Source organism: Protopterus annectens, chromosome 9.part0 (genome assembly GCF_019279795.1).
Source record: "Protopterus annectens isolate FY-2018-M chromosome 9.part0, PAN1.0, whole genome shotgun sequence".
Lineage (NCBI taxonomy): Eukaryota > Metazoa > Chordata > Ceratodontiformes > Protopteridae > Protopterus > Protopterus annectens.
In genome coordinates this window covers 161,757,148-161,829,236 of record NC_056743.1, presented here as the reverse complement: position 1 = coordinate 161,829,236, position 72,089 = coordinate 161,757,148, and positions in this window count along the sequence as shown.

Sequence of the window (72,089 nt, the reverse complement as noted above, 5' to 3'; positions counted from 1 at the left end):
AGAACCCTTTTCTGATTGGCCCACACAGCAACCCTGAAGGGTTACCCGACTGCTCCATTCTAGAGGCAGTCGGGGGGCGTTTCTCGAGGCACCTAGCAATGTGGGAGTCCATTACAACAGATTGCTGGGTGCTTCGGATCATATCCAGAGGTTACAAGATTCCCTTTCTCAACCTTCCTCCCAAACCCCAGAGCCTCCCCGATGTCCCACCCAATCAAAGGGAGGCATCAGCAGCAAAAATCCTTCAGCTGCTAGAAAAAAGAGCAATCCAGCATGTCTCCCCAGACCAATCCGGATGAGGCTTTTACTCCAGGTTCTTTTTGGTGCCAAAAAAGACAGGGGACCTAAGACCAATCCTCAATCTATCCTTCCTAAACCTGTCAGTGGTCAAAGAGAAGTTCTGGATGGTCACCATTCAATCCATTCTCCCACTCCTGCAGGAGAACGACTGGATGTGCTCCATAGACCTCAAGGATGCATACTACCACATTCTGATGGACAGGCGATCCAGAAGGTTTCTCCGCTTCCGGCTAGGAGCCAGCCACTACCAGTTCAGGGTCCTTCCCTTTGGTCTCACCACAGCCTCCAGGGTGTTCACCAAAGTATTAGCAGTGGTAGCGGCCCACCTGAGACTTCAGGGAATACAGGTCTTTCTGTACCAAGATTACTGGCTCCAGTCCGCCCCCACCAGGCATCTACTGTGCTCAGCCAGAGATTATTTCCTCCATCTGGCCTCCCGATTGGGAATCACAATCAATATCACAAAATCTTCTCTCCAACCAACCCAGGTCTTAGACTTCATTGGAGCCAGATTGAACACGAACCTTTTGCAAGTCTTTTTGACTCTGGACCGACTTCGGACCCTGAAGCTCCACGTGCTAGCCCTTCTGAACTACCCGGCTCCTCCAGCGGAATAGGTCCTCAGGGCTCTAGGCTTCATGGCAGTGACTATCAATCTGCTACCCTTGGCGTGCCTGAACATGAGGGTACTGCAATGGACCCTACAGGTTCAGTGGTCCATCCTGCAAAATCCACTGAGTTCACCCATTCCCCTCAGCAGGGTTTGCAAGAAAGCCCTACACTGGTGGCTCCAGTCTCCGGACCTCCAGAAAGGGCGTCCTTTCTCTTTGTCCCCCCCTCAGTGACCACGGACGCTTCTCGCATTGGATTGGGGGGGCACTGTATGGGCAGAACCGTCCAAGGCACGTGGACCCAATCAGAGACCTTGTTGCACATCAATGTCCTAGAGATGAGAGTGGTGCTCCTTGCGTTGCAAGCACTCCAAGCCCTTCTTCCCTTGGGAACTATTGCAATTCAGACAGACAACATGTCAGTTGTCTGGTATATCACCAAACAAGGGGGAACCAGGTCCTACCCACTTACTCGAGAGGCCATGAGAGTTTGGGAATGGGCGATCTCCACCAACCGCTTTCTCATAGCAACGCACATTCCGGGCCAGTCAAACATCTTGGCAGACAGGTTGAGTCGAACCATCCTTTCACCATACGAGTGGTCTCTGAACCCAAGAGTGGCGAAGCAAATCTTCCTCAAATGGGGTCAACCTTGCTGCGATCTCTTCGCGTCTCCTTTGAACGCAAAGTGCAGCGACTACTTCACTCTAATTCCCCCACCAGGGGAATACCCCAGAGATGCTCTGGTGCATGTTTTGCCATCCGGTCTACTTTATGCTTATCCTCCTCTTCCCCTAATGCTGAAATTCTTGCAGAAAGCACATCGGTTGGGGAGCAGAGTGATCCTCTTAGCCCCATTCTGGCCTCATCAAGCGTGGTTCCCTTGCCTATGGTCTCACCTAGTGAACCCCCCATGGGTTCTAGATCCCACACCGGATCTGATCTCTCACCCGCTGGGGTTGACAACCCCAAACCTGGGCAATCTCAAGCTCACAGCTTGGTTGATCCAGTTTTAATGATAGCTAGGACTCCTGGTATCTCGTCATCTGTTAAGGCTATTTTAGTAGCCGCTCATAAGCCTTCCACGAGAAAGGTTTATAATAGCAAATGGAAACATTTTTCAATTTGGGCAGAGCGCAGAAACTTAGATCCCTTTACAGCTCCGTTACCAGCAGTGCTAGAATTCTTATCAACCTTATTCGACCAGGGTGCTAGCTCCTCTACGGTCAAAGTCCAGTTAGCTGCAATCTCCCACTATCATGTGGGAAGTGGTCTCGGCCCCCTGGCCTCTTCCAAATTATGTAAGACCATTTTAAAAGGCACCTTCCTCTTGAGACCTCCTGTTAAAGATCCAGTTCCTCCATGGGATTTAACTCTTGTTATCCAATCTCTGACAGCTCCTCGTTTTGAGCCAGCAGCTTCGGTGGACCTAAAATTTTTATTCTGGAAGACGGCTTTTCTTATTGCCATCACTTCAGCCAGAAAGGTTTCGGAACTTCATGCCTTTTGCGCCAAACTGCCATACTTGGTTTTTCATAAAGATAGAGTTTCCCTCAGGACCAATCCTTCCTTTTTGCCCAAGGTCGAGTCGGAACCCAACATCAACCAGTCCATTAATTTACCAGTATTCTTTCCAAATTACCAGAACAAAGGTGAATATAAGTTACATTCCCTGGACGTACACAGGCAATTAAGGTTTTATCTGCACATGACCGCTGGTCACAAGAAATCGGACCAACTCTTTGTATCCTTTGCGAAACCCTCTTTGGGAAAACCAGTATCGAAAGTTACATTGTCCAGATGGATTTCCCAATGTATCCTATTAGCATATCAAAGGTGTGGTCAACCCGAACCTGAAGGAATACACGCTCAATTCTACTCATTCAATTTCCACCTCTGCTGCTTTTTGGTCCAGAGTTTCCTTGGATGACATTTGTTCAGCAGCCACTTGGGCTTCATCTCATACATTCATTAACCATTACAAGTTGGACATAATTTCCAGAGGGAGAGCATCCTTCGGCTCCACAGTGCTCTGGAATATCCTTCCATGAGGACCTCCCAAGGTTTGTGTAGCTGGGGACTCTGTCCCACAGGTTGATGGACAAATTAAGTTAACTACTTCAGATAAAGAAGTTATGTACTCACCATAATGTTCCATCTGAGTAGGTAATCTTCATTTGTCAGCAACCGACCCTCCCTCCATCCCCTTAACCTATAGTGCGTACTAGAAGGATTCCTAGCCCTTGTTTCCAGATAACTTAGGTTAGGATTTGCAGGTGACTCCTATGTTATAATACTCTGTGTTGCTAACTAAACTCGATCTGAGGGCAGGAAGGATTAGCAGGGGATTATGGGTAAGGGAGAGGAGTTTGGAACTCAGAACTTAGCTGTTTGAAGCTGCCGGCTCGGATCCGATATAGATCCGATACCCACAGGTTGCTGACAAATGAAGATTACCTACTCAGATGGAACGTTATGGTGAGTACATAACTTTTTTTTTTAATTGCTGCAAGTTTCATGTAATGTAAAGACATTAATACAACAACCTTAGTAAAAAGGCTAGCACCTTATGAAACACATTTAAATAAATAAATATGACAACCTTACTGAGGAGACTACTCAGATTAATTTATTTATATATTCATCTGGGGGTTCAGTTCATTTACATTTGAGACCTGGAGAAAACAAAATACATTATTTATTTATCTGAATTTTTAAATGGGTAGGTGAACTTATCTATCAACCCTTTTTAGTCCATGGCAATCACAAATAAATATAAATATTACATATATTTCAGGTGAAACAGTAAATTAAATGAAATATATTTTAGAATTGAATATATCTGAGGTCCCTTAATGTCGTAAAAGAGATAAATGTTTACAATTAGTAAGACGTAATAGAGTGAAACAGCGTAATATGCTGTTAGTCATAAATTCTTGGTGACAAAAGACATTACAATGAATTACTTTACATTGAAATTGTAAATGAGAACAAAAGAGTAAATTTAGGTAAGGATGCAAGGCTGGATCCATTGTTTAGCCTGGATCATGGAAGCAATTTCCATTTCCAATAGATACTATTTGAGTAGTCTTCACAATTCTGAGCAGCTAACGGTGCTTCTGATAGTCTGTGGTAGTATATTACAACTTGCAGGGGTAATTTTGGGAAATTATATTTCACCTGCTGAAAGGTTAAAGGAAGGACTGCTAAACAGATCTGTAGTGAGTATAAGATTTTTGTTATTTGCTTTGCTGCCTAGCAGTGGATAGTAATTAGTATACAGTAATTTGAATGCTAAACTTAAGAGAAGTGTAGCCCTAGCTGTTATATTGGGTTGGGATGGTGGTCTAACGGTTAAGGTGTTTGCCTTACAAACACAAGGTGCAGGGTTTGAGTCTCACAAGGGATAATTGGCTAGGCTTACAATGGCTCGCAAGGACAGTTAACATAGCACTTTACTATGAACCTATAGTAGCCAGTTAGCCTTGAATATTGACTGGCAATGGCATTTCTTCATTTCAGAAGACTTTATAAACAATACACAGTGACAAGATTTGCCCCAGGTTTCACTAATCTTCCGTGTAAGACTAAATTAGTTTTACATGGAAGAGCCATTCTAAGAGTAAGACGGCAGCACGCCATGCATATTAATGAGAGCACGCTGCCTCAACTCTAAAACTAACACGGAGTGTGGACGAATGTAGGGGGCGTATTGGACTGCCGATCAGTCCAAAAATCCACGCCCCTGCAAGTTTGAACCTTGGGAAATGTCTAGTTACATGAGCGAGTCTGCTCACATGTGTACATTCTAACACTAAACTCCCCCATATAGTAAACCCCGTACAAATATAAAAAAATAAAAGAAATGTTTTTTTTTTTCATTTCCGATATAGCTGCCCTTATTTGTGCGTGTTTGCATGGGTTTGCCCATTGCTTAGCTACAGTTAGCAGTTTAGACACCGAAGAGAATAATAAGAAAAATATATGCAAATTAAGGGAAATAGCGATAGCGTAGTGGTTAGAGATTTCGCACAAAGAGGAGCTATTCCCGGCTCGAGTCCCACCACTACACTTTTCATTTTCTGTTGGAAATCTGTATACAAAAATATTTCCTGACATGTATTATTTAAAGTTTTGTAAAAAGCATTGAAATGTTATATGTAGTAGTGAACGAATTATATATATATATATATATATATATATATATATATATATATAGGAAGGTGAAATGGTTATGCATACTGATGCATGAGCAAATTATTTTAAGCAATGTAAAGCACTGCTAAGCATATTTTACCAGTATTGAGCATATTTATATTTAATTGCTCGTAGCTGAGCACTGTGTTAACTAGCGCAATGTCTTTGTGCGGAGCTGTGCATCGTGCAAACTAGCGCAAACAGAACATGTTTGCACGTAGCTGCGCACCGAGCTAACCAGCGCAACATCGGGCAACATCAGGCAACGTCGAGTAACACTGAGCAAAGTCGGGCAAAGATGAGCAAAGTTGGCTAAACATGGCCACACCTCCTTTACTGTACCTTAACCATTCAGGTCTGGCCAGTAGGAAAATAAAAAGCAGTGACAGGGCTCGAACTCAGGATACTGTGCACTATAGTCACAGTACATAACCACTAAGCCATGACAGCATTTCATAACCATGCACTTTCAACAAACACATATCTATCAAAGGAATATTAAACATTGCTAACAACAGCTAAGCAGGTGTGCCTACAGCTGAGTTTTTTTCAAAACTGGCCAATCACAAATAAGTGCGGGAAATGAGGCATACTTAAGCTCCACAGGCAGGAATACTTGCCATAACTGGCTGTAGCTCCCTTCTGCAGTCAGCATGGCCGGTGTTGGAGAAGGCACTCGATTTCAAGCGCAACGCTGGGGCATGCATTGAGGAGACCAAAGTAGTAGTTTGGCTCCTTGTCCACAATCATGAGGAAAGACTCCTGTGGGGCCAGTACCAGGGCACCCAATACAAAACAGAGGCCTGGAACTGTCTAGCGCATGATTTCAACAGTGCCACTGGCATTTCTCAGACTGGTGAGCAGGTCAGGCACCATTACTCTGACCTGAAGTGATGTAAGGAGGATCAACTGGACCAGTGGATCCAGGAGGCCCGTGGGATGGCAAATGCCCCAGTACTGAGTAAGTAGCCATTGTATTAAGTATTTAAGAATTGCTATTCTTGTCTATACTATGGATAGGTATGTCTCATTATCACTGCATTTACTTCACAGCTGCAGGTGTCCGGGCTATGAATCAGCAAGCCAATGAAGATAGGCTGCAAAGGCTGCATCACCAGGCAGGTTAGTAATTATTCTGCATGTACTGTTATATAAAATAAATGAGAGAGCCTTCAAAAAATGTTTTAACTCAACAAATAAAGGTATAATAATTCTTTAATAATTATTCTGCATGTACTGTTATATAAAATAAATGAGAGAGCCTTCAAAAAAGTCTTTTAACCCAATAAATAAAGGTGTAATAAACCTTTAATAAAGGTATAATTCCTGGAGTGCGTCTGTGTAATTTTCTTCGATATGTTGTTGTACTGTTGCATTTTAGAAATAGTACTGTTGTATTAAGCAGTGTTAGTTAACCCACACTTGGGTAGGCCCATATAAAGTGGATGAAGGGAGTGCCAGTAGCTTTTATGTATATTTACAGCCCTTAACTGTTGGTTCATGCCCAGCATGTACAGTTTAATCTGGCACATAAGTATTGGTATTGTGTTCCCCAGAAATGTCAGTGTGCTGCCAGAAATGTAGGGAGCTGTTAACATATAACTGATAATTTCACCTGAACATATCTAGAAAATTATATGAAAGTAGAGCTGTCAGTGTACCATCGCAGCAGTAGTGTGTGTGTGTGAGCAACTCTCAAAATATATAGCAGTAACATCTGCATCCTGGACAGTTTGTATGTCAGATACAGCTCATGTATATAATGATCTAGCAAAATCCAATTGCACAATAGAAGGACATTAGGTAGTGTAATAATACATGTAAGGGACATATAACCACAGTTAATAGGAATGTAGTGTAAACTAGAAGGATCTATAAGTTGTTAATTGAGCTATCTTTTCCACCCTACTGTATGTGCATAAAAATGCAATTCCACACCTCAATGGGTATGTCTAATTTCAAAACATTTGTTGGGACATATGTCCTATTGGTTTATAAATATTTGCATTCATTTCTATGCATGTGCCCTGTTCAAATACCACAATATTGGTGGCCTGTTGCCATCAATTAAACCTGCATGCTGTTGTAATGTCCACTATTGTTCTATATATGCATGTGTTATGCTTGCTTTTCAACTGTTGAAACTCTAATGTGTTGGGTTAATGGGAATACTTCTGCATGCTGTTATAACTAACTGGGAATGCTGTTGACTGTTACTAACCCATATCTTTATTAAGTTCTCCAAAACATAGTTCATATGGGAAGGCCGGTCCCAGCGGACCCACCTCTCCCACATCAGCTTGCCATGGCACCTGACACCAGCAGGTCCGGTGCCCAGCCTGGGACCTCCTCCTCCATTGGCCCTGTGCCACCTTCAGGTGGAAGCGTTACAGGGGATGGGGCTCACCTCCCCATGCAAGCATGGGCGGAGGAGGGCCACCTATCACCCTTCGAACGGTCCGGGCTGTGGTGCATAGAGAGATTGAGTGTTCTGTTGCAGAACCTCTACGCCAGCTTGAGGCACGAGTGGCGCAACTCCTGGGTCAGCCTGCCCCTCCTACACAGCCCCCAGCACAGTCACCCTCTGGGCTGTGAAGGTGCAGTGGTGACTGCCCATGGGTGGGGATCTCAGTTCCACTGTTGCCATCTGTGGGCTCATGGGCTTGCGATTTCCAAACATCCCTCCCCATCAATAGTGTTCACCCACCACATGTGTCATATTCCACCTCTGTGTGCATCTTGTTTGTCTTGTCTGTTTACCTCCCCAACCTACCTCCCCAAATATACCTACTTCCCCTACCCCACATTCCAGTCTCACCTGAAAAAAAAGGGCAATCTGCTCCCAAAAAAAAATTACGCCCCATACATAGCTGCCCATTTTGCACACATGTCCCCTGGACACATAAAATGTAATTTAATTGGCATTACAACATACTTTGTTGTCGTCACCCCTCTCTCAAGGGTTGAAGGTTTCATATTTACCTCCAAATTTATTCCATATGCACAGCTGTTGCTGTTAAAGAAATGGGCAGCTATGGACCTTCCCTACACCTGTCCTGCACATCCTGAGCTATTTTCCCTACTGTCTTTCCCTCTTTGTGCCCCTTTTTCACCACTTTCCTATCTCCCCATTTTTCTTTTCTTTTCTTTCAAAGAAATGAGCGTGGAGGTTAGCGGGAGTAAGCACTATTAAGCAGTAGTTAGTGAGTTTGCACAAGTGTGTGCTTGTTTGCGCTTAGCTAAGCATTGCTAAGCATCACACAAACCTGCACAAACCTGCTTACAACTGCTTAAAAGTGCCTTAGTCACTCTGTATGTGAGGGCCCATGTTCTACTCAGCAGAAAAATAAAACACCTCTGTCAGTCTCGAACCCCGGACCTTGTACATACTACACTGCATGAAGTACCACTAAGCCACAGTAGATATACAACAAGTTGGTGCTGAATAAATATGTCATGCATCAGAAGGAGTGAATGTAAAGGAAAAATAGGAATGCCATACCACACAACTTGTTCTGTGGATCTTTACTAATAGTTGTTGTGGGATTACATTACATGACGGTGATAAGAGAAGCAGCCATTCTAGCGGGAAATAATGTTACACCATCACTTTATAACCCCCACACAGTATCATAGCAGGACAAACACTGGCATATCTGTTTAGGGCAGAGGCCATACCTCCCAACTGTCCCTAATTTTCAGGGATGTCCATGATTTTGAAACAAAATTTAGCTCTGTCCCTCTGAATCCCTCCGAAAACTACTGACTTTGGCTAGAAAGGTGGTGAATTACACATCATGAGTAATGACAATAATTAAGAGTTAGACACTTCTTTTACTTCAGGAAAGGTGTATTAATCCATATGCTCTGGTTCTCTCAAAGTCTCAACTTAATAGCACTAATATTTTAAAGGTGTCCCTGACTTTTTCTCTACTTTTCCCTAAGTCTGTTCAAATATGTAACTGAGTGTTTGAGAGGTCTGGCAGAGGCAGAAACACAGAGGCATATCAGCCTTTCTGTTGTTACACACTGTGCAAATAGCTTTGGAAGGAGTTTCCTTATGTAGGAATACAACACTGAAATACAAAAGGATGTAGCCATGTACTGGTAGCAACCAACTGTAACAATGCTATTGCTCTAGTGCTGAAAAGACCTGTGTGGTGCACAAACAAAGAATAACAAGCTAATCTCTGTCTACCATGTGGATAGGTCCACAGTTGGGAGTTACGCAGACAGACTACTTGCCTTGATAAACTAACATGTACACAGCAACCTTGTAAGTCCAGCAAGATAAAATCCACACAATAATACTTATGCTCTCTGTACTTCTGCACCCCTACCCAAATGTAGAATATACCTGTGTGTGCAGGGTCTACCAAGGATGTAGGTAAGCATACTCACAGTACTGAAATGTGTTCAGTTTTCTTGAGCAGCTTGTGCTAATGTCAACACTAGAAAAGCACACACTGTTTAGAACTGAGTAAATGAATATTCACAGTATAGCAGTTCACAAACAATTCTTGTGTCAAAGGAATACATCTCAATAACTAGCTTTGTATGGCAGTTAATTGTAAATTTTGAAAAGAAAGTACATCCTCCCATGTATCTTAGGTTAGCATTTTGAGGGGTGAGTACATTTCTACACTGACAAGTGTGTACTGGAAGCAGCAACATTTAGGTCTGAGTTGTTGTGTCTTTCGGCTTTTCCCGGTTAGTGGTCACCACAACGGAACTCCGGTCCGCTAATGATTGGCAGTAGATTTTTACGTACCGAGTTGCCAGCTCTGACGCACAACCTTCAATGAAGGTACACCCATTCACGCATGTTGCCACACAGAAGACGCTGTAGCTGAGAATCGAACAGGACAACATCTTACTGTGAGGCAACAATGCTACCGCAGCACCACCACTGCAGTTCAACATTTAGGTCTGAGTGCAAAATGTAAATCACTGGCTACACCCCTGGCTTCTGATATAAGAACTATATCAACCTTCTGTCTTAAACAATGATGTCCACAGCAAACAAGGATGATCTCCATCTTGGAAAGCTGAAAGGGCCACCTACCTGAGTTAGCAATTTATAGTACTGGGTTGCTATGACAGTGATTACTGCAATTACTACACAGCAGGCTGCATGCAATTAGCAAATGGTGGCCACTATTTGGTGCAGAGGCCATCACATGCTCATGTGCAAATACCTACAAAAGCAGGCTGCAATCGCTGCCAACAAACTCAATCACACTATTGCAGAGACTGACAGAGAGAGAGAGACAGAGAGAGAGAGAGACAGACAGACAGAGAAAAGGAAAAAGAAAAAGAAATAATATCAAATCATACAAAGAAAAGGTATGTGACACATATGTATTTGCTGGCATGTAGTAGATGTTTTTGAAGAGTAGTCTACATAATGTGAACCATTCATATGTGGCAGCAGTACTTATCTATGCACAGATGTCCTGTTTAACTACTGCTATGGACAATACAGTGTGTACCTTGTGGGCAGTGGGACATACCTGTGAAATGTGTAGCTCAGCATTAAATGTCAAAGATCTGATCCATGTTATCTGTGTTTTGTACAGTAGTGTGGCCAATGGCTGATGGGGGGATTAGCGCTGCGATTATATAAACATGGGTGTGACAGAGCAACACATGCATGATAGTCATATTAAAGTGTAGCTTAGCATTGGCAACTGCTGTAGCAGTCTAGTATGCTTATCTAGCATCTGTAGCGATATATATCCCTCTAATGTTAGTGTGTGTTCACATGTGACACCTATTTGTGTTGCAGCTTCGCCCAACAGTTCAGCTGTGAGGTCCAGGGACTTACAACAGTGTGGACCTTGCGTGTGTATGCCACACACATATGGAGAAATATATATGTGTCATATATATTCACATCTGTATATGTGCATAGAGCAGGGGACATATTGCAACTGTTTGTGAAGGGTGGAGATATATATGTTGGTGAAGGTTAGTATGCGCATATTTGTATGTAGGTTTTAGTGTGTGACAAACAAGACAGCATACAGTGCTGGTATATGACATGTGGTGGTTAAACAGTGTGGGTGATTTGTTCAGTTTGCAGTGTTGAAGCCAGTGAGGCCTGCTAAAGCTACCTGGGCTGTGAACACTTTCAATGCATTTTTCACAAGACTGTGCGATATTATTACATTACTGCACACCTCACATCCTTTGTATAATTGATATTCCCACTATGAAAGGTGAAATGTATATGTGCCTACATATATATGTATATGTACTCCAATGGATGTGTATATGTATATATATATATAGAGAGAGAGAGAGAGGGGGGAGAGAGAGAGAGAGTCATATATACTCATACACACCTACACCTACTTATTGCAATAGATTCTCTGTACTGTTGACTGACTGTGATGGTCAATGTGTTTGTGAATACGTCAAAGATATGTATTTGTGGGATAGCTTAGTGGGAAACTGTTTATGTCATGGTATTATGGGTCCTTGCTTTGATCCCAGAAAAAGCTGTGTATTCTTTTGCTAGGCAGAAAAAGTGCTATGGCATACAGTGTGATTAAGTCCCTTGGTTTTAACTGGGGTGTGTCATTGGAGGCTAAAGCACTACATCTATGATTATTGATTGGTACCGATGTTGAATCCAAATCCTGTGTGTACTGTAGTACTACTTGAAGCTCTGGGCCTGTACAGCAAAGTATGGTGTATGTCCACATTGCTTGATTCGCTGTTTTTTGTGGTCCCTGTATTCATCACAGATTACATTCCTCAAGATTAAGGTTTTGTAAGTACTGACACACAATACTGTATAGTACACACGTAAAGCTTATCTGGGTTGCCATACCTTTGTGTCCTGTAATTATGTCTGATGTGTGTGTGGGTATGTCTGTAACATGTCCTTTGTCATATGTGTGGTAAAACATATAACTGCGTATCTAGCAACATTTATAGTGGACTATAGCAGTATGCGACCTATATTCCCAATTGTGCACATATTTTGGCCACAGGTTTGCCATTAACAAGTTGTGTGGTATAATAGTAATACATTTACTGGACCTTACACTCCTTGTGATGGATGACATATTTCTTTACACATCAGCTTGATGTATATCTGCTGTGGCTAGGTGGTACATTGTGTTGCATACAGTGTGCCAGGTACTCTTGTATAGTGATTTTATTTTGTTGCTGTGCAGAACATGGTTCATTAGATAGAGTGAGCCAGGCACTTTCAAGCAGTTGTGGGGTGAGCAGTGATAAGTGGTAGTTAAAGTGTTTCACTCTCAGTTAGCTAATAGGTTGCTATATATGGCAGTTCAGTGATATCTGTACTGTATAATGTTAAATGTGCCATATGACTTGCTCAGACATATTTTTTTCTTTATGTCTTCTAGGGATCATGGCACATCACAGAAATCACAGCTATAGTAGTGCTGAAGATGAGATCATTACTAGCTGTATGATTCAGCACTACAGTCTAATGTTCTCACGAACCAGCCAGAACCAGCAAGAGCATACTGCAATGTGGCAAGATGTTGTCCGGAGGGTAAATGAGGTAGGCCTGCATAACCGGACATATGAGCAGGTACGCCACCACTGCAGTGATCTACTCAGACATGTCCGTCAGCATGCTTCTGATGTGCGGAGACAACAGCTTGCAACAGGAGGTGGTGTTAATATCCATCCCCCCCTCACCAGAGTGGAGGAGCTGCTCCTGAGCCTCATGGCATCTACCCAGCAACAACAGCAGCAGACATACACCATGATGGACATTGGAGCCACCCAGCAAGCACACATGGAGCATGCAGGTAACATGGCATATTGGTAGACTGCTGTTATCTGTATTGGTAGATCATGCATATGTGAGATGTGGAGTGTGTAGTTAGAAGATGTGGAGCCTGTTGTTGTGCAATACTGATCATTTGGAACATAATCTGTAGGCCTGTGAATATAAACTGTTGTTCTACTGTAAAATTGCAAACACACAGTAGCAATGCCACAGTTGTGGCCACTGACAAACTGTCTCCTCTCTATGTAAGTTCCTCTGGGGTGACATCAAGGCAGCGGACAGATGCTGGTGAGTGTGTTCTACATTTATTATTGTAAATAAAAAGTGCATGTCATAGTTAAGGTGTAGGCCATGTACACATGTAATATACCTACCCATAATGCATGCTGTGCATGCTTGGTGTAAGACCACGCACATCTCACTAATGTGATTAGCTGCCTCAAACACATGCAATACCCAGATCATCTCAAATAAATGTGGCTACACTGTAGTGACCATTGGATAGACAAAGTTGATACTCAACATGCACATAACATACACAACTATGTCATACACAGAGCATTTTAACATGCTACACATAAAGGATTCACAAACCCTCTGTAAAGACACACTCCAGTATCCAAAGTCTCATCCACACATTACACATAATATACCTGATGGGTAGAGGCCTATCATGGGACATTTAAACACTCTGCAACACACTACACATTCATGTCAGGGAATGCTCCGTATTGGCCTCCTTACAAACCCATGTAACAACTGGTTGTGAAATGGTGAATATAGCCAAGGTAGTACAGTTCTGGTACAGCATGATTAGTGCTGGTTTGGGAAACATTTGTAGCCTTGAGTGACCACATGATGCTTCATGATGATGGCCTATGGTACTATACCCCATCCAGTTATTGTAACCACAGTACTACACATAGCTTTCATTGCTATACACCTCAATGTTGTGTGTGTGCAAACATATGCATCTCCAAACAATATGCATACCAATTACCATTTGCACAACTGACATATATGTCTTGTGATGCTATTGAGTGGCTATGTCATATGACACACATTGGGTATGTGTGATGTTTAAATATGCAGTTGTGTTTTAGCATACCATGTCATGGATGACACTGGCATGTCCACAATATGATCTACACTCACCATAACTACTGTACATTGGGTATGTGGAAGAATGGTATTCCATCAATTATACATGCACCACTGATGATGTTGTGTGAATACTCATCATGCATGTGCTAAAACTGTGTCCACAATTATTTGCTAAAGACACAGAGGCTGTAATCAGCATTGGATACCTATCTGACACACAGATACACATCCAGCCATGGTATGTAGACCCATGAGTTATGGTGCACAGTACATTACAGAGTTTTGAATACTTGCACAGCAATGTTGTGTCCATGTATGCATTGCGTTCCATTGGGAGGCCAGTCACCTAATAACAAAACACATGCATCAAAGCCATGTATACTGTTAGTAACAAGGACTTTCTACACTTGCACTGCATGATGTTGAACAACACATGTCCTGCATGCTGACATGTGTGATATGACTGTTTTGCTTGTGATACTGTACCCCACCATCACCTGCTATTGTGTATGTTGTGAGATTGCTGGTGTTGTGTGTGTGTGTGTGTGTGTGTGTGTGTGTGTGTGTGTGTGTGTGTGTGTGTGTGTGTGTGTGTCTGCTTTAGGGAGGAGTGTATTTGTGTGTGTGCATGTGCGCATGTGCATGTGTGAATGTGTGCATGTGCATGTGTGCATATGTGCATGTGTGCATGTGGTCTGACATCATGTTCAGGTCTTAAAGTGTGTTTCTTGTTTTCTCACAGGTGCTGAGGTGGGGCTGGTTCAGTACAGCAGGGAACCTGATGTCACTGAGACAGACAGTGATCATGAGGATAGGTGTGTTGAGGGACAGGCAGGTTTGTCAGGGTCTGTTGTTGGGCCATCAATTGACAGTACACAAGTCTCCACCCCATCCATGCACACAGTCTTGCTGCCTGTACACCCATCATCACCATTGCCCTTAGCTGAGGGACAGTGTACGGTTGGCACTGGCCAGGACAGTGTGGTATCTATGGCACATGTATCAGGACACAGCAACCATAGCCAGATGTCTGGAATGGTACCACATAGGCAGATGCCCAGGGGTTCTCGTCAGAGCACTGCTGGTCATCATGCCCCTAGCAGACGTGCCACAACTCTTTCAACCACACACATGTTCCAGGCTGTCATGCAGGTACAGGCACGAATGGAGCGGTACACCAGACAGGGACTAAGGGCACAGAGGGCTCATAACACCTTTGTAAATGACGGTATCCATGACCTAGCAGGTGCCATACGTAATTACACTGAGGTCATTGTTAGATGTTGGGGTGAGACATTGGATGTCCTCCACAATGTCATGTCCATGTGTCAGGACAGTGCGGGACGGTTGAGATGTCAACGTGGACGTATGCCAACAACATCAGCAACTGGAGGTCACCATGGATGTCCAGCAAGTCACAGCCGCTCCCGTAGTGCCAGTACCAGCCCCAGCAATGTTGGGGGAGAGCTGTCCATAGACCGTCCTAGAAGACCACATGCATGTGGCTCTGGCCAGTCCCAGCAGAGACCTGGATCCAGTGGACATATGTCAACCTCTGAGGATAGTACCCAGTCTGGATTAGTACCTGATACTGTCTGTAGCACAACTGCCAGGCACAGGTTCCATATCCGTGGCCAGAGACGGTGATCTGTAAAGCCTGCCAGGTACAGTCTGTAGCTGTCCCACAAATCCCCGTATATGGCAGCCACATGGTGGAACTTTGTGCATGCAGACACACACACATAAACCAGAAACCTAGGACAAACACATACCCGCACACATTACATCAACATTGGCCCATAACAGTACTCATGGCCCTCACACACATGCACTCACACACATATGTCGATTGCATGGCTCAGTGTAGGCCTCTGGCAAACCAACAACACATCCTGTGCATATGATGAAACCTGTGCCACCTCCTGTCATCTGTAACATTGATGCAAGAACAGGCTAACATGGTGCTGATGCACAGGGTGACTGATAAAGTATAGCAATGGGTTGAATGTGTAGCATGTTGTCAGCAGTGAAGTGTAATGATATCCTTGAAGGTGTAGCTGAGCAGGCATGATGCATTAAAGCTGTAATTAGCAAAGTTGTATTCTTTCCACCAGTGTTTATTCTAATTGTGTTTTGTTTGCCCATGTGCCACTTGGCTGATGTGTGTAGCTGTGTCAGCATGTGTTATACAGTGGACAGTAAGTGTGGTGTGTGTGCAGCACAGGTTTGCAGGTGTACATTTGTGAACATGGTGGAGGTGCACTGTCTGCATGTACGTGCATATTGGACACATGGGTAGGGTGACATGCTTTGTATTGGCCAGTGTTAACACTCCATAGTTTCTATTGGTGGCCAGTATACATTGTACTACACACATTTTGGAACTTGAGTACGCATGTGTGTGTATGACATGGGTTGACACTGTGCTATGGGTGATGCTGTTGTTACTATCTGTCATTGGTTTACATTACCAAGGTTAACACTGTCCCAGCTGCATAATCCTGTATTAATGCACACTGTTCATCTACAGGGCTGCATGGACTGTGCTATCACAAACACAAGAAATTCTCACTTATACAGTAAAAGTGCATTAGTCTCATGGATCCCTGCCATAAACTAAATATATAATAGAAGGTGTGATGTTATACCAAAAAAAGAGTTACATACCAAGAAGGGATAACCTCTCTGGTCAGTATCATTGGGAAAATCCAATCCCTCAATAAACATACAAGGCAAGCTTCAAAATACAAAATGGCAATGATTCCAAAGACAACACTTAAGCTTTCTTTACTGTTGTTCATAATCTACAGGGGAAATCTTAGATTGGGTCACAGTTAATGTAAATGATCACAAAGTACACTTATCTGACTGACATTACCAATTCTTTGTCAGACAGTTTGAATGCGGATTTCACCACCCTATTGCTATACAAGGGCCACATTTCCAGACCTGCAGAACGTAATACCTGATGATTCACAGACACTCTAGTTAAAACATCTCTTAACAAGGTCCACACCACAGTGGCAATGGTACTGGACAGTGTCCCTGACTGTGTCATACACAAGCTGACATACAAAGTCACCACTCACCTAAATGCTCTGTCCAGATGGAGCCTCTATACAGGTTACATACATGTGGAATGACGTACAGTAATGGTGTTCACAGTCCACAAGGGTTGAGCTACAATGTCTTCTCCTTTCGGATGCTCCCATTAGGGGTTGCCACAGTATATCATCTGTTTCCATGTCTTCCTGCCCTCTGCATCTTGCACTGTCACACCATCCACCTGCATGTCCTCTCTCACCACAGCCATAAACCTCATCTTAGGCATTCCTCTTTTCCTGTTAACTGGCGGCTTCATCCTTAGCATCTATTTCACAATATACTCTGCATACCTCCTCAGCACATGTACAATTTAATCCTGTCTATCTGGCATGGTCTATTAACCTTCAAACCTGGCCTGACCCTCTAATATACTTATTCTTAAACCTGTCCACCCTCGTCACACCCAGTGCAAATGTTAACATAAATTGATTAAGGGTAGAACTACAACAGGTCCTGGAAAGTCTCACCCTATAAGCCAGACCAATATTATCTGGAAGGCTATGGAGCACAGCATTATGGAACTCATTAACAGAGACATTATGAAGTTGCAAACACTGCACCATACCCACTTACATTCTCTAAAGGCCAGATCATGGCTCCTACACCTAGTAGACTTCAAGCCAGTCAACAAGGCTATAGGTGAGGGAGGGGAGGTCAACACAACCAAGCTATGGCTCACCAGCAAATCATACCCATCCCACATACTGGTATTAGACATAACCTCAACAGACTGACCATAAACGATTGTTAGATGATGGCTTGGCAACTGACACACAAATGTAGGACACACAGTAACATTTGCAGCCTCCATGTACTATTCTATGCCAGTAACAAGTGGTATTCACCTGCACTCAGTCCTGGAACCACTTCTGTTTGGCATATAGCTTTCTTAGGTACAAGCAAACACAGTAGGGATATGTCTGTCCATGTTTGATGAAAATGCATACTGTGTGCTGTACTTTATTCTCCAGATGACACACACATCCTCCAAAATGGTATCATACAGATAGATACCTGGTATCAAAATCATGCTGTAAAGCTATAAGCCTAAGAAAGCATAGTTATCCACTTTTAGAAAACAAAGTATCCTCAGAGTACCACATAGGTAGTAGCCCCCAAAATGTGGAACAGGTACTAATGTATACATAGAGCCATGTGTTAAGTCATCTCTCCTTTGATAATCACATTACCAAAGGGTTTTGGAAATCCCTCTGTGGAGCACATAAGCAATAAAGGGTTTGCATGCAGATCCACAGAGGTTGTTGCACACCTATAATGATTAGTCATCTTTGTCAGACTTTGCTTGCTTTGAAACAGGTTTCAAATATACCTCAAGCATAAACCCTCACTCCCACTCTTCAATAGAAACCGTGATGAGTGGATGTGAAACGGAAGCCGTAGCCCATGGATCACTGCAGTGGCTAAGCTTGTCACAAGCATACAGAAGTGACCTAAGGTCTGGAAAGCACTAGCACGCTCTGGCAAAGATAACACATGCATTCATGGAGAAAGCAGAGTGCCCACTTATGAAATACTTGAGGTCACATGTATGTATATGGATTTGCCCCACAGCTAACTTACATGTGTAATGCACATACAGTTGTCATTGTGATATGTCATACACTATAAAAATCAAAACCCACTCCCCATTGGTGTCACACACCTGTAGCACAGACACACAGTCAGCAAGTGCGAGATTCAAACTCTTTCCTAACTACATTATGATACTACAGCAGTATGCATTTACATGACGCACTGTACACATTACTGGGATTTCACTTTTCCACAGGTATATTTGTAGGATGGTGACATCATCGGACTTGACAAAGATGAGTATACCACTTTTAAGGTGTGTGAGTAGTCTCCAAAAAGGTTGCTCCTCCCCAGGGAGACACACACACATTGTTGGCAAGTGGAGGATTCAAACCCCTACCTAACTACATTATGATACTACAGCAGTACACATTTACATGACGCGCTATACACATTACTGGGATTTCACCTTTCCACAGGTATATTTGTAGGATGGTGACATCATTGGACTTGACAAAGATGGGTATACCACTTCTAAGTTGTTTGAGTAGTCTCCAAAAAGGCTGCTCTTCCCCAGGGAGACACACATACACACAGTTGGCAAGTGCAGGATTCAAACCCCTATCTAACTACATTATGATACTACAGCAGTACGCATTTACACAACGTGCTATACACATTACTGGGATTTCACCTTTCCACAGGTATATTTGTAGGATGGTGATATCATTGGACTTGACAAAGACGAGTATACCACTTGTAAGGTGTTTGAGTAGTCTCCAGAAAGGTTGCTCCTCCCCAGGGAGACACACACACACACACACACACACACACACACACACACACACACACACACACGCACACACACACACAGTTGGCAAGTGCGGTGTTCTTAATCTAAACTAAGTATGTCTTTACACTTCAGCAAGCAATATGGAGTTACAGGGTGCAATACAGACATTACTTGCTGACAGTTTGCACAAAGGTTTTTTTCACATTTACTAACCTCAGCAGGCTTATCATACTAGGTGTATTGTGAGTGTATTGTATGCATAGGCCATGACCATATAATATATGGGTTGATGCACCACATGCTGGCACACACAGGGTCAAACCTTGAGTAGCATCTTACCTTCACCTACATGATACTGCAATATAACAGAAAGATGATAAACCTCAACAATTGGCTGAGCTTCTGGTGTCATTCAAAGGGGATCCAGTCTCTGTCTGCCTGTGATGACATGATAGATAAGCCTTGTTGCTTCACTACAGATGGTTTGCACCTGTTGCCCCTATGCTCCTGAATACTGGCCAAGGCTCGTGCTGTCCCCATATTACCTTTTTTTAGGCAAGGCTCAAAGGTTCATAGGTTTATAGGTAGGTACTAGTCTATCGGCCCTGGGGCCTATACAAGGCCAGCCAAAAAGATACCCTGGCTTTTGCCACCCAAGAAATTTATTTTACTGTGCCACCGTCATGCAGAGACACAGAAGTGATCCCCAGGGTGAATTTCTTATTTCGCATCCAATAATCAAGATTTTCCTTGAAGAGTGCTATTGAGGAGCTTTGTTTGATATAGATAGGTAGTTTATTCTGGAGTATGTGAAGTCTGTGGGACAGGAATCTATCCCTCCGGCATGTTCTCTTTATTGTGGTGACAAGGTTTAGGTCCCTAGAGCATGTAGGTTCATAGGTTCATAGGTAGGTACTAGGCTATCTGCCCAAGGGCATTTATAAGCCTAGCCAGAATGTGTTGGCTTTCGCCTCCCTTTTAAATTAGTTTCCTGGACCTCTGTCTAGCAGGGCCACTGAAGTGATCCCAGGGGTAAATTTACAATTTCCCATCCACTCATCAAGATTCCTCTTGAAGAGAGTCTGCAAGGGGCTCTGCCTAACATCAACTGGGATTCTGTTCCAGAGTGAGGGAAGTCTCTGGGACAGGAATCTATCCCTCCAGCACGTCCTGTTTATTGCTTTGCTGAGGTTTAATTCACTGGAACGTGTGGCTCTAAGAGATTTGTTTTTCTTGAGGTGGAACATGTCTTTCTGGGTTGGACATGACCTTATACGTCAGACATAGATCACCTCTGAGCAGGCAGTAAGCAACTGAGTAGAGCTGGAGTTTCTTTAGTTGAGCTGCATAGGGCATCTCTTTGAGGCCCATGATCCTCTTGGTGAAGTACTTCTGTGGCCTTACCAGCTGTCGCATGTGCCAATTAAGGTACATACCAAATGGGGCATTGTACTCTATTATGGGCCTAATGAGTGATGAGTAGAGGAGCACAATGACCTCTCTTGATCTAGAGGTGAACCCTTTCATGATTAGGTGGGCTACATAGAAGGAATAACTAACCACTTTGCCAATGTGATTATCAAAGGAGAGATTACTATCTACCTGGGTCCTCAGGTCCTTAATTACATTTTCCGTACCTAGTGGATTACCACCTATGTGGTAATTCGTGGGCACTTTGTTTTTTCCAAAGGGGATGATTATGCATTTTTTGGCATTCAGCTTGAGGCCATGGTTTTGACACCAGGTATCTTTGTCTGTAAGAACCTTCTGGGGGATGTCTGTGTCAGCCAGAGAGTCAATTATGGCCCCCAGTTTACAGTCATCTGGGAACTTGGTCAGCCATAGTCCTCCCGTGCTTGCCTGTACCTCAGAGAAGTATATACTGAACAGGAGGAGTCCCAGGACCGAGACTTGTGGGATGCCACTTGTGACTGGTTTAGAGTCGGACATGGCACCTGCAACTCTGACCATGTGTATTCTATCTGTGAGCCAGTTGGCCACCCATCTCGTGACATAGGGGTTAATGTTCAAGCTGGTAAGCTTGTCCATGATGCCAGAGTGGGGAATGATGTCAAAGGCCTTAGTGAGGTCCAGGTAGGCTGTGTGGACTACCTTCCCTTCATCTATGGCCTTGGTAACTGTTTCAAAGAAGTCAACTAGGTTTAGGAGGCAGGATCTGCCTTTAACAAAGCCAAATTGGGTAGGGTCCAGTATCTGGAGGTTCCCAATGTCTCTGTTTATGAGGTCCATGATAATTCGCTCCATAGTTTGCAGACCTGGCTGGTCAGGCTTATAGGGTGATAGTTCCCAGGTTCTGTTGTGGCACCACCTTTGTGGAGCAGGATGGCTGTTGCTGTACGCCATTCTTTGGGTACATAGCCTGTGGTAAGGTTGAGTCTGAACAGTGAATGTAGGTGAGGGTTTAGTTCCTTTTGGAGCTCGTGTAAGACGCAGCCTGGGACACCATCCAGTCCCATTGATGCTGTATTCTTAGTTTTGGAGAGAGCTGTTTTTACCTGCATGTCCATGAAGTCTGGGGCTCTGCATTCTTCTGGGATGGACATGGGCCCTTTTGGGGGTGAAGTTTGCACTGAACTTGTCCACCAGGATGTTGGCAATGTCAGTTGGTTCAGTGTATTTTTTGCCATTTTGCAGTAGCTGAAAGCATATCTGAGAGTTGCCACCTAAATGTTTGATATAGCTAAAGAAGGCTTTGTGGTTATCTTTAGATTCCTTGGCAATTTTTCTTTAGAAACTGGACTTGGATTATTTTATGAGTGAACATAGTTTCTTGCAAATAATGATCAGTGATGCCTTTCCTTTTTGGAATTTTGCTCTGTCATGTGTTAGTTTCCTCCTTCTGTTGTATAGCTTATTTATGGGCAAGGACCACCAGATTGGTTTCTTCTTTTTGGAGGAGTGAGTCTTGGGTTTAATTGGGATGGCTCGATCCATGCATCCCTGTAGATGCTCATAGAATGCACTTGTAAAGCATTCTGCAGATTGGATAGCATTATCCTGTAGCAAGGGGGCTTTGAAACTTTCCACTTCGGTCTTGAGAAGTGTGAAGTTTGCTTTTGAAAAGTTTTTCACAGTGGTTTTGTTGACTGGGGGAGGGGGGTCGGAATATGGATGTCCAGTGTGATTACTTCATGATCTGATATTACCAGCGAGGGCTTTACCTCTGGTGTGGAACACCGATCCCCCATGTTGGTGATGATCAGGTCCAGTATGTTGTCACCTCTAGTGGGCATGGTGACCAGCTGTTCCAGGCTGTTTGATTCTATAAACTCTAGGAAGCATTGGGCAAAGGACTTTATACTTGGGCAATTCTCCCAGTCAGTGTTTGGGTAGTTGAAATCTCCTCATATCATGGTGTTTGGTAGGACCTTTATATTTAAAAATAGTCGAGCCAAACTCCAATTCAGGAGTACACTTAAAACAAAAAACCAACGTCAACCACAGTGCTGTCGGAGTCAGCAATAAGGCACAAACCAGGAACTAAGGCAATAAATTTAATCCATAAAAATGCAATACATAAAATTGCAATGACTGAGCGCTTTCACCAGTAAAACCGGCTTCTTCAGAGTCAAATATAACACACCCAGCTATGTTCCTTATATACATCACATCCTGTACTTCAATTATCCCATTATTCAATTAATAAATAATCAATTCATAAATATAACCATTTTTTAAGTTATACAATGTTTAAAACAATATTCAAATTACATTAATCAAACACATTAATGAATGTGAATATGTACATTGAAAATAAAAATGAAATAAGGAAAATTATAAAGAAAAAATATTCAAAACAAAATCATTTGAAAACAAGTATATTCTTATAAACTGTAAAATACTCTAATGAAAATGTATATAAATAATGCTGACAATAAAGATGAAAATGTGGTGTAATATAATCAATATTCAGCAGTAATCCACTAAATAAAATAAATTGTGAATGTATGTTGCATAGAACCAAGCTCAAAAAGGTCAATAGGTCAAATAAAATTAGCTCTATACTTTAGTAGAGGTTTTAATGAAATACTTTCATTAAGCCCTGGAAATTTCGTGGCATTCAATCTAACCTGCCACTCCATTTCACGTAGAGCTACAAGGTTACTGGTGTCAAGACAGTATTGGATTTGATCTTATCAACAATAAAAAATAAAAACTTCTTAAATTCAATGCAGCCCCTCGAATGCAAATAAAGGGCATTATGTTCATCCTTCCTTTTGATGGAGCTACAATGCTCTCTAATCCTTTCTTTCAAACTCCTTGTAGTCATGCCAACATAAAATGCTTCGCTTGACATACAAGAAGCGATGTACACACAATTCCTCGTACTACAATTGCATACCCCAGGGCAAGAAATAGTACGCCTAAATTCTGGTACTGTAAGATATGCCCCCTCGGCTATATATCTGCATACTGTACAACAACCACACTTACCCATGAAGGATCTCCTATATCCATGACTAGTGCTCTCCAGAATGTCCTTCAAACTGTATCCCCTACTAAACACTATATGAGGGTCATTACCCAAAGTTGTCCTAGTATTTCTACTCAAAAAATAGTCCCAAATACCCTTTAAACTAGCACAAATTTCAGGTGCTGTGTCATTATATTTCAAAATGAATGTTGGGGCAGTCTCCTCGTTCTTATTGCCTAGCGTCTCAGTTTTAGCATTAAAGGCTGATTGTAATACAGCCCTAGATCTCAAAATCGGTGTATATTTTTTACTTCTTTTTTTATATACTTCCCTTTTAGTTTTAACTAATAATGCCAAAGGGTAACCCCTTTCAAGGAATAACCCTATAAGGGTATACATTTCATTTTTGAAAGTCCCGTCATCACTAATCAACCTAGATAAACGGACCATCTGTCCCTTCACAACACCTTTCCTTTGGTGTATAGGGTGACAACTTGAGTAATGCAACATGGAGTTAGCATAACTAGGTTTCCTGTATATAGTACTAATAAATTCCACCTCATTTTTTGAAATTTTAATATCTAAGTAGTTGGCAAAGTCATAACTCCAATTGTAAGTAAATTTTAAAAAACTAGAACTTTCATTTAGATATGCAACAAATTCTTCAACACTCTGTTCATCCCCCCTCCACACAATTAACAAGTCATCTAAAAACCTGTTATATGATAGAATTTTGTCATGAAATCTAGATTTAAAAATAGTTTCCTTTTCCCACGCCAGGAGAACTAAATTTGCAAAAACTGGGGCACAGCGAGCCCCCATTGCTACCCCAGTTAATTGTTTGTACATCTCACCTTCAAAAAGTAAGAAATTGTTGTTCAACACAAGTTCCATCAGACCATGGCACAGCTCAAGTTTTTCTTTGTCAAAACTGGGGCTCATTAGTAGACTGTCATAAAACAATTCAAGACCTTGTTGGTGTGGGATGACAGAAAATAGGTTGATTACATCAATTGTCAAAAACCCAAATTTGTCCGAATTGAAACAGTCAACTAATCTTAATCTCTCCAAGCAGTGCCATGAGTCTTTCAAAATGTGTTCTGCATCTAGTAGGGCTTTTTTACAATATAAATCAATGTAGGCCGCCAATGGTTCAGTCTTTGAGCCCTTGGCAGAAACAATCGGTCGAAATTGCAGATGTTCTGTGCCCTTATGTGTCTTAGGTATTCCAAACAGATGTGACATTTTCGGGAATTTAACAGATAAAAAATTAAATTCTACCTCATTAATCACACCTTGATAAAGCGCATCAGGTAAATACAAATCGATTTTCCGATAAGCCACATTGACCTCATTGATAGAAACCCTACTGTAAGTAAGGTCATCACTTAAGATTTTCATCATTTGACAACAATAGTCAAAATTGTACATGATGACCATACCCCCACCTTTGTCTGGTCTCATGCACCTAAATTGCTTAGATAAAACAATTTCATTCAAAACCTTTCTCTCATCGTTAGTCAAATTGTCCACATTTTTAGTTTTCTGTGAACAAATTCTCCTGAACTCATATTCAACCATATTCTCAAAATTACTAAGCTCAACATTAGGAGGTGGCATAAATATACTTTTCCTTTTGACTATCGTGTTTTCCTGTCTATTGTCCTGCAAAATTCTGTCACCACCAGAAGATAGAAAATGCAATCTCAAATTTAACTTTCTCACATAAAGTTTAAAACTCAATAATAACTTAGTAATGTCAGTGTTGAAATTAGGTACAAACTTATCACCTCTACTAAACAATTTAAAATGGGACTCATTAATGTTAAGATCAGTATAATTGTAAATGATGAACCCCATTTCTTTAATAATACCGTGTTTCATCCCCACCTCGGGATTAAGAAGGTCATTGATAATACCTTCTGTTTCCAAATTGTGACCACCTTCTCCACTTGACATATTATTCTGTATGAAACATAATGATGTTTCATTGCCCAAAGCATTATCAACCTCCCTAGCATCACAGAGAATTGGCACAATAGTATCAACTGTAACCATGTCACTGTCATTCACCCCACAAGTCATAAAGTCATCCCAAGTAACTACATTGTTGACACTTCCAGAGGCAAACAAAGAGTCAATGTCTTGACAAATTTCAAAATTAACAACAACATCATAGTGTCCTATTGATGGTTCCTCCCTCTCCTCCTGGGACTCGTTGGTTGAAATCTGCTTTGTTGCTGCCCCTTGCTCTGAAGCCTCTTCGACCTGCGAGGTAATGCAGGTTGGTCTAAAAAAATGTCATCCTCGTGCTCTAAGTTTAAACAATCTCTGGTAGACATGTTCGAGTCAACCCTAACATGTTTTCTTACTGAAAAACTGTGATGGCACCCCGGAGGGTATGCAACCTTGTTTTTATAATCATTACAGTCCCTTGCCAACTTTTTATTTTTAATACTGATGTTCTTTTTGACATAAGCTTCAACATTTTTGATAACTCTTTCATAATGGTTCTTTTGTTGATAAAACAGTAAATCCCCCGTAATACTAGAGTCAAGTTTAGCAATCTCGTCACGTAAACGTTTTAGCTTAATGTCATTGTTCCGTAGAATGACATCAAGAAGTTCCATACCTGTTTTTTGAAAAAGTTCTTCTAATTCCCGGTATGCCTCAGTCTCTGGATCAATCCCCGTCGGTAATTTCCAGATACGAAGCCCCTTCGGTATCTGTTTCTTTTCTTTTGACTTCGATAGGAACAAACTATCAAGTTGGATAGCCCAGTATTTAGTGCACAGCTTTTCGTATTTATAAATCATCTCCCTGAGTGTTAAAACTGGAAGATGACCATCGCTCCTCTGATCTCCCATAGGTATGTCGACTTGTGCGTCAAACTCAGGAGCCTCAAACCAGGATGTAAGATCTCGTCGCTGGGTTACATTAGTCATCGAACCTTCCGAAACCGTTTCCGTAACACCAGAAGTCCCTGAAACAGGGCTATTCCTTGCCACAGCACCACTATACGAGTGAATATTGTTAGTCCTTTGCCCTGGTGTTATCTCATTAGGTGAGTGCATGGTATACAGTTCCACCTGCGAATCAGTGGGGCTATGGACCGAGGTGTCCCCATTGCCCCTCGTCTCCTCCTTATACACTCGGATTAATTTTCCCAAAACTGTGGTTAGTTCTTTAAGAATGCCTTCCATTACCAGGTCTCACCTAGCTGACGCCAAAATCCACAGGGTTGAATCCCCAAACAGCTAAAAATAGTCGAGCCAAACTCCAATTCAGGAGTACACTTAAAACAAAAAAACAACGTCAACCACAGTGCTGTCGGAGTCAGCAATAAGGCACAAACCAGGAACTAAGGCAATAAATTTAATCCATAAAAATGCAATACATAAAATTGCAACGACTGAGCGCTTTCACCAGTAAAACCGGCTTCTTCAGAGTCAAATATAACACACCCAGCTATGTTCCTTATATACATCACATCCTGTACTTCAATTATCCCATTATTCAATTAATAAATAATCAATTCATAAATATAACCATTTTTTAAGTTATACAATGTTTAAAACAATATTCAAATTACATTAATCAAACACATTAATGAATGTGAATATGTACATTGAAAATAAAAATGAAATAAGGAAAATTATAAAGAAAAAATATTCAAAACAAAATCATTTGAAAACAAATATATTCTTATAAACTGTAAAATACTCTAATGAAAATGTATATAAATAATGCTGACAATAAAGATGAAAATGTGGTGTAATATAATCAATATTCAGCAGTAATCCACTAAATAAAATAAATTGTGAATGTATGTTGCATAGAACCAAGCTCAAAAAGGTCAATAGGTCAAATAAAATTAGCTTTATACTTTAGTAGAGGTTTTAATGAAATACTTTCATTAAGCCCTGGAAATTTTGTGGCATTCAATCTAACCTGCCACTCCATTTCACGTAGAGCTACAAGGTTACTGGTGTCAAGACAGTCATTGGATTTGATCTTATCAACAATAAAAAATAAAAACTTCTTAAATTCAATGCAGCCCCTCGAATGCAAATAAAGGGCATTATGTTCATCCTTCCTTTTGATGGAGCTACAATGCTCTCTAATCCTTTCTTTCAAACTCCTTGTAGTCATGCCAACATAAAATGCTTCGCATGACATACAAGAAGTGATGTACACACAATTCCTCGTACTACAATTGCATACCCCAGGGCAAGCAATAGTACGCCTAAATCCTGGTACTGTAAGATATGCCCCCTCGGCTATATATCTGCATACTGTACAACAACCACACTTACCCATGAAGGATCTCCTATATCCATGACTAGTGCTCTCCAGAATGTCCTTCAAATTGTATCCCCTACTAAACACTATATGAGGGTCATTACCCAAAGTTGTCCTAGTATTTCTACTCAAAAAATAGTCCCAAATACCCTTTAAACTAGCACAAATTTCAGGTGCTGTGTCATTATATTTCAAAATGAATGTTGGGGCAGTCTCCTCGTTCTTATTGCCTAGCGTCTCAGTTTTAGCATTAAAGGCTGATTGTAATACAGCCCTAGATCTCAAAATCGGTGTATATTTTTTACTTCTTTTTTTATATACTTCCCTTTTAGTTTTAACTAATAATGCCAAAGGGTAACCCCTTTCAAGGAATAACCCTATAAGGGTATACATTTCATTTTTGAAAGTCCCGTCATCACTAATCAACCTAGATAAACGGACCATCTGTCCCTTCACAACACCTTTCCTTTGGTGTATAGGGTGACAACTTGAGTAATGCAACATGGAGTTAGCATAACTAGGTTTCCTGTATATAGTACTAATAAATTCCACCTCATTTTTTGAAATTTTAATATCTAAGTAGTTGGCAAAGTCATAACTCCAATTGTAAGTAAATTTTAAAAAAACTAGAACTTTCATTTAGATATGCAACAAATTCTTCAACACTCTGTTCATCCCCCCTCCACACAATTAACAAGTCATCTAAAAACCTGTTATATGATAGAATTTTGTCATGAAATCTAGATTTAAAAATAGTTTCCTTTTCCCACGCCAGGAGAACTAAATTTGCAAAAACTGGGGCACAGCGAGCCCCCATTGCTACCCCAGTTAATTGTTTGTACATCTCACCTTCAAAAAGTAAGAAATTGTTGTTCAACACAAGTTCCATCAGACCATGGCACAGCTCAAGTTTTTCTTTGTCAAAACTGGGGCTCATTAGTAGACTGTCATAAAACAATTCAAGACCTTGTTGGTGTGGGATGACAGAAAATAAGTTGATTACATCAATTGTCAAAAACCCAAATTTTTCCGAATTGAAACAGTCAACTAATCTTAATCTCTCCAAGCAGTGCCATGAGTCTTTCAAAATGTGTTCTGCATCTAGTAGGGCTTTTTTACAATATAAATCAATGTAGGCCGCCAATGGTTCAGTCTTTGAGCCCTTGGCAGAAACAATCGGTCGAAATTGCAGATGTTCTGTGCCCTTATGTGTCTTAGGTATTCCAAACAGGTGTGACATTTTCGGGAATTTAACAGATAAAAAATTAAATTCTACCTCATTAATCACACCTTGATAAAGCGCATTAGGTAAATACAAATCGATTTTCCGATAAGCCACATTGACCTCATTGATAGAAACCCTACTGTAAGTAAGGTCATCACTTAAGATTTTCATCATTTGACAACAATAGTCAAAGTTGTACATGATGATCATACCCCCACCTTTGTCTGGTCTCATGCACCTAAATTGCTTAGATAAAACAATTTCATTCAAAACCTTTCTCTCATCGTTAGTCAAATTGTCCACATTTTTAGTTTTCTGTGAACAAATTCTCCTGAACTCATATTCAACCATATTCTCAAAATTACTAAGCTCAACATTAGGAGGTGGCATAAATGTTCTTTTCCTTTTGACTATCGTGTTTTCCTGTCTATTGTCCTGCAAAATTCTGTCACCACCAGAAGATAGAAAATGCAATCTCAAATTTAACTTTCTCACATAAAGTTTAAAACTCAATAATAACTTAGTAATGTCAGTGTTGAAATTAGGTACAAACTTATCACCTCTACTAAACAATTTAAAATGGGACTCATTAATGTTAAGATCAGTATAATTGTAAATGATGAACCCCATTTCTTTAATAATACTGTGTTTCATCCCCACCTCGGGATTAAGAAGGTCATTGATAATACCTTCTGTTTCCAAATTGTGACCACCTTCTCCACTTGACATATTATTCTGTATGAAACATAATGATGTTTCATTGACCAAAGCATTATCAACCTCCCTAGCATCACAGAGAATTGGCACAATAGTATCAACTGTAACCATGTCACTGTCATTCACCCCACAAGTCATAAAGTCATCCCAAGTAACTACATTGTTGACACTTCCAGAGGCAAACAAAGAGTCAATGTCTTGACAAATTTCAAAATTAACAACAACATCATAGTGTCCTATTGATGGTTCCTCCCTCTCCTCCTGGGACTCGTTGGTTGAAATCTGCTTTGTTGCTGCCCCTTGCTCTGAAGCCTCTCCGACCTGCGAGGTAATACAGGTTGGTCTAAAAAAATGTCATCCTCGTGCTCTAAGTTTAAACAATCTCTGGTAGACATGTTCGAGTCAACCCTAACATGTTTTCTTACTGAAAAACTGTGATGGCACCCCGGAGGGTATGCAACCTTGTTTTTATAATCATTACAGTCCCTTGCCAACTTTTTATTTTTAATACTGATGTTCTTTTTGACATAAGCTTCAACATTTTTGATAACTTTTTCATAATGGTTCTTTTGTTGATAAAACAGTAAATCCCCCGTAATACTAGAGTCAAGTTTAGCAATCTCGTCATGTAAATGTTTTAGCTTAATGTCATTGTTCCGTAGAATGACATCAAGAAGTTCCATACCTGTTTTTTGAAAAAGTTCTTCTAATTCCCGGTACGCCTCAGTCTCTGGATCAATCCCCGTCGGTAATTTCCAGATACGAAGCCCCTTCGGTATCTGTTTCTTTTCTTTTGACTTCGATAGGAACAGACTATCAAGTTGGATAGCCCTGTATTTAGTGCACAGCTTTTCGTATTTATAAATCATCTCCCTGAGTGTTAAAACCGGAAGATGACCATCGCTCCTCTGATCTCCCATAGGTATGTCGACTTGTGCGTCAAACTCAGGAGCCTCAAACCAGGATGTAAGATCTCGTCGCTGGGTTACATTAGTCATCGAACCTTCCGAAACCGTTTCCGTAACACCAGAAGTCCCTGAAACAGGGTTAATCCTTGCCACGGCACCACTATACGAGTGAATATTGTTAGTCCTTTGCCCTGGTGTTATCTCATTAGGTGAGTGCATGGTATACAGTTCCACCTGCGAATCGGTGGGGCTATGGACCGAGGTGTCCCCATTGCCCCTCGTCTCCTCTGGAGACTTGGATTATTTTATGAGTGAACATAGTTTCTTGCAAATAATGATCAGTGATGCCTTTCCTTTTTGGAATTTTGCTCTGTCATGTGTTAGTTTCCTCCTTCTGTTGTATAGCTTATTTATGGGCAAGGACCACCAGATTGGTTTCTTCTTTTTGGAGGAGTGAGTCTTGGTTTTAATTGGGATGGCTCGATCCATGCATCTCTGTAGATGCTCATAGAATGCACTTGTAAAGGATTCTGCAGATTGGATAGCATTATCCTGTAGCAAGGGGGCTTTGAAACTTTCCACTTCGGTCTTGAGAAGTGTGAAGTTTGCTTTTGAAAAGTTTTTCACAGTGGTTTTGTTGACTGGGGGGGGGGTCGGGATATGGATGTCCAGTGTGATTACTTCATGATCAGATATTACCAGCAAGGGTTTTACCTCTGGTGTGGAACACCGATCCCCCATGTTGGTGATGATCAGGTCCAGTATGTTGTCACCTCTAGTGGGCATGGTGACCAGCTGTTCCAGGCTGTTTGATTCTATAAACTCTAGGAAGCATTGGGCAAAGGACTTTATACTTGGGCAATTCTCCCAGTCAGTGTTTGGGTAGTTGAAATCTCCTCATATCATGGTGTTTGGTAGGACCTTTATATTTCCCAGTGTTCTCAGGAATACTGAGTGAGGGTCCTGAGACAAGGTATGTGATCTGTAGCAGGTTACGATCTGATAAGCAGCTTTGCCCAATGTTAGTTGCACTTGCATGGTCTCCAAGGCCTCATGCTGTGCCACTAACCTGGAGGTGTGGGCATCCTTTATGAAAATGGATACACCCCCTCCTTTTGTATTTCAGTCTGGGTTTAGGGCTGACGCTTAGAGGGATTGGGATTTCTTTAAGTGGAGCATGTCCATCAGCTCTGTGTTTGACATAGCTTTGTATGTTAGGCAGAGATCACCTCTGAGTAGGCGATATGCGACAGAGTAAAGCTGTAGTGTTTTGAGACGGTCTATCTATGGCATGTATTTGAGGCTGCTAATCCTCTTTGTGAGGTATTTCTACAGGCTTTCCAGTTGTTGTAGATGTCTTGTGAGGTACATCACAAAAGGGGCATTGTACTCTATAATGGCTCTAATGAGTGATGAGTGGAGGGGAACAATGACCTCTTTTATTCTGCATGAGACACCTTTTGTGATGAGGTGTGCCACGTAGAAGGATTTCCTGACTACTGTGGATATGTGATTATCAAAGGAGAGTCTACTGTCCACCTGTGTCCCAAGGTCTCTTATCACACTTTCGGTGTTAAGTATACTACCACCTATGTTGTAGTTCATGGGTATAGTGTTTTTACCAAAGGGGATGACAATGCACTTTTTGGCATTGAGCTTGAGGCCATGGCTTTGACACCAGGCATCTTTCTCAGTGAGGCCCTTTTGTAGGATGTCCACATCGTTAGTAGTCTCGATTACGGCTCCTAGTTTGCAGTCATCTGGGAACTTCATTAGCCAGAGACCTTCCATGTTAACCTGTACTTCAGGGAAGTAGATACCAAACAGGACAGGACCCTGGACTGAACCCTGTGGTACTCCACTTGTCACTGGTCCGAAGTCAGACTTGGAGTCTGCTACTTTCACAGTGTGGGTTGTGTCAGTGAGCCAGTTGGCAATCCATCTTGTAACATAGGGATTTATACCTAGTTTAGTAGGTTTATCCATAATTCCAGAGTGGGGGATGGTGTCGAAAGCTGTGGCAAGATCTAGATAGGCTGTGTGAACCACCTTACCCTTGTCTATGGCTTTGGTGACTGCTTCAAAGAAGTCTATCAGGTTTAGGAGACATGATCTGCCTTTTACAATCCCAAAATGGTTGTGGTCCAGAGTTTGGAGATTACCAATGTCTTTGTTTATAAGTTCCATGATGATATGTTCCATGGCCTTGCAGACCAGGCTCATCAGGCTAATGGGGCACTAGTTCCCGGGGTCTGTGGTGGCTCCCCCCTTGTGTAGTGGGATAACCGTTGCTGTGCACCATTCAGCAGGCACAAAGCCTGAGGTGAGGCTATGATTGAACATGGTACGTAGGTGTGGTGCCAGTTCATTCTCTAGTTTGTGTAGAACGCAGCCTGGGATGTAATCTGGTCCCATGGATGCTGTGTTCCTGGCTTTGGAGAGTGTTTTTTACTTGTGCAGCCATGATGACAGCAACTTTGCATTCTTCCAGTATAGAGATGTGCTCTTTCATGGGTGAGAGGGGGGTAATGTTAGCACTGATCCTATCTGCCAGGCTGTTGGCAATATCAGTTGGGTCTGTATATTTAGTGCCATTGTGCTGTAACTCAGAGCAGATATGAGTGTTGCCATTGAGATTCTTGACATAGCTATAGAATGCTTTGTGGTTGTCTTTAGAATCAGTGTCGACTTTGTTTTCTTAACTAGCTTTGGAGGATTTTATCAGGGATCGCAGCTTCTTCCTGAGGATGACCAGGGAGCTCCTTCACTCATGGGATTTTATCCTCTTTTGCAACAGTTTCTTCCTTTTGTTGTGCACTTTGTTTATTGCAGGGGACCACCATATTGGCTTCCTTTTCTTGGAGGATAGTGTCTTAGTTCTTTTGGGATAACACGATGCATACACTCATGTAAGTGCTTATAAAGTGCAATTGTGAAGGATTCAGTAGCTGTAACAGTATTGTCCATCTGCATGGGTGTCCTGATGTTCAGCACTTCTGTCTTAAGAAGCATGAAGGTGGCTTTGGAGACATTTTTTAACATGGTTTCCTTAATGGGGGTGGGTCCAGAATGTGGATATGTAGGGTAATTAGCTTATGATCAGATGGGACCAATGAGGCGTTGACTTCAGGTGTGGAACACTGGTCACTCAGGACAAACCAAACCCCATAACCAACACGAATAACCACAAAGTTGGCTAAATGCTACTCATTGCCAGAAGTCTCAGCCTTCAGATGCACACACTCGAGGCACATCTCAGTATGGAGACTATTGATATCTGTGCAGTAACAGAAACCTAGTTCAAGACTCCAGAGAGCACACCAGCACTACTAGGATACTACTCATTCCATACCTTCCAGCATCAGGACCTGGATCATAGCACATAGGGTGGGGATGTATCCATATTCATCAGGGATACCTACACCTCTCTCTACATGCTCTGTACAGGATATGTACCTATAGAATATTGCACAGCAACATTCTTCACACTCCACAGAGGTGGGGCCACAAAACCCCCTTGGCATTCATGCTCTATGAGCCTGACGAATCTGATCTTTAAGGCAATGGAGCCAATCATAATGGAAGTCAACAATAAAGAGATTGTGATCCTTCACACAGTTGAGCACACCCGGTTTGGCTTCATCATATGCAGATCACTCCTCCTGAACTGGGTGGATTTCTTTGAGACAGTTACCCAGGCTACAGATGATTGAAATGAGCTCAATACAGCCTAACTATACCTCACTACAGCCTTTGACACCATTCCCCAGTCAGGTATCATAGATGAACTCACCAACTTGGGCATGAATCCATACATCACAGGATGGATTGCAAACTGGCTCACAGATATATTCCACAAATTAAGAGTTGCTGGCTACATGTCACACTCTACACCAGTAACAACTGGTGGCCTCCAGGGTCCAGTCCTGGGGTCCTTCCTGTTTGGTATAGACTTCTCAAATGTACATGCCAACACAGGAGGGTTGTGGTTGACTAAGTTTGCTGGGAACTGTAAAGTGTTTGCCATAATAGATTCCCTGGATGACACAAATATTCTCCAGAAGGGACTCTTTGAGACAGATGTGTGGTGTCAGAATCATGGCCTCAAACTCAATGTGGAGGAATGCATAGTGATCCCCTTTGGTGAAAACAAAGTACACACAAACTACCACATAGGTGTTACCCCCTTAAAACTGACAAGGTAATAAGGGATCTGGGGACACAAGTAGATAGTCATCTTTCCTTTGACAACCATGTTGCCAAAGTGATTGGGAAATCCTATGTGGCCCACCTAATCAACAAAGGGTTTGCATCAGGATACGAAGAGGTAGTGGTGGCCCTCTAGTCTTAAGTAATCAGAGCCATCATTGAGTACAATGCACCATTTTGGATGTACTCGACTATGCATATCCAGCAGCTGTAGAGACCACAGAGGTACCTCACCAAGAGGATTACTGGCCTCAAACAGTTGTGTTATGTAACACAGCCATGTCCAACACATAACCGCTGAGCATGCTCCATCTACAGATAACAGAACAGAGTTGCCCTACACACCCCAGGGATATGAACCTCATCACAACAATGAATACAACATGCTGGTGGGATAGAGTACCATCCCAGACACTTGCCTTACTGTGGAAGAGAGTCCCAATGTACATCAGACAGAGTCCCTCGCTGGCACTCTTCAATAGGAACCTTGATGAGTGGATGGGAAACAGACAATTCATGCCAGCTATCACATCAGCAGCCCCTCTAGAAAGGGGCTTAGGGTACTAACTATTAGAACAAGGGCTTGGGAGACTACCCAATGGGGTGGTGAAAGCAGCACAACTTGTATAGGTTAACATATGCCTTATTGAAGATAAGTTCATAGGTATGTAGTAGACTGTGTGACAGGTACATGTCTACAGATAGTAGATGTGTACTTCATTGTACCATCACATTGTACAGCAGGCACATGGACCACATACACTGTAATGCTTACAGATACTGATGGTTGTTATGTACACTGGGTGAGATGTGCACCTCATGTTTTTGTGCCATTGGGATGTGTGCTGGGTGAGACAGTCCTGGATGGCTCCCTGTCATGGTCACCCTCTTACACACATCTCTGCCCATCCATCTTTGGCTTATTATACTGTGTTCCCCCTACATATATATATAGGTACATAGGTAGGTAATAGGCTATCTGCCTGAAGGCATATATTAGTATGGCCAGACTGTGCAGCTATCACCGCCCATGGAGTTAGTTCCCTAGGCCTCTGTGTAGTAGAGCTGATGAAGTGATCCATGGTGTGACAGTTTAGTTTCACATACACTCATCAAGGCTCCTCTGGAAGAGTGTCAGTGAGGGGCTTAGCTTAATGTAGGTTGGGAGGGAGCCTGTTCCAAAGAAAGGAATGTCTGTGAGTTATTAATATATCCCTCCAACATGTTCTGTTTATTGTTGTGATGATGATATCCCTAGAGCATGTAGTACAGTGAGCTTGGGGTTACTTCAGATAGCACATGTACATCCGTTCTGCATTAGACATGGACCTGTCTGTTGGGCAGAGATCACCTGAGTAGACAGTATGCAACAGAGTACAGATTGAGTTAAATTCAGTCTTGTTGCATGGGGCAACTGTTTGAGGCCAGTAATGCTCTTGTTGAGGTACGTCAGTGGTCTTTCCAGCTGCTGAAGGTGCCTAGTCAGATTCATCGCAAGTGTGTTGTGGTACTCTATGATGGGTCTGATGACTGATGAGTAGAGGGAACCTCCTTTGACCTACATGCAAAGACCTTGGCAGTTTGTGGGAACATATAGCATGATTTTCTAACCACTTTGTGAATGTGTTTCTGGAAGAAGTGATGACTATCCACATGTGTCCATAGAGCCCTTATTATTACCTCCATATTTAGGGTGTTGGCACCAATGTGGTATTTGTATGACTGTAGCTCGAGCCCATAAATTTGACATCACATCTGTCTGACTGAGACCCTTTTTAAGGATGTCTCTGTTGTCCCAAACATCGATTATGACAACCTTTTTGCAGTCATCCACAAACCTTGCTAAACATAGCCCTCGTGTTTAACTGTATTTCTCAAAAGTATACACCAGACAGGAGGGGTCCCAGGACTGAGCCATGGGGGACAGCAGTTGTTACCAGCTTGAACAGGAGACCACAATTCTTACCTTGTGGGATCTGTCTGTGCCCCAGTTGGCAATCCATCAGATGACATACGTGTTTATGTACAGGTTGTTGATTTTGTGGATACGACATGTGTGTGGAATGTTGGAAAAGGGCTTTTCAAGGTCTATGTAGGCAGTGTGTAGCTCATTTCATTGATGCATGTCCTGGGTGACTGCCTTGAAAACTGTCTAGCAGGTTTAGGAACTATGATCTGCCCCTGACCAAACCAAAATGGGTAGAGTTGGGTGTTTGTAGGCTCTCAATAGCTCTGTTTATGAGTTTCATAATGATGGACTCCATGGCCTTGCATATCAGGCTTATAAGACAATAGTTCCCATGGTCTGTTGTGCACCAACACTCGTGAAATGTGCCAAACGTTGCTGTAACCCATTCAACAGTTTCATATCCTGTATAGATGGTGAGTCTCAACAGACTGTTCAGGTGCAGGGTCTGTTTGTTTTGGAGTTCACATATGACACAGCCAGGGAAACCATGTTATCCCATACATGCCATGTTTTTAGGTTTGGAAAGAGCTGTTTAACCATTGTATATGTGATTTCTGGGTTTTCACAATCTCCAGGTATGATAATGGGCCCTTTTGTCAGTGAGAATGGGGTAAATATGTATGAACCTGTCTGACAAGATGTTGGCAATGTCAGTCTTGTACATGTATTCATTTACAGTTTGCAGTGACTCAGAACATATATGAGTTTACATTGATATTTATGACATAGCGAAAGAAAGCTTCATGGTTCTCTATGGACTCTTTGACCATGGCTTGGATAATGTTAGAAGTGCTCATTGTTTCTTGATGATACTGATCAGAGAATTATTGATCTTCTTTGGTTTTTCACTTTCTTTGAACAACTTAAGTACTTGGAGTACATAGTTTGATTATGACAGGTGTCTAATATATTATATGGATCTGTTTTCATATCCGTGTGTGCACAAGGCAGGATTGGTGAATAGTGACAAGTGTCTGGAGTAAGAACTGCAACAGCCAGATATGTGTGGCCCCACTGCTGTACTCAGACATGGCCTAAGTGTGTGAGCATGCCCAGTATGAGCATATATACTATATGTGTATGAAAATCAAGTTGGTTTTTACTTCAGGGCTTACCTTTGTGTTGTACATCGGCAGGAAGCACAGTGTGCCTGCAGGGCTTCCATGAGTCATTCTACATACAGTGGGGACAGCTATTATTTGTACATTTCTACCCGGGGGGCACACCTGATTGTTACTGTGGGTGTACATAGGATGAAGGGTTCACCTGACACTTAAACACATTTGCTAGGCCTGCACTGCTATGTCAGGTACTCCATTTCAGTCTGTACTGTTGCCTATCATACTGGCTTGAGGCATACCACTGTACTACAGACCTTAGCTTCCAATTACAAGCATATTAGTTTGTGACTTCATAGCCTACCCAACCCACATCACACTGCCTGGCCTGCTGTTATCTGTCTGCATAGGGCTGGGGGGAGGTTACTCATATGCCTCTTCAGAGGGCATGCTACAGCATTTGTTTGTGTTTGCGTGTGTTTACATTTGTCCTGCTGGCTGTGATTGTTAGGTATGTGACCTCCCTCAACTGGTATGTGTGAGTGAGTTAAGTTGTGTCTGTGCCAGTGAAATGCTGTCATGGCTTAGTGGTTCAGTACTGTGACTATAGTGCACAGTATCCTGAGTTTGAGCCCTGTCACTGCTTTTTATTTTCCTGCTGGGCAGACCAGACTGCTTAAGGAACAGTAAAGCAAGTGTGAGCGTGTTTACCTGACATTGCTCAACTTTGCCTGACCTTGCCTGACTTTGCCCAACATTGCCCAACATTGCTCAACGTTGCCCGACATTGCACTGGTTAGTGCGGTGCGCAGCTACACGCAATTGTATTTAAATATGCTCAATACTGGTAAAATGTGCTTAGCAGTGCTTTATATTGCTTAAAATAGGGCACTCATGACTCAGGTGGTGCTGCAGGGCTGCTTATGTAGGATGCACATAGTACACTCCCTACACATGTTTGAAATCAGGTAGTGTCAAGTTAGGCATCCCTTTTACTGTATGTGCGAGTCAGAGAGAGGTGTCATTTCCAGGGTTCCTACTGAGTCAGTGTATGTGCTATGCGTTGCCTCTTTGCCAAGGCCAGGGCATACTGGGCACACCTCCTTCTGCCTACTGGGTCAGGCTCAGGTTGTTCCTCCTCTGAGTCATGCTGTGCCTGTGCAGGCCTTGGCAATGGTGGGGGGCTGTTTGGCCCTGCCCCATGCTGTTCCTGCTGCAGCTGTTTTCACAGGATCATATTGTGTAGCATGGCACATATCATGACAATTTGAGTACATGTAGTTTGTGAGTACTGCAAGGCTCCACCAGATGTGTCCAGGCACCAGAACCATGACTTGAGCATCCCAAACACACACTCAGTAATATTTCTTGTTTGTGCGTGTGCCTAATTATGGAGTTCTTGTTCGGGTGTGTGTGCATTTCTGATGGGTGTCATCAGCCATGGCTCCAGTGCGTATCCAGCATCCCCCACTAGGTGACCGTCAAGGATGTCCCCATTGGCAAATCTCTGGTACAGCTGTGTCAGATACCAGATGTGGGAATCGTGATAGCTTCCAGGGCAGCCAGCACACACATTCATCATTATGTCCTGGGCATCGCACACGACCTGGCAGTTGATGGAGGGGAAGCCCTTGTGGTTGATGTAGACCCTACCCCGCTCACTGGGTGGTGCTTTGATGTGTATGTGCGTGCAGTCTATTGCACCCACTACCTCAGGGTATTCTGCTATTTGGTGGAAAAGACGCATATTGCTGGCCAATGCCTCACAGGAATTGGGGAAATATACGTGCTCACTGACATGTGCTGACATGGCATCCAGGAACTGGTGCAGTACCCTGGATGCTGATGCCTGTGAAATCCCCATCATATCACCAGTTGGTTTCTGGAAGGTACCTGTAGCTAGTATTCTTAGGCCAACACATACCTTGGTATCCACTGGGGTGGGTTCCCCTCTGTTGATTCTGTGTGTATGTGTGGCGTGGCCGGCACAGCTCAACAATTTGCTGCAGGAGGTCTCTGTCCACCCTATAGCGCTCCACTATCTCCAGCTCATGTAGCCCCTGGTAGGTTACCCTGGGTCTGTACACTCTTTTTTGTCTCCTCACTGTGGGTTGCTCAGCAACATTCACAAAATCACCACCCTCAGCACCTTGCACATGTTGGTTTGTGATAGCAAGAGCAGCCCCTAACATTTTGTCTGACTTTAAAGTTTTTAAGCTTTCCCTCCTTGTATACTGCAGTGTTGCAGAGTTCTTGGGAAAAACAGGGAAGAATGCTGTTTGCAGAGTTTAAAGTGTTGGGCTGGGCTGGGCTAGTCTGCTGCCTGTGTAATTGGATGATTCTGATATATTTCACCTGGCAGCTCTGCTAGTTCTCCTTGGTTAACTTCCTACTACTTCTTTTCCTTACTTTTCCCTTTCTGTTTCCGCCCGAGGCAGCGCAGCACAAACAAGCGCAAACACGCGCACATGTGAGCACACGGGCGCACACGCTGTGTGCCCGTTTGCAAGAAATTTCAGGTATTTTCACAGCATACACCTTTGGTTTTTGATTTTCAAAAAGGACAACTGTAGACACGCCTCTTGCAATCCTGAGCAACTCAGGGCAAACACAAGACACTGTGCTCCAATAAGCATGCAGCCTTTCTGACATACCCCCTCATGATGTCACCTATCTTCTACTCTACTACTCACCTACTCCTACACTTACACTCTTGGGACATGGCTCACATGCTGGGGAAAATTGGGATTAACTATCCTTATCCTCATTTGTATAGGATTGCCTACTAATGCTTGGTTACATCTCTCACACTGAGCCCCCCCCCCCCCCCCAGCAACCAGTACTCAGTGGCCATGTTGTCTTCAGCCTGCCATTCACCTGCATGGCAGGATAAGCTTTTTAGTGAAAATGCCTATTTTTGGCTATTTTTAATTATTTTCTTGTTTTTTTAAGCACCGCACGTTTGCGCGGCGCTGTGCTATGCTTAAACATCAGAGATCGTGGGAAAAATTAGATTATAATAATTTTAAACATTTAAAAATGCCAATGGCCTTATATTTGGCCATTGGCATGCTTCCTCAACTGGATGCATCCTTTATTTGGAGCTGCCATAGCTCCGTTTAGCTATTTGCAGAACGGTATTCCATTACCAACGGAGTACATTTCTGCAGATAACACTACTCTTCCACGGACAGGTTAGTGTTTCCTGGATTGCAAATTTACCTCATTTACATAGCTTTCAGCAGTGAATGATGTAATTTGCATACCATGACACTCTCCGTGCAAAAGTAGCTTTAGAAGCTCTCATGCACGCCCCTGCCGGCTGTTGCGGGATCGCTCGGCAGTCATATTGGCTGTCTGACGTCTTACTCTACTCTACAACTCTGTGTAAGCTTTTGGAAATCCAGCCCAAAGTCTAAATTCCATCGTGAAATGGATTCTCTGAAACTTCTCTGTACCACATAATGTTTAACACTGAAGCTAATGTATTACTATTTAAAGGTATACAATTCATTTATAGCATCCTCTTTCTTTAAAAGCTATGTTATATAACATGATGTATATACACACTCACACACACACACACACACACACACACACACACACACACACACACACACACACACATATATATATACACACACCTATATATATATATATATATATATATATATATATATATATATATATATATATATATATATATATGTTGATCCAATGTATCATTGCATCATGTTATGTTGATAATTTCAAGCCATTTAGCAATATTCTATGTACATGATGGGCCATTTACATGAAAATCAAACATATTGGATATATTCTAAACCCATTTGTAATTAATGAAACATTGTAGTCCTTAGAATTACTTTTAACACCGGAACAGCCATATATCTGTATGCTTTCTTCAGTGGCTTTCAGCATGAAGAGAACATATCATGGCTAGTTATGCTGGATATCTAGTCTTGCTTTCTGCTAATTCCTGCTGCATTGCAACTTCTTCTGAGATACAACCACCTCAGGAGTGTCTCTTCAGCTCTTGACTATCACAGGTTTCAGTTTGCTGTAATGAAACTGGCTGTTAAACACCTTGTTCATTTTCTTGAAACTTTAACTTTAAGGTATTTATGTTATACAAATATGTAGACTTTTTTCTATATTACTTACCATCTTTCACATAGACTATACATGATCTTGGTTCAGCTGCTTTGCAAACAACTTTACTTTAGCTTTCAGATTTTCCCATGGCATTTAGATTCTTATTTTGCCTCCAACCTGTAGGTCTGTAGAAGCAGTACTTCTTTCTCTTCTGGTTTTACTCCAGTATTTTTTTTAAGTTATATCGATTTTCAGTCATCAAGAATCTAGTTACTGCAGGCAATCTGCTTGTCTACCTTCTGACTATCAGTAGTTAAGCTGATGAGAGACACTGAGTCTCCACAGCTGACCATTTCTGATTTACAGAACTGTGAGCCGAAAGTCCTCATAACGTTTTCCCCATCTCCTACCACTTGTCTGTTACACTGGGGACAGCACTGACATGGCATAATATGTTTTTATTCCTTTTCATGCACAGATTTGTGCATTGCAGACAATTGTCAGGTAAGGGAGTCTCATGTATTCCCATCCCATCTATTTGCAATACATCTGGCATATTCACTTCATAGTACTTTAACATTACAGCACCTGTAATTATTTATTTATTTATTTTACATTTGTTGACCGCGATAGTCCGACTGGATATATGTCCATTTTCAGTGGAGGCCCAGGGAGAAAAGCTCCAAGATAATAATACACATTGACCATTTAGTAAATGCTAGTTTCAAGCAGATTACAGTCATAAGCAATACCAGCATTTAGCACATATAGTACTAACTTATTATAAAACACTTTACAAAACATAACATTATTTTTAAAGTTATATATACATAACATTACATTCAGGTTTAAGACACATTGAGCAACAGTTATACAATTGACCCTTCCTGAAATGGTGTGGTAGAAAAAAGTTAAAAGTAGTTGAAGGTAAGACACCTAAGTAATAGAGAGGTCACTAGTCGGGGTTAGTGCAAGGACATAACCAATGAGTTTTGAAGTATTTCTTGAGTTTGTTTTGAACTGAGTTAGTGAGGGTTCTAGGGTCAAGTCAGCTGGGAGTCTGTCCCATGTTTTTCCAACAGAGTTGGCAAACAGAGAGTCCCCAGCTGAGTAGTTGGATTTGTATGTTTGAACTAGGAGTCTAGTGGATGATCGCAGTGGCCATGTGCTGGTGTAAGGGCTGATAATATTTTTTAGTGCAGGTGTATTTTCTGGTTGGTAAAGGACTTTATGTGCCACTCTTAGTTGGTTGAACTGCAGTAGGCTAGGCAGTTCAAGCCATCCTAGGGAATTTAGGTTGTGACAGTGGTGTGTCCGGTAAGATGTGCCAGTAGCAAATCTGGCAATCTGGTTATAGCAGGATGATGGTGTATTAAGATCTGTTTTGTTTAAGTTAGAGAATAGAGGTGAGGCATAGAGAAGAGTTGATAGTAGATGGGAATGGACAATTGCATTTCTAGCAAGTGGGCTAAGGAAACGTTTGATTATGTAAACAGAGCCAAGTTTTTTTTATTAATGGTTTTGATAGTTTGATTGATATGCACATCAAACTTCAGGTTATCAACTATGACACCCAGTAGTTTAGTTTGAGCTTCTGGGGTGATGATAGTGCCACTGTTAGCGGTTATGTTGAAGGATGGCAGGGGAGTCCTGCATGTGGGGGAGAAGAGGAGCAGCTTAGTTTTGTTGGGGTTTAGGATTAGATGTTGTATTGGAGAGCCATTTTTCCACTTTATTGAAGGTATTTTGGGTTAATGTAAATAAAGTAGCTGGTGAGGTGTCATAACAAATCGAGATGGAGTCATCCGCATATTGAATGCAGGTAGCATCTGGGATGACTGAATGAAGGTTGTTGATAAAGATGGAGAAAGGAAGGGGTCCTAGTATCGAACCTTGTGGGACTCCTAATGTGATGGGTAGGCAGAATGATAGCTTGTCCTGCCATAGGACTGCCTGTTGCCTGCCCTGCAGGTAGGATTGAAACTATTGGAGTGCATGGTTGTTTAAAGAGAAGGCCTTCAAGGTATTTATAAGCATTTTGTGATCAACCATGTCAAAAGCCTTGGATCTATCTAGAAAGAGTGTTAAGGATAGTTTATTATTATTGAGGTTGTGGTTAATGACGTTAGAGAAAGAGAGGAGGGCAGAAGTAGTACTGTGGTGTGGCTTAAAGCCATGCTGAAAGTTGGACAACAGCTTGTTCTGTGTGAGGTAGTGCATGAGCTGTATGTGTACACACTTCTCCATAATTTTAGCTCGAGGTGACAGAATAGCTATGGGTCTAAAGTTTGACAGTTCAGTGGAATTGCCTTCTTTATGGAGAGGTATGATATGGGAGATTTTCCATATAGTTTCTGTAGCATTTTAAAATTCTTGTCCTATTCACAACTTAATCCCCAGGCTACATTTTGTTCTAACAGCTCACTTAGAGGCATATTTATCTCAGACTTATTAGATACAAACTTTGCAAGATACCGCATCATTCCCAAAAATGTCTGTAGAACCTGCTTCTCTTTCTGATCTTGACATTTGCACAATAGCTCAGATTTTTTTGTTTGACTAGCTCTGGCTTCAAACCCTTTGTATTAGAACATGACTCATGTATTTCAGACTTGTCAATCTGATTGTACATTTATTTAGATTAAAATTATGGTGTCTTAACCTATTCAACATCTTTATCGACAACACTAATTCATAATCTTGCCCCCCTCAAAAAGAAGTTTTAGGGAGAAAAGCGATCTTCAAAATACTCTCTTTCTTGTGTTTTTGGTTTTTTTTTCAGCCATGTTGGCACTCAGCATTTTGAGTGCTGACATTTAAGTAGAGAGCAGAGCCTTTGCATATAACACAGCTTGAATGGGTAACTAATCCTTACAGGTAAGATGCAGATCTGCAGCATGTGGAAAAGAGACATTTTATATTCAAACATTACATATTTAGGATGTTTAGGAACTAATCTAAGTCAGACAAACAAGCTTTCTTAGGGTTTAAATCCAAGCCAAAGTTGAGATTGTATAGCAGACGTAGAGGTTGAACAGAATGATACTGTTTCTACATTTAAGTCATAAAAATGGCAAATATAAGCGGGATGGAATAAACAGCAGGGGAATCAGGACTGCATGTGGCAGGTCACAAAAGCAAGTTAAATGATGACAGGTAGAATGCAGTGTGCTAGTTAAATAAAATCATTGGCTTTCTTTATCCTAATAGGTAGGTGTGTAGACAGATAGTCATAACTGCAAAAGAATTGTGTCTACATAGGCTATTGGGTTTGCACATGTTCAGTAGAAATGACTAACAGCACATAATGTCAGCATCAAAAACACATTCTAGTAAGCTGAACTGAATAAGGCTCCATTTGCTCTTTACTGAGAACTGGTAGCTGTTAAAAAAACAAACAAAAAAAACATATCACTGCTAAAGTCGCATATGCTACACTGTAATTCTAGACAGCTTTCTGTTAACTTACGTGGAGAATTTAATCATATTGTCTCCAGTTGCTTTTATATGTGTTTACATATACATACACATATACATATACACGCACACACATATACACACCTATATATGTATGTTTATGAGTTACAGACAAGTGGTCAACAATTTATATTGTCAAACAGAAAAGAAGCCAGTACAGCTGATCAAAAATCAACTGATTGCACATACTGGCTTTTTTCTGTTCAGGATCGTAGTACAGAGGGGGATCAGAGTATTTTCCCATTGTAGTACAATCTCACAGTTGGTGTAAGAGGTGTGGGAGGGTATCAACTAGTTCTTTTTGATCATGTGCTATTCAATTTTTTTTCAATATTCAAATATACATGCATCCATGAAAATAGATATAGATATAGATATAGATATAGATATAGATATAGATATAGATATAGATATAGATATAGATATGCGGGTCTACTTTTAAATATCGAAAGACTGAAAGACTGACTCTCAGTATCTCGAGACCTAAACACCGAACACCCACTACATCGAAATATTAAAAAAACAAATGTCACTATACTAAAAAATCATAATACCTCATAATACCAAATTTTCAGCAAGTGACATTCAATTTTTTTAATATGAGCTCCACCACAACATCACAAATAACACCTCCCCACTACACCGTAACTAAGCAACTAAACACACACCAACAAAACCCACAAAACCTATGTACAAGCAGTGGGGCAAGCCCAAGGTCACACTACCACAAAATACACAAAAAACTTACTGTTACGCACCCTTCACTTACTTCTCACACCATCACACATACACGAAAAACATACATACTACACATTCAAAAAACACACCGCCTTCAACACTAACACACACTCAACTATCTAACCCATCCAAATCCCAAAACTTTCCATACAACTAAAAAACAAAAAATCCCTACCCAAAACCCTTAAACACTTACAGCCTACCTGAATCTCAATACACAACCACACATCATCCGCCATGTCTAACTCCCAGACCACAATGCACCACAAACACAAACCACAACACACCTCACCAAAAGCAGATTTTGTAATCTAAAACTCGGGAAAGCGCAGTTTCGAATAACTGCACTTTGGATATTTTTGTCTCGAGATACTGAAAGTCAATCTTTCAGTCTTTCGAGATTTAAAATGGATCCTATGTGTATATATATATATATATATATATATATATATATATATATATATATGCCGCGGTGGTGCAGCGGTAGCATTGTTGCCTCACAGCAAGAGGTTCTCCTGTTCGATTCTCAGCTGGAGTGCCTTCTGTGTGGAGTCTGCATGTCCTCCCCGTGGTTGAGTGGCATTCGAAAGACATGTGTGAATGGGTGTGCCTTCGCTGAAGGTTGGTCATTGGGCTGGCAACTTGGCACCATAAAAATCTACTGCCAATCATTAGCAGACCGGAGTGCCGCTGTGGCAACCCCTAACTGGGAAAAGCCGAAAAAACAACATACACACACACACACACATATATATATATATATATATATATATATATATATAGTTCCCGTTTAGAAACCCGAAGTGCACCATGCTCGAAATGTAATATCCCGAGACCATAAGCGCGAAACTCCATAACCTCGAAAGACGAGAAGCGCAAAAGTAAGCAATCTCACTAGTTAACGGATGTATATGTCAATAACGCATGTCAGCACATCCCGCCAGCATGCAGGATATTGAACAACAGTATACTGCTCTGGTTGTGGATATACATGCATGATGGTTGTTCTGATGCAGATGTTTTGCTTACTCACCATGTAGGACATAGGGGATGCTTCTGATTTGTTTCATGAATTGTTTGTGTGCTTTCGAGATTATTCGGTATTTGTGAATGGCGTACGTGTTCGTTGGTTTTATTCGATATTTTGCGTACTCGGGATTGTTGTCTTTCGAGATTTCGGTGTCGGGATTTTGCGTTTCGGGCATGTTGCACTTCGGGTTTCTCAACGGGAACCATATATATATATATATATATATATATATATATATATATATATATATATATATATATATATATATATATATATATATATATATATATACACACACACACATATATGTATATACATATATGGTTCCCCTGCGTTTGACCGAATGTACATTTGTTTGACAAATGCAGGGATGTGATTTAATGTTGATGGTGTGGATGGCCAAATGGTGGCTATGCCAATGGTAAGGAATGCTGATATATGTCTGGGATGACCGAAGGAAGGGTGTTATATGTTTGTGTGCAAGTCTGTGTATTTTAGGTTAAGGATAAAGGTTAGCTTAGGGGATAGATGTGGTGTTATTTGTGTATGTTTGTGAATCATTGTGTGTCTGAGTCTTTCTTGTGTAGTGGCAGTGTTATAGGAAGGTATTAATGGTATTAATGTCTAGAGTTAGGGATGGGGGAAGGGGCAGCATTAGGATTAGAGTTAGCACCCATTAGTAAAGAGGACCAGAGCTGCAGCAACTTGTACAATTCATCTGGCTTTCTTGGATAAATAGCATAAATCAAGCTCAGATAGATTGCAATTCCTTCCACAGGAAAACAGGCTTCTCTTTCACACTGTCAGATTGCCTTTTCCTTTTACACATAGTCTCTGGGACTCTTTACAGAATTCCCTCTAGAATTAGAGGCAAGAGAATCTAATTCCATTAATGAGGAATAACCTTAATATACAACTGGGAAATACTGTCCCTTATTACCTCCAGTACCTGTTTCCTGCATAAAGGCTCTGCATCATGCTCCTGCTAATGTATGCTGCTAGGCTCAGGGGTGATGTGCCTTTCATCTATTCTCCCCCTAGTGTTCAGCACTGGCCAAACGGTCACTATATTATAGGTTCATTGGTTCATAGGTAGGTACTAGGCTGTCAGCCCAAGGGCCTAAGTAAGCCTAGCCAACAAGATTCCCTGGCTTACGCCACCCAAGAAAGTTATTTTCCTGTGCCCCTGTCGAGCAGAGCCACAGAAGTGGTCCCTGAGGTGCATTTCCTATTTCCCATCCACTCATCAAGATTTTTCTTGAAGAGTGCTAATGAGGAACTTTGCTTGACCTAGCTGGGTAGCTTGTTCCAGTGTATGGGAAGTCTCTGGGACAGGAATCTATCCCTTCAGCTTGTCCTGTTTATTGTGGTGACAAGGTTTAGGTCCCTAGACCATGTAGCTCGGAGGGTTGAGATTTCTTTAGGTGTAACATGTCCAACAGCTCCTACGTTAGGCAGAGATCACCTTGGAGTAGGCGATATGCTATGGAGTAAAGCTGGAGTTTTTTGAGATGGTCTGTGTAGGGCATCTGTTTGGGGCGAGTAATCCTCTTTGTGAGGTACTTTTGTGGCCTTTCCAGCTGCTGCAGATGTCTTGTGAGGTACATTCCAAAAGGGGCGTTGTACTCTATAATGGGTCTAATGAGTGTCGAGGAGAAGGGAACAATGACCTCTTTTTTCCTGGATGAGAACCCTTTTGTGATGAGGTGTGCCACGTAGAAGGATTTCCTGACTACCGTGGCAATGTGATTATCAAAGGAGAGACTACTGTCCATCTGGACTCCTAGTTTGCAGTCATCTGTGAACTTCGTTAGCCAAAGGCCTTCTGTGTTAGCCTGTACTTCAGAGAAGTAGATATCAAACAGGAGAGGTCCCAGGACTGAACCCTGTGGTACTCCACTTGTCATTGGTTTGAAGTCAGATTTGGAGTCTGCAACGTTTACAGTGTAGATTCTGTCAGTGAGCCAGTTGGCAACCCATCTTGTGACATAGGGATTTATACCTAGTTTAGTGAGTTTAGCTATAATTCCAGAATGGGGGATGGTGTCGAAAGCCTTGGCGAGGTCAAGATAGGCTGTGCGAACCACCTTACCCTAGTCTACGGCTTTGGTGACTGCCTCAAAGAAGTCGATGAGGTTCAGGAGGCATGATCTGCCTTTCACAAACCTGAACTGGGTGGGGTCCAGAGTTTGGAGGTTACCAATGTCTTTGTTTATGAGTTCCATGATGATATGTTCCATGGCCTTACAGACCAGGCTCGTCAGGCTAATAGGGTGAAAGTTCCCGGGATCAGTGGTGGCTCCCCCTTTGTGGAGTTGGCTAACTGTTGCTGTGCGCCATTCAGTAGGCACAAAGCCTGATGTGAAACTATGATTGAACATGATGCTTAGGTGGGGAGCCAGTTTGTTCTGAAGTTCATGTAAAATGCAGCCTGGGATGTTGTCCAGTCCTATGGATGCTGTATTTTTGGCTTTAGAGAGTGCAGCTTTTACCTGTGTAGTTGTAATTACAGGGACTCTGCATTCTTCCTGTATAGATATGTGCCCTTTAGGGAGTGAGAGGGGGGTAAAGCTAGCACTGAACCTATCTGCCAGGATGCTGGCAATATCAGTTGGTTCTGTAATTTTCATGCTGTTGTGCTGTAACAAAGAGCAGATCTGGGTGTTGCCATTGAGATTCTTGACATAGCTATAGAATGCTTTGTGGTTGTCCCTAGAATCAGTGGTGATTTTGTTTTTGTAGCTAGCTTTGGAGGATCTTATAAGGGATCTCAGCGTCTTACTGAGGCTGACCAGGGAACTCCTCCACTCATGGGATTTTACTCTCTTTTGCAACAGTTTCTTCCTTCTGTTGTAGAGTTTATGGCAGAGGACCACCAGATTGGCTTCTTTTTTCGGAGGATAGCATCTTGGTTCTGTTTGGGATAGCACGATCCATGCACTCGTGTAAGTGCTTATAGAGTGCATCTGTGTAGGATTCAGCAGTCTTAAATGTATTGTACATCTGCATAGGTGTCATGAAGTTCGCCACTTCTGTCTTAAGAAGCATGAAGTTGGCTTTGGAGAATTATTTTACCGTGGTTGCTTTAATGGGGGGTGGGGGCAGGATGTGGATATCTAGGGTGATTAGCTTATGGTCGGAGCTGACCAGCAAGGAGTTGACTTTAGGTGTGGAACACCAGTCACTCATGTTGGTAATGACTAGGTCTAGGATATTGTTGCCCCTGGTGGGGGTGTGGATAAGTGGATCCAGGGCAATGGAATTTATGAATTCCATAAAGCGTTGAGCGAAGGAGTTTGTACATGAGTAGTTTCCCAGTTAATGGTGGGGTAGTTGAAATCGCCCATTATTAGGGTGTTTGGTTGAACCCTAATATTTTCCAGTGGAAAAGAGGAGTGGGAATCCTGGGGCATGGTGGGGAATCTGTAGCAAGCTACAATTTGGACTGCAGTTTTGCCCAGAGTTAGTTGCACTTGGATAACCTTGGATGCATTATGCTGAGCGACTAGCCTGGACGTATGGATATCCTTAATGAATATGGACACACCTTCACCTTTGGTGTTCTGGTCCAGGTTAGGTGGCCGAAAAGTGTGATATGAGTTATAGCCTGGTAATGCAGTGGTGCTCTCTGGAGCCTTGAACCAGGTCTCAGTCACTGCACAGATATCGATGTTCTTCATTTTAAGGAGTGCCTCGAGGGAGTACATTTTGAGATTTAGACTTCTGGTATTGAGTAGCATTGCCCTCAGTTTTTGCTTGCCTGTTCCTGTTATGGTGGTGAATTTGTCATTTGAACCTTGCCTAAAAAAGGCACTATAGGGGTGGCAAGAGCCTTAGCCAGTATCTGGAATCCCAGGGGTGACAGGTGCAGGCCATCTCTGGCAAAGCATCGTGGTCTGTCGACCATGTCATCCCAGGCAGACAGATACTGGATCCCCTTAGAATGACACCAGAAGCTGGCCAATTGTTGAAGTCAATCATTTTGTCCCTGTATTGCGGTATCATTCTGGATGATGGCAAGATGCTACTCAGGGCTAGGGTCATACCTGCTGGGCTACAAGATTGGAGAACTCCTCCATGTCTCTTTTCATGTAGTCCAGGGAGGTACATCTCAGGTCATTCACACCAACATGGACAATGACAGAGTCACATTTGTACTTGTTGTGGAGTGACCTGAGTGCGTGGGTTATGTGGCGGATCCTGGCACCCGACAGACAGCTGACAGTAACCTTCTCCTTGTTTAGCCTGGTGAGTGGGACATCAGTGTACCTGACTGTAGAGTCACCTATGACTAGTGTGTTTGGTACGTTGTTTTGCCTTATGGGCTGTGGTTGAGTGGCACACTGAGTCTGTGGGCTATGTGTCATTTGGGTTGTGTTAGGGGGTGGAGGTTGCTTGCATTTCTGCTTTGGAGGTCTCTGTTGCGTGAGCAGATTACTATTGAGAGCCTCAGTGAATGTTTTTGTGTTCTATGTGTGGATTTTAGTGGTGTAGATTTAGTGGGACTATATGATGAGTGTAGTATGGTGCAAGTGTTTACCTTCTCCTCTTGACTGTCAACTTCAGTCTTGGTTGGAGAGAGCTTTACCTCCAGTTTGGCTAGATAAGTGCATCTCTCACAGGTTATAATGTTGGGTGGTAGGAGGAGAGGGTTGTCTGTATACATGAGGGAATTGCTACATTGCCCCAAGATGCCCAGATTCATCAGATAGACAGGAGAGAACACTGGGAGCTGACCCTTGGACATTCCTGAATAAAAAACTATTTCCTCTAGACAAGTGAGGAAAGTGAGTAAAAGAGCTGGTTTTCTCTAAGCAAGTGAGGAAAGGAAGTACAAAAACTGTTTTCCTCTAGGTAACGAGCAAGGTTGAGTGCTGTAGTAATTTGTAGCTTATTTAGTGCTTACAACAAGTTCTGAACAAGTGCTGAGCATGAATAAGCAAATTCAAGTGCTAAAACTAAGAATCTGTATCTGAACTAGACTAGTTACAGGAAAGAAACAAGTGCAAATGCTGGCTTTTAAATCAGAAAGTTGAAAGAGATGGAAAAATTGCCCATATGGCCAATAACTACAATTTCCTGGCCAGAAACCACTCCTTATGTGGTAGATAGGTTACCACTCCCACTGATAAGCTAGAAGGCTTCCCTCCAACACAAAAGGCTTGGGTGGCTCAGGAGCTTACAAACAGTCGTGGATACAGCAAATCTGTATCTGGACTAGACCAGTTACAGGAAGGAGGGAAACAAGTGCAACCATAAAAGCGGAAAACAATTTTATCCTTTTGAGTTTTTATCATGTTGTTAAGAGACTCATCTTCACAGTACCATTATAAAAATAATAAAATAATAATTAACCTATCAAATTGATATATTAATCAATGTTTTAGGGCTCTCACTTTTAATGAACTTTTGATGCTTATAATTCCATTGAGCCCTGGGTTCACAAAGGCATTTAACATTATTTGTCAGTCATATTGTAAATTTTTCACATATTCTTTTCTAGCAATAGATGTTAATATATTTAACATTGCTTTTCTAGCAATAGATGTTAAAATATTTAACACTGACAAGACAAATTCCTTAAAACCTGAATGCTTGGTTCTATGCTATAAATCTCCTTTTCTCATAGCATACAAATGACAACATGTTATGTTGTGCAGTTGTCTATTTGTCTTACTGACATAAAAGCACTCATATTTGGTACAAGCTGATACGTCAATCATATTTTGGCCTTGTAGTCTTGAAAAAGCACAACTAAATTACTTTTAATTATTGGATGCTCAAAAACATTTTTGTTTAAAATATATGGACACATAATATATACTCCACATTTATAAACTTAAACTATTAAGCTTAGTTCTTACATTACTCTTAGTAATTAAGTGTCTTAGATACTTAATCCTGTCTTGTACACAGTTTTCAATTTAAAACTTACTGCTTTGGAAATCTTTGCATTACCTAATACAATACTTTGCTTTTAGCATTTTTTTTTCAAATCTCAAAGGCATTTGCACTCTTGTTTTAAAAAAAAAGCTTTTGTGCATACTTCTCAACTGTCCAGATTTTCACAAGAATTTCATCAAATTTATACTAAGAGCTTCTGATAAATTCTTTTTGATTAACTTCTTATAAATCTGCATTTCTAAAGACCCAGTGACACTATTCTTATGGAGTAAGATGCCTAAGAATTTAAAATACTGTGTATGTGCCAACGTGGTAAAATTACGGAAAGGATTACAACTTTTAAATTCATTTAAAACGACTTCAGAACCATTCAACAACATTTAAAATAGATAAATTGGCTTATTAAAATACATTGTTTTTCCTGTACTGACATAGCTGGCATAACTGTGAGCCATTGTTGCTCCTTTTGTAGTTCCACATAATTGGTGTTTGTGTGATTACAAAATACAATGACATTCATACTTTACTAACTCCAAAATCATATAAATATTGTTAATATGTGTACTGGTAAACTCACTGTATTTGCTTAATAAAACTCTAACTGCTTCAATGTCTAACATTTGGTGACTTATTGTATGCAAAACTTTTATGCCCAAAGTCACAAATATCCATTCTGAAATATCTTTTTCACGTTTGGCTTTTTTTTTTCGCTATTCTAAAAGTCTAATACATCTGTTATATAAACTGCCTGTATTTGAACAAACCTCTTAATCTTTTTCTGTTTACAGATGGCCACAGGTCTGTCATAGAGCCTGTACTGGCTGCAGCTGGTCTACATGAAGAAGTTTTCTTACATCTATGAATTTTATTTTTGTCCATAAAATGATTCTGCCTATATAATTAGTGCTTTGGGGGGTTACCTTTGTCTCAGGGAACTCATATAGGCACAGGTGTGGTTAGAGAACTGGGATGTGATGCAAGTTTTGACCTTCTGCGCTTAAAGTTATAGTCTTGAGTCCTAACAAGAGCCATCAGATACAAAGGTGTGCACCCCAGTACAGGCAGTTTCTACTATGAATTATTTTCTTGACAGAATAAAAGGAAGTTGTAGCAGTAAACAAAGAATGGGAGGGAATGAATTTGTCTGGTAGCTATGACTATCTTCAGATCACTTTGTAGAGTAAAATCTCATATCAGTACACTCATGCTACACTTACAGCCTTCTGCTGGGGTTTTAAAGGTCACTTGAGTAATCCTTCTCTTTTCATGGATGTCTGGTTTAAAGCTGCAAACTGGATTACTTCCAGCCAGATAATGTTAGAGGAAGTGAGTTGAATGCTGTCCAAGACAAAATGTTCTGTTGACTTATAAACCAACTGTGTTTTTCACAAATAACCGTTCGGAATTTCCTGGTATGTAGTTTTCCACAGGAGCCTGCAGTGTGTGTACCATTAATCCCAAATATTTATAAGCTTTACTGTACTCCATAAGCAACTATTTTCAGCATTCAAGGCTAAACCATAATGCATTTGTAGGTTATTGTTCCCAGATGCATGATATTTGTGTTGATGACTGTAATAACAACCCATAGACCAGTGCTGACAGGCACCATAATATCAGTGCGAGTGCTGGGGGAGGGAGTGTGGGAAAGGACAGCAAACTTCACCTTATGTACAGAGCATTTTTCAAAGAATGCCCATTATTTAGTTATAAGTTTGAGGGATTACCCAGGAAACACAAAGTCAATCTACAGTAATACCAAGGTACATGAATTCATGTACTATGGATTCCTGAGTATCACTGCTTTAACATTCAGTTGATCGACAATTAGTAGACCACAGTGATATATAATAAAAGGGTATTGTGGGGGTGGGAAGCCTCACTCCCTTTTATTATATATTGCTAAAGTCTATAAAACTATGAGGGAAGTGCAACATTGACATTAAGAACTGATGTTGTGCTGTTGAGGCACAGTAGATAAGCAAATTTACAAAGTATAAAAGATGATAAATTAGATGAATACTTGCAGAAATCAGTACTAAGCAGTTTTAGACCAACTAATTCTAACAACACTAAGGATTATGTTTGCTATTATCATGTTTTCTAAACCAGTAGTTACGATTTTTGTACTGACTGGCAGGATTACATGCATGTGTGTGTGTGAGTACTGTCATTACTAAAACATCAGTGGTGCCTCCCAGTTGTCACTGGTCCTGGTGTTTTGTTCTTACCTAGAAAATGCCTACCTCTAGGATCACTTAGAGGTGGAAGAAAATAGATTAGTTGCTAGGAGGGTTTACTCAGTCTTCACACACTGTCCACGTTTCATTGACTGCCAACAATAAATGGAATCCTTACTCTGTGAAAATGCTTACGTCCTAATTAAGTCCATGCCCTACCAGCTCACAACATAAAAATATCCCAAAAATCAGTCCACACCACAGGGACTGATTCCAAGGTCTCTGCTCCGAAGCATTGGAGGCCTGCTACATTTTAGATACTAGTGTTTTCCCCACCTGGCAGGAACCTAAGGGGAGAACATCTCCTCCTCTTTTAAACAACCAACAAATCAGAATAACAACCATGACCCAAATACATAATAGGAGGGAAACTAAACTTTTGACTGAATGAGTGCCACAAGGCACTAGCATCCTTCTTGATAACGATAACCCAAACACCAATGCTACCCTAAAACAAGATGCACAACCATGGATGGCCACTAAAAAGCACACACCCCAGTTTATAGGCAGACCTGATGAAGTTACTTGAAAGTGCCGCAGTTCCCCATTTTCTTCTTTTTAATCCTTAGAAAGTTATCACCGCATTGATATTTTTCAAAACTCTGAAAATATGGAAAGTATCTGCATCATTTGTAATCCTGAAAAACTATTACAGATCTGGGTAGTTAACAGACTTCACACTACTTGTCCTGCTAGTATTTTTTGCTAGTTTCAGTAAAGTGCATCATTCCACTGCAGTCTGTAATTCTAACACTGTGCAGAAAAGAAATACTTCCTAAAATGCAAATGCTAAGACCATGTTAAGAATATAGTAAATAAAGAATTTTTGACACGTTCCTTTATCCTTCATTCTCCTAAGTGCTGAATAACATTTGTCCATCATTATTATTACCCTGTCAAATCAATATTCACTATTGGTATTTTCTCTGTATAGCTTCCTTGAAGTGTGTATAACTACTTAAATATATGCACAAATGAATATAATGCCAGATAATGCAGTTGACATTCTGTTGCAGCAACAGTACAAATGCAAAAAGCAGTTAACATTTATATAAAGAGCTGGCGTTAACATGCATTTTTCAAATAAAAAAATTTTGATCGTAATTTTTATGTGATGGAAAACTCTGCTTTCTGAGGAAGTTAAAATGAAAAATGAATCACAATGTACAAAGAAACAAGCACGCACGTTACCACCACTCACCAGTGATTTGCTAATGTAGACTTAATGAACCGTTGATTTTGTTTAAAAATGAGCAGTCTGTGACACCTATTGATGGCACCAATAGGCTTGGTCCTGTTTTTGAATGCAGGAGAAGATGAACAGAGGCAAGTGAGGAGGACTCGCTGTACCTTGTAAGTCTCTACTGTGGTGCTGTACATTTTTTGACATGTGTAAGTATCTCCCACACTAGGGTTACTGTTGTAAAACATGAGGTTCACGGGTGAAATATGTTGTTTTCTCAGTGTGTGGATGCCTTTGACACTTTCCATCATAATTCCAAGGTTTACAGACTACACCAGCACTGTTGAACTCTAGTAAGAAAAAGAAGAATGCAGTTTTGAAGAAAAGTCTCTGCTGTGATGAATCCCCTGATGCGTTATGGCTGATGAAAAACACAGTAATGATGGAGAATGAATAGGAGTGAAGAAGGCAGAAGACAGGCTTTGGTAAGAAATTGTACATTGAATCAGACCACTCAGGCAGGCAGTTAACCTTATTATGGGACAGCTGCCATTAATGTATTCTGAAGACTATTAAATTTGCTTATAAAAGTCCCCCAGGTTATTAGCCTAGTAACAGTCTATCAATCTAAGAAAGAGTCTATGCATTTAGCATACAAGCTATTTAAAGAAACATATTTTTTTTACTAAACCATGGTCACTTTACATAGCTTCACCACCTTTGTATAGACATAAGTCCTGCAGGTTTCATTGTGGCAGATCTTCAACTAATCTTTGCTGTTGCAGACATAATCTCACTAACAGCAGTGTTATCAGCGACCCTTTTGCCACCTTTCCATAAACAGAAACCATGACGTCTTTCTTAAACCTATAGTCTATTCCTTTTAAAGCAGAATTCTGTTACAATGTAGTGGGTTTGACCTTTTAAGCTTTTCCCAGTCTGTGAACCTGCATATGGTTGAAGGTACAAGTACGGGTCTGCCTTCTAGTACAAATTCATTCATCTCCAGTGTTGGAAATACGATTTTGGAATGAAATGAGTTTGAGTCCAGTGAGGGTGAGGTATGCTCTTTTGCTCCCATAGCTCCCAGCAGAAGCTTGGTGCATTATACATTATTCTGTTATGGAAATAGAGAGGTAGGTGGACAAGAAGTAGTGGAAGAAAAAGAAAATCAGGAGGCTGTTATATTGAGAGCTTTTGCGTTTCAGGTTCTTTCTTAATCAAGGACTTCAAATTGCAGATTGATTAATAGACTCACATTCTGTGGATCCACTGATCCATCTTTAACCATCTGTATGTTCAAATTGCCATGTCCTGCTACAGGCTAATTTCAAAGGACCCCCACCCCATGTTTCTGGTTGCTTAATTGCTATTGCATATATGTAAGGGACATATATTAATTTTGTTATCAGATAGAGATTGGATGAAGGCAGAATACCTTTAGTGCATTACTCTTTCTAGAGGAGCATAAAGCAATCTGAGATGAATAGCAGTTGTCTGTGTTTCATCCGTAAATTGAGTAATGCAAACAGCAAATGCATGGTTAACGTTTGTGAGAGGGGAGGCTGTTCGAGTTTACTTGTGTTAGTAATCTTTGTTCAGTGTGAATGCTAACAAAAGTATCTTGAGTACTGTTTCTGGTATGATACTTTTGCCTATAACCTTATCACAGCTCTATCTGTTGCTAGGGCAACCATTCTCATCTCATTTCCACGCCAGTCACTATTAGTGGCATGATCTAAACACCGTAATACAAGGACTTGTTTTGTCAGTTGGAAAGTGTGCAAAAATAATTACATTACACAAATTTTGCTTTCTCTTATGACTTCATTTTACTAACTAAATGCTGAACAGCTCTGGATATGTGTATAAAAAGTAATGAATCCTTTACAATGTTCAGGAGGATTGTTTTACTCTCATTTGTTGTGTATTCAAAGATGTGTACTTTGATATAGTTAAATGCTAATCTCTCATACCCTTGTACCTTGCCTTATATGTATACCCCCTCTCACAAAAAAAAAAAAAAAAGCAAAACCCAATGAAAAGATAGGGAATAAAAACAAATGACCTCTACCAGAGACAAACATTCTTTAAGGAATGCTGAGTACTGCTGTAATCTCTCTCTGGCTTCTTGTCTGAAATACAGGCACCATATAGTATACATAGGGGATATATTCTTGTTACTGTCAAGGCTCAGGTTAAGGCATTCTTCACTGTAATAGTATATGTTCTCATGTTCAGAAACTCCTCCGCTGGGCACTGGCTAAAAACAGAACATTAAAATTGAGCTGATTGTGTGACTCTAAACATGTCATTTATTTATTATTTATTTTGACATTTGTTAATGTCTGACTGAGCATGAGCCCTTTTTCAGCTGAGGCCCAGGGAGAAAAGCTCCACAGGAAAATAAACAGTGATGATACAAATAATAAACTAATTATACAAAAATAATACAAGGCTTGAAAAAGTGATAGATTTAAAATACAGAATTAAAGGTGCATGCAAACTGCAATGTACATAACTAAAGTACAATATAGGTGCATAATAGGTCAGACAGCAGGCAATAGGGCATAATTGTACAGACAAGGGACGATACAGAGAAAGGAAGAAGAAAACAGGAAAATTAACAGAGAGGAAAAGTTTTTAGAAAAAAGTGAATAAGGTAAGGGAAATGAAAAAAAAATAGAAATGAAGACAGAAAATAGGTTGGGTTTAAGCAGGGGCAATACCAGGTTGCCCCTGGAAAGGGACACTTTTGTCCATTCGATTTACCCAGTTAACTAATAAATAAAAAACAATAAAATAGATGTAATGGATGAGATGAATATTGACTGATAACTCTCTCTCTGGATGACTGCAGTCATCCATTTATCAAATGCAGCATATGCTATATAGACCGACTATTGCATTAAATTGTTCAGATAGAATTAAGTACTCTTTGGGCTGTTTTCCTATAATCTTTATTATAGAAATTTGTATATACATCAGTCATTTTACAGCATTACATCACTAAGAATAATAGGATCATAGGATCACAGGTTCATAGGAAGTTACTAAGAATTTAGCCCATATTCTGACAAGTCAACACTTGATTTCCCTGTCCAGCAGGGACACAGGTGGAATGCCAGGGGTGTATTTTCTGTTACCCATCCAGTTATCCAGGTTGCACTTAAAAAGGGTTAATGAGGTACTCTGCTTCACGTGGCACGGGAGTCTATTTCACAGAAGGGGGAGTGTTTGGGACACAAATCTGTCCTGACAACAAGTCCTATTGATATCACAGGCCAGGTTGAGGTCACGTGCGGGTTACTTGAGTGGAGCTTGACTTGTGGATATGCAGCAGTCCCATCAAGGTGGGGTCTGAGATTGCTCTGTATGCCAGACAGAGGTCAACTCTGAGGAGTCTGTAGGAGACTGAGCAGAGGGACAGGGCCTTTAGCCTATCTGTTTAGGGTAGAGTTTGAGGCTCTGGAATCTCCTGGTGAGGAACCCCTGTGGTCTCTCCAGCTGATGCATGTGCCTTGTGAGGTACATACCGAAAGGGGCATTGTACTCAATAATGGGTCTTATAAGGGAAGAATACAGGGATATTATGACCACCTTGTCCCTGGATGAGATACCCTTACTAATGAGGTGTGCGATGTAGAAAGCTTTCTATACAACACAGACAATATGGTGGTCAAAAGTCAGTTAGCTATCAACCCAGGTGCCCAAGTCCCTCATGACTGATTCCATGCTTAGGACCTTGTTATTAATATGATAATATGTGGGGATGTCACTCTGCTAAAAAATGCATCATCATCCCTTTTAGCGATTCAATTTTAAGCCATGTTTCTGGCACTAGTCATTTGTTTGGGTGAGACCCTCTTGGAGGATGTCCACATCACTGTGGGAATTGATGACAGCACCCAGCTTGCAGTCATTTGTAAACATGGTCAGCCATAGCCCACTGGTTTTGGCCTGCACTTCAGAAAAGTATATCCTAAACAAGAAAGGCCCCAAGACCGATCCTTTGGGGTACACTACTAGTTATGGGTTGACTGCTTCAGGTGGATTTCCCTATTTTGACTAGGTGGATTCTATCAGTGAGCCAGTTTGCTACCCATCTTGTAACATATGGATTAATGCCTAGCTGAGAGAGCTTATCTATTATACCCGAGTGAGGAATAGTATCGAAGGCTTTGGCCACGTCAAGGTAGGTGGTGTGCACCGTCTTCCCCTCGTCCATGGCTTTGGTGACTGTCTCAAAGAAGTCGACCAAATTTAACAGGCATGATTTTCCCTTGATGAAACCAAACTGTGTGGGATTGAGTGTTTGGAGGTTGCCAATGTCCTTGTTAATGAGGTCTGTGATAATCCTCCCCATGGCCTTGCAGATCAGGCTAGTTATGTTGATGGGTCTATAATTTCCTGGATCGGTGGACATTCCACTTTTGTGCAAAGGGATGAGAGTGGCTGTCCCCCACTAGGCTGGGATGAGGCCGGTACTCAGCCTTTGGCTGAACAGAGTGCCTACTGGTATTGCAAGTTCCTGCCTAAGTTCATGTAGAGTGCAGCCTGGGATGGTATTGGGTCCCATAGCACCTGTATTTTTTGCCTTTGAGAGGGCAGTGATGACTTGCTTCCTAGAGATAAGGGGAGGGGGGCAGGTGCTGGGGATGTCCTGATTTACTGATGGGGGGACAGAGGGGTGAAGTTTACACTGGATCTGTCTGCCAGCAGGTTGGCATTATCTATGGCATTTGTGTATGTGGTGTCCTGACCACCAGTTCTGAGCAGATTTGGGTGCTTTCCTTGAGATTGAGGACATATGCAAAGAAAGCCTTGTGACTGTCTTTAGTAGATGTGGCCAGTTTGGACTTGAAGTTTGCTTTGGAGGATTTCACTAGTGCTCTTATGTGCTTGTTCAGACTATGGAGAGATTGCTTCCAATTAGGCGCCTGCTCCTTCTTGGTCCTGGACATCAATTTTTTTCCTTTTATTATATAGTTTATTTATTGCAGATGACCACCAGACAGGTTTACTCTTCCTTGAGGAGGAGGATTTTGTCCTGTTGGGTATTTTTGATTCCATGCAGCTATATAAATGCTCGTATAGTACTTTGGTGTAGGTTTGGACATATGTGCCAGTTCCTATAGAGGGGGGAGGAGACTGTGAAGCTGTTTATACATTCCCTAAGGAGGTTGTAATCAGCTTTGGAGTAGTTTTTTTTGTTTGACCCTATCTAGGGGGAGGTTGGGGGAGATGGTGACTTCGAAAGTGACCACATTGTGGTTGGATCTTACCAGGGAGGATGACACTGTAGGGATGCTGCAGTGGTTACTCATGTTGGTTAATACCAAGTTCAAGATAGTGGGTGCCGACCAGCTGGTCCAAGGCATTTGCATTGACAAAATCAGGGAATCTCTGGGCATTTGTGTTTTGGTATGAGTAGTTCTTCCAATCTATGGCTAGATAGTTAAAATTGCCCAGGATCAGGGTAAAGAGTTGAATCTTGATAGATTAAAAGAGGTCCAGATAGGTGGAGTGAGTATCTTAAGTCAAAGTTGGGGCCCTGTAGCCAGCTATGATTTGAATTTGGTTCCTGTTAATGTTTAACTCCACCTGGAGTGTCTCCTGTGTGTCATGCTGTTTGACCAGCCTGGGGATGTGTATGTCTTTTATATATATTGCAACTCCACCTCCTTTTGCTTTGCTGGTATGGCTGGGGTGCTCTCCACGGCTTTGAACCAGGTTTCTGTGACTGCACAAATGTCAGCGTCTTCCAGGGTTAAGAATGCTTGCAATGACTGCAGTTTCATGTCAAAGTTCTCTAAGATGGTGTACAAAAATATTCGCTCAGTGCAGAGTGATGCTTTCACTTTTATTGTCAGTAAATGCAAATTATGAGATATGTCAAAAGCATAAACTATAATTTCAGAAATAATTATATCATAAAATGCTACCCATAATTAAAGATGTGAGTACGATAGTAGACAGCAGTTTGAACTTTGATCGTTGTATATTTACCAAAGTCAGAAAAGAATATTCTATAACTCATCACATGCTAAAGGGGGTCTATACTAGATTGCCGAAATTTTCTTTCACCAACGGTTTATTCATTGACCCATATCCATCGAAACTAACTTCGCCAAGCATTGAAATTTTTTACAGGGTATGTGACCAATTGCACCAAGTGTTTTCAATAATGTAATGTGTAGGATTAGGGATAGGGTTAGCACACATCAGTAAGGTGGTACAGGTGGGCAAAGCCTAACCCTAACCATACCCTTTCCATCCTAACCCTAACTCTATACAGTATGTTACTAAAAACACTTTCTCTAACATTACTACTAATCAAGACAAAAGGACACAGTATAGCCACAACACCAAACAAGTACCACACAAATTATTTTTCCTTTCCAAATCCTAAATCTAACCCTCAAACATTTGCACATACATACATATATATATATATATATATATATATATATATATATATATATATACATACAACTTGCTATAACACAATCTTGAACATGTTCACTACCAGTCTTTTCACTCAAACACTCGTTTTCCTGCACACTCCTAGATATCTATGCTATGTAAAGATTAGTTTCAACCAAATGTGATTCACACAATTGTACAGTCACTCATTTCTGATATCTCTCAATTGTCACTCCTTTGCATTGTCAATCAAATGAGTGACAACTATAAGGATGCCTCTAATGTTAACATTACCATATACGAGCTGAGCGACCCTGGCACATGCAGAAGTTAAACAATAAAAAAAGAAAAGTATCATTTTTTCCTGAAGGGGGTCAAGCCACCCCAAAGCCACCCATGAGGGGGTTACATCCTCCAACCCCCTGCAAAATTATTCAAACTCTGAAATTACACAGTATTGGGGAAAGGGCATATTCTCTATCCCTGGAGAATGTGAGATTTCTCACACTTGCAAACCAGTGGCCAAACTGTGTCAACTAAACAGATGTTGACTAAAAGCATATTGGATTAAATTTGTCTCTCCTATCTATCTATCTATCTATATATATATATATAAATATATATATATATATATATATATATATATATATATATATATATATATGTATATACACATATATTTGGGGTCTACTTCACATCAGCGAAAGCTGATATCATCAGAACACAGGTAACTGAGCCCAGTTTGCTGAATATGCACTTCATTGAATCCTGACAACATTGAATCCTGGTAGTAGCCTACCTGAAAATATGCCCTTTCCTTCATGGTAGTGTGAACTTGGAGCTGGTATATTTCATTTCCGTGAGGTGTGGGGGTGAAGGAGGGCTTGCCCCCCTGCATAAATAGTGTTATTTAGTTATTGTAGTGTGTTTATTATTTTTTGGACTCCTGTTTGTTTAAGGACATGTAACGTTATAGGAAGATGTCATACTGGATGGTCTGTGTGTGGTGTAGGGTGAGTTCATTATTTATGTACATGTTTGGGACATTTTAGTTGGCTTGTTGTACTATTTGTAGTTGGCAGGTTGGTTAGCTGTATCCGAAGAGTATGTTCAATGTTCCGGGATTCGATGATGTGACAATTTGATGAAGTGCATATTCCGCAAACTGGTTGCGATTAAATGAGTTTTGATGATGCCAGCTTTCGCTGATGTGAAGTAGACCCATATATTTATATATGTGTATATATATATATATATATATATATATATATATATATATATATATATATATACACACACACACACACACACACACACACACACACACACACACTAAGAGAGTGAGATGTACATGAAGGCTGAAATAGAATAAATAAACCGCATGTCATTGTAATATCTGACCCTAGTACATATACAAACTCAGAAATCCCACAACAGTGGTGAAAAGGACCACTTCCCTTATCTCTTTGCTACTTTATCTCTGGTCCGCTAATGATTGGCAGTAGATTTTTACGTGCCGAGTTGCCGGCCCTGACGCACAACCTTCAAGAAAGGTACGCCCATTCACGCATGTCTCCACACAGAAGACGCTCTAGCTGAGAATCGAACAGGACAACGTCTTACTGTGAGGCAACAATGCTACCGCAGCACCACCACCACCGCATTATAAGGTCACTAATTCCCAGACTTCATGTTTATGACTTTCCATTAATCTTCTCTTACGGTTTGGGTAAGGAATAAAGAAAGCATCACCACTCAAAAACAAAAAATGGCAGTTATTCACCTGATCTGAACTAGTTAACTTAATTTGATCAGCAACATGTGGGTATCGGATCCAACCTCGGATCCGAGCCGGCAGCTTTCCAAGCTAAAAGATCCGAGCTCTCAGCTCCTCCCTTTACCCATAATACCCTGCTACCTCCCTCCAGTCCTCAGATCTCATTTGCCGCGGCTTCTGACAGCTTAAGTGACGAGCTCTTGGCGTTGGTGAGAGTGTCTAAAACTATTTAAAACTCTTTTTCTTAAAGTTTTTTTCGTGTGTGTGAGTCTAGTAGGCCCTTAGTTTTCTGTATCTGTATTTTTTGGAGTTTTTTTGTGGTAAATTGTGTAGAGTTTTAGTTTTTTCCCTCCCTTTCTTGTGTGTGTGGGCGTGTTTTAACGTGCGATGGCTGAGGGGCCTAAGGCCATTTTTTCTAAATGCACTGAGTGTGGTCATAAGCTGTCCCCAGTGGATGGCCACACTCAGTGCGTTCTCTGCCTGGGGGTGGCCCACTTGTCTTTGGGCTGCCAAGAGTGTGCAGCCTTTAACCCCCGGGCTGTGAGGGATAGGAGGAATAAGTTAATCCTGGCGGGACTCTTGCCAGTGGATTATTCTTCCTCCTCTCCCTCAGCGGCAGCTGTCCACCCTTCACCTCCCCCTCCCCTGGCAGGGACTCAACTTCCCTCTGTGTCCTAGGGAGAAGGGGACTCTTCTAGCAAAGAGAAAAGACATAGGGAGAAGGACCGGCATAAGAGCCACAAGTGGCGGGCAGAGTCTCACCCCTCTGCTCCGATTGCTAAATTAGTTAGCTCTCCCAGGAGGGTCTCCGGTTCTTCCCCCTCTCGGCTCCATTCTCCCCGCTTTTCTCTGGAGCCAGAGGAGGAGTCCCGGTCTCCCTCAAGGTCATCTAGGCGGCCTTCCCGGCCCGCCTCAATGACCTCTTCAAGGTCTACTCGAAGTATGTCTGATGCTGATATGGACCGAATGATGCGTCGATTCCTGCAGGCCCAAATGCAGATGGGGGTGCTTGTGCCTCCCCCCCCCCCCTCCAGGGGGGGGAGCTCAGCCCCTTTCTTTGCTCCAATTGCTCCTTCTCCGATTCACTATCGGGTTTTGGAGTCTTTGGATCCGAGCCGTCTCAGATCCGGGGAGTCGGCGCCGACAGTGGTGGCTACTTCGACACCGACCGTACCCTCGAGCATGTCAGATCCGACCTCTCTGGGCCAAGAGCCGATCTTCAGATCCGCAGGGGTCAGTGTGTCTTCAGCTCCATTTCAGTCAGAGCACACTACCCTTTCGGATCAGATTGCGTCGGCTCCAACACCGGTCCTCATGTCAGAGCTGAGGGGGCTACTCTCGGAGCCAGGGGAGAGTTGCTTGCCCTCGGCTTTTGACATGGTGGAGAGGGTGCTGTCGAGGAGTTCCAGGTCCCCAGTCTGGGCTGCGGATCCACCCCTCACTCCCTCGCATTTGAGAGGCTATGAGAGTTTGGGAATGGGCAATTTCCACCAACCGCTTTCTGATAGCAACGCACATTCTGGGTCGGTCCAACATTCTAGAGGACAAGCTGAGTCGCTCGATCCTCACACCTTACGAGTGGTCTCTAAACCCATCAGTAGCGAATCAGATCTTCCTCAGATGGGGCCAACCTTGCTGTGATCTTTTCGCTTCTCCTTCAAACACAAAATGCAGCGAGTTTTTCGCTCTGATTCCCCCAACAGGGGAGAGCCCTAGAGACGCTCTGGTTCATGCTTGGCCCCCCGGTCTTCTTTATGCTTATCCTCCTCTTCTGCTAATTACAACATTTCTGCAGAAAGCTCATCAGTTGGGGAGCAAAATAATCCTCATAGCCCCATTCTGGCATCGCCAGATCTGGTTCCCTTACCTGTGGTCTCACAGTGTAGCTCATCCTTGGCTCTTAGATCCCATTCCGGATCTGATCTCCCATCCTGCGGGATTACAACCTCCGAACCTGGATGACCTCAAGCTCACGGCTTGGTTGATCTAGTTCCACTGATAGCTAGGACTCCCGGTATCTCATCTCCCATAAAAATCTATTCTGGTGGCAGTGCATAAACCTTCTACCAGGAAGATCTACAGAAGTAAATGGAAGCGTTTTTCCATCTGGGCCAAACATAGGGATTTAGACCCCTTTACTGCTCCCATTCCAATGGTTCTTGAATTCCAGTCCCATATTTTCTACCAAGGAGCCAGTGCTTCTACAGTCAAAGTCCAAATGGCAGCCATTTCCCATTTCCACGTAGGGGATAACCTTGGTCCCTTAGCGTCCACTAAGATATGCAAAAGCTCTTTGAAAGGCACCTTTCTCTTGAGACCTCTGGTCAAGAATGCGGTTCCCCCGTGGGACTTAACCTTGGTTCTTCAGGCACTGACAGGCCCACCCATTGAACCTGCAGCTTCGGTCGAGCTAAAATTCTTATATCTTGGAAAATGGCCTTCCTGATTGCAATTACTTCAGCCAGAAGGGTATCTGAACTTCAAGCCCTTTTTATGAAACCCCCGTATCTGGTCTTTCATAAGGACAGAGTGTCTCTCAGGACTAACCCTTCATTCTTGCCTAAGGTGGCCTCTGAATCCAATATCAGCCAAACCATTAACTTGCCTGTTTTCTTCCCCAACTTTCAGAACAAAGGGGAATACAGGTTGCACTTATTGGATGCGCACAGACAATTGCGTTTTTACTTGCACAGGACAGAGGCTACCCAGAAATCGGATCAACTCTTTGTGTCTTTCGCTAAGCCATGTTTGGGAAAGCCTTTTACGAAAGTTACCTTAGTGAGATGGATATCACACTGCATCGTTCACGCTTATTTAGCTTCCAGCCGGCCTGAACCCTTGGGGGTTCATGCCCACTCTACCCGTTCTATGGCTACTTCTGCAGCATTTTGGTCAAAAGTTCCTCTAGATGACATCTGCCCAGTGACTACTTGGTCCTCTTCTCATACCTTCATTTCTCATTACAAGTTGGATCTGATATCCAGAGGTAGGGCAGCATTTGGCTCTGCAGTTCTCCAGAATATCCTTCCTTGAGGACTGCCCAAGGTTTTTGGTAGCTGGGGACCCTGTCCCACAGATTGCTGATCAAATGAAGTTAACTACTTCAGATTAAGAAGTTATGTACTCACCATAACATTCCATCTGAGTAGGTAACTTCATTTGTCAGCAACCGACCCCCCCCTCCTTCCCCCTAGCCTGTTTCATGGTTTTATCCATGACAGAAGGTTTTCCTTTGTCATGCATCAGGTTAGTGTTCCTCTTTCGAGTGTCTTAGATGGTTGTTTTTTTGTTGGGTGCATATTTGGCAAACTCGATCTTAGGACCGGAGGGAGGTAGCAGGGTATTATGGGTAAAGGGGAGGAGCTGAGAGCTCGGATCTTTTAGCTTGGAAAGCTGCCGGCTCGGATCCGAGGTCGGATCCAATACCCACAGGTTGCTGACAAATGAAGTTACCTACTCAGATGGAACGTTATGGTGAGTACATAACTTCTTATTTTATTCCCCTCCTCCAATACACATGGATTGAGATTTTTCTGCACTTTCAGTTAAGCATGAAATATTGCACTGTAAAAACCAAGGTGTAGATATTCTGAAGTTGAAATGTTTGTTGCACTGTTTTTGTAGAATTCTCACACAGCTGTTAATGCGTTACTCAGAACTGCAGCCCAATAACGGAAAAGTACCAAATAAATGTCAATTTGTGTGCATGAATAAATGTCAGTTTTTGTACATGAATAAATGTCGATTTGTGTACATGAATAAATGTTGATTTGTGTACATGAATAAATTTCGTTTTTATACATGAATAAATGCAGATTGTTGTACAGGTGGGGGTAAATAAGGCATCCCCTGATAATAAGCCCTAATGCGTATTTCAGCAGTGGAAAAAGTATAAGACCCAGTCTTAGTTTTGGGGAAATATGGTATACTTATATATATATATATATATATATATATAGGTTTACTATCAATAAGTTGAATGCGGAAAGTCGAATGGCAGGTAGTTGACTCCCGAGTTGCCGAACATTAGGAGATCAAGAGTACATATCAGCGAATGCAAGTGTGCATTCGCTGATATGCACTCGATGTCATGAGTCGAGTCATGGTACAGAGTACAATGGGAAATGTATCCCTTTTCTCACTGTAGTGCGATCTCGGAGTTAGAATATTTAATTTGCAGGGGGTGTGGGGGGCACAGTATAGGTGTTTGCACCTACACTGCCATTATGGTAAAATTTCGGCATAAATGTTGAATCTGTTGATCGTATTCAACAGATTCGACATTTTGAACTACTTAGTATTATATTACTTAGACGTCTGATGTCAGTTTCGCAGTATCAAACGTTCAGTGTTCTGATAGTAAACTATATATATATATATATATATATATATATATATATATATATACACTCACACATATACATATATACATGCACACACACACACACACACACACACACACACACACACATATATATATATATATATATATATATATATATATATATATATTTTTTTTTTTTTGCTTACCAGCATAAAACACTTTTCAAAAGTGAACAGTTCTAGTCTCATTCTGAGAACAGAAAGAGTTTGAATTACATTTGGTGAGAGAGACAGCAAGAGTCTAATGAAAATATACATCTATGTAAATACAGTTAGGTAAAGAATATATGCAACTGCACTATACATTATTTACACTAAAATCAAGATTAATCTCATTTAGAAAGTGAAGTGTGTAAGGGATGATTACAGTTTTGTGTTGCACTTGTGGGAATGATAAGACAGTTGAGTAAAGGATGTTAGAGTTTGTGTGTAGCTGGAGGGAGAAGTTATGTTAAGCAAAAGACTATGTTAGTGAAAATGATAGATTTGTGCAAAAGAACATGCCTTATGCTGTACAGTAAAAGGTGTTACTAGAAAGAGAAATAGAGGGGGAAAGAGAGTGATGTATCTCAGGTTAAGTGATATAGCTGGAAGTGAGGCAGTGACATTTGGCTGATGAGAGGAGGTGGTCTTTTAGCCAAGTCTTAATTTGGGAAAGATAAATTGTCTTTAACTTGTGGGATAATACATCTGAAGTAGTTAACTTCATTTGGTCATCAACCTGTGGGGTATTGGATCTGACTTGGATCCGAGCCAGCAGCTTTCCAAGCTAGAGATCCAAGCTCCAAGCTCCTCCCCCTTACCCATAATACCCTGCAACATCCTTCCAATACCCAGATCTTGTTTGCCACGGCTTGGTCAAGCACGAGTTTTCGAGCTCCTAGCATTTCATGCGATTTGTGAGGTATTTTGTTTTGCTTAAAAATCTCTTTAATAGTTTTAGTGTGTGTGTGGTTAGTTTAGATTAAATCCCTTAGCTTTACTCCCTCGTGCCCTGATAGTTTAACCCCTAGTAGGACCGTCTTTCCCTTAGGTGTTTGTGTGGGGTGTGTGTGTGTTAGGAATCATGGCCGAGGCTCCAAAGGCCATCTTTTCTAAGTGCACTGTGTCTGGCCATAAGCTATCCCCAGCGGATGGCCACACTCAGTGTGTCCTCTGCCTGGGGGTACCTCATCAGATCTCAGGCTGCCAGATTTGTGCAGCCTTTAACCCCCAGGCCCTAATTCTGGTGGGTCTCCTACCTGCGGAGTCGACTTTTTCCTCCTCTCCCTCGGTGGCTACAGCCGAGGAGGTCCCTCACAAACATAAGTGTAAGAGGAGGCAATTGGACTCCCCCGAGTCCCTCACGGAGGACACCGATTTGGAGGAAGGGGAAGATTCCTCCAGGTCACCCCCCCAAAGATGTCTCCTTTGGAGACATTATGGAAATCCTTCGCCAAAAGGGGGGTGATCAGCCCAAAAACCTTTCTCGGATGAGTTGGTATTCCTGGAGGCGTTTGACGCAGGCCCATCTACCTCTTGGGTTTCCCCTCCAGCCGACCCCCTGATTGACCTCATCACTACCAGGGCATGGAAGGAACCGGACACTGTAGAGCCAATCCCCAGGAGGCCAGATAGGCTTCTTAGTCCCGCCGTGGATAGGATGGCTTGGAGTAAGGTGGATGCCATGGTGGTGGTGGCAGCCTCCAGGAACTTGCTCAGGATAGTTCCTCGGTCCATCCCCCTGATAAGGAGTCTCAGACAATGGATCATATCAGGAAGTAGATGTTTGCTTCAGCTACCTTTTCCATAAGGGCGCCGAATTATTTGGCCCATGTAATTAGACTTCAGCGGGATCTGGTGAAAGAATACACTGAGTCTCCCCCTGAGTCCATGTTGGCTGAGTACAAATGGACCTTCTCGGCTTGCTTGGCCACTCTGAAATCTGTATCAAACACGTCTATGCGGCTACTCTCCCATGCCATGGAAGGAGCCGCTAGAGCCAGCGGGTCCGGCATCACCTTAAGGCATCATGCCTGGCTCCGGATTTGTGACTTTTTGGAACCTTTCAAGGCATCTTTCATTAACGCACCCTTTGACGGTTCTACCCTGTTCGGAAAGACTATCGGCAACACATTGGTTCAGAGCAAGAAAGACGGGAAGACACTGTCTGCCATCGGAATCCGCTTCTTGGCTCCTCAAAGATCCTTTTCCAGGAACCAGAGAGGACAAAAGAAGATGCAGTTCTGGAAGTCTCAGCAGTCCCATTATGCTCCGGACCCTTCGTCCTTCAGATGCAGAGGGGGACAAGGTGGACGCCAACCCAGAGGCAGAGGGGGGCTGAAAAATTTTGGGTCTCGGGAACCTTTTTCTGACCAACCCACGCAGCAGCCCTGAGGGGTCGCCCGACTGCTCCTCTCTGGAGGCCTTCGGGGGGCATTTTTCAAAGCACCTGGCTCAATGGGAGTCCATTACAACAGATTGCTGGGTGCTTTGAATAATATCCAGAGGTTACTCAATCCATTTCATAAATCGAGCTCCTCAGTCGAGGCACCTCCCCGATGTACCACCCAGTCAGAGGGAGGCTGCAGCTTTAGAGATAAAAAAGCTG